Consider the following 69098-nt stretch of genomic DNA (forward strand, 5'->3'; position numbering starts at 1 on the left):
AAGGAAGGCACTCTGACCAGGGATGGAGATGTTGTGTGCCCTGGGGACCCTGTGGGGACCTTAGGATTAAGCTATCCTGTGTGTGTGTGTGTGTGTGTGTGTGTGTGTGTGTGTGTGTGTGTGAGCCTCTTGCCTGTGGATTGTGTAACTCCAAGAAAGCCACAGCAAGTCCTGGCCGATTGCTCCATTTCCTTCCCTTTGCTGTGACTGACCTCTGCTGTCACAGCGCAGCGCCTCTGCCCGCCTCCAGGGCTACCCTCTGATTTCCAACCTGGAAAACATTCAATCACAGACCTCATCATTCTGGAAAAGAAAAACACCGCACAGTGACGTCTGCTCTTTATCTCCAAAAATGGCTTCGTAGGTTTGGCAGTTCATGGGCGAGAACCGCGCACAGGGTCACAGGTCCTCAGCCTCCAGCGCTGCTGAGAGGGGCAGATGTGGGCTGTGTGTGCTCCCCAGAGAAAAGGAAACTCAGGCAGCTTCCGCCTGCTCTGGACGACCGGATGTGCCTTCTGCTGCAACTTGCTGCAAACTCTAGTTATCGAGGTCACGCTACAGCTTTTTATTTATTTTTAAACATTAAAAAAAAATGCATGCATGGCTCAATTAATCCTCACCCTTATCTAATTCAACCACTTCCTCTGGCCAACTCCTGTGAGGGAAAAAGATTCTGTCCCTTCATTTAGATGAGCAATCTAATATGACTCATGAACAAAACATTGTAAAGATTAATGATCTCAGCGAAGGCCTTCTGATACGGTAGCAGCACGATAGTCTAAAATAGAATAAAAACAAAGAACGTGTCCGTGCATAAATATCGCTCCTAATTCGTGAGTTTTGGAAAGTCCCATATTTCATGAATCATTAGCCTGTTTTATCTTGATGTTATATAATCATTTCAAAAAATAAGACTGTGTAGATGTTGCCACCTACTGTTTGCCTGGAAATATACTATTATAATTCACTTTATATAACAACGCTCTTCCCTCTAACTGCATTTCTTTTTCCGCAGTCACCATCTTTATCTCAATTCCTTTTAAAAAAGTAATTCATTTACTTACTCTTAAGTACTCCATCTACAAGGTCATTATAAGAAATTCTTCCACTGATCTACTGGAAAATCCTAAGGATTTGTCTTAAATCTTCCCCAATATGGTGAAATCATTTTCAGGATTGAAAAGACAACAGTATATGTAAATTTTTAAAACCCCATTTTAAAAATACACTGGTCTCCAATTGAATTCAAAGAAGTTAAGACAAAATAGATTTCTTTTAGTTTAGAGATTCAAATTCAAGATATTTATGAGGAAAATATCTACTTTTCCCCCCTGTAAATATATTTGTCAGTGGTTGCATGCCAAGCTTTTACTGTTAGGATAAAATACTGCTTACTTTACTTACCAATTGGTTTTCTGAATTGTTTACTTTGTAATCCTGCGATATGTATGGAGCACTATTTTAAGTATGCTGTTGATTCAAACCAGAAATAAAGTAAAATTTGTAAAATCTTTGAAACCATATTTCAGGCTACTTTAAATGCCCTGAGACAAACAACTATGACTAGACCCAGTAATAATCATCATTGAAATCCGTGAACTACTTGACAGTTTATATATGTCTTTGTATATTTTTGTAAGTTTGGTATTAGTCACAATACTACGAAGTAATTAGTACAGTAATCATTTCCATATTACAGATACATAGATATAAAGGAAGTGAGACTAAAAGAAATCAAGGCACTTGTTAAGTATTACATGGCCAAAATAACTCTAAATATAGTTATCTTAATTCCAAAGCTTATTTACTTTTTAAAAATATTTCTTATGAATTAGTTGAATTTACATGATACTTGACTCTTTAAACTTTTGCTTGTTGAGTGAATAATTTCAAAGTGTTTTAAAATAACAAGCCATTCACTTCTAAATGTTTGGGCGGGTCTCTAATAACTGAAATGGATTGAAATGTTATTCTTAGCCTATTCTTATCCAAGCAGGTCCCCAAATATTGCCTTTTCTAAGTGCACACTGCATACTTGGTTTAGTAAAAAGCAGGTGCTTTAAGATGATATAAAGTACATTGATATACTTTTCATTACTGTTACTATTTCTATTGCTGCTAACAAATTACCACAAACTTGGAGGCTTAAAGTCACACAAAAATATGACATCACAGCTTCTGTGGGTCAGGTGCCCTGGCAGGATGTCCTGTGCTCAAGGTACTGCAAGGCATTGGGCAGGCTGACTTCTTGCATGAAGACTCTGAAAGCAATCCACTCCCACACTCATGCAGGCTGTCGGCGGAATTCAGCCCCCTTTCGCTGTATGACTGAGGTTCCCATTTCCTTGCGGACAGTTGACTGTGGGCCATTATCAGCTTCCAGAGGACACTCACATTCCTTAGCTCCTCCGTTTTCAAAGCCAGTGATAGAAGAATATTTCCCTTTGTCTAACCCCCTCTCATGCTTTGAATCTAACTTCCCTGGCTCTGACCTCTGGCCACAGATTTAAAGGATTCACGTGGTTGGGTCAGGCACTCCTGGATGATTTCTTTATCTCAAGGGCAACTCATTTTGGACCTTAATTACAGCGCAAAATTCCTTCATGGCAACACCCAGAGTAGTGTTTGACTCAATAACTGGAGAACGTCTGTGTACACCAAGGCCTGGGAATGTGGGGGCCGGTTTAGAATTCTGCTGACCATGCTTCTCATCTGGGCAGCTACGAACATTTTCCAATTCGGCCTTAATAGGCCCATGAGTTCACAAATCGAAGTGGGCCCCGCAATAAATCTTTCTAAAGCACAGCTCTGATTAAATTTAATATCTTGCTTAAATCAATAACAAAACAAGCAACACTTTGAAGGCCTCTTCTTGCATTCAGGAAGGTCTTTGAAAATCAAGATCTGTCCCCCCGGTTTCTCTCTACCTTCCCTCAGACGTCATTAAATTGAGAAACCACCGTCTGTCCTGTGCACAGCCAGCTCAGAGCTTTCACTCCTCCCCCTTATCCTTACCCTCATTTTCACAAGTGCCAATCCCAAATGTTATTTCAAGGCTGCATTCCAACGCTAACTCCTCCAAAGACCTTTGTACTAACCTCTTCTCCTTTAGAAGCTTTTGTTCAATTTTGTTTTAAAAATCTGTATCTCCACCTTGGGTTAAGGTAATTAATAAATGCCTCCTTGCTCCTATCAAACAGTGGATTCTTCTAGGCCCGATTGGGATTTGATTCATCTTTGTCTCTCTACCACCTCCAGGAGTACCATGTAAAGATTTTATGTTTAAAAATATTTGTTGCACCATTAACTCAAAATCAAAATAGAAACCAGAATGTGCCCTGAGTTCAGAGCTCTTCATTGGGAATGCTTAATTACAGTTCCACCTCTTTTGCAGTCCAGGTTGATAGTCTGTGTTCTTTCTTTTGTGGCTACCATTCTTCAAGGTCATTGATTCCAGAGCTGCTGCTTTAAGTTATGTTACGGGATTCCAGGGCAGGAGGAATAGGGAAATTGAGAGAGGAAAGTTAAAACAAGGCCAAACCGTGTGGGCAATTTACAGCCAACTTGTAAGTAACAAGCCATTATCTTCCCCACCCAAGGACATGAGAGCAGTAGTTAAACAAACAACAACTCCCTAATGAGAGAATGGAGGAAGGGAGGCGGAAAAGGGAAAGGGAAAAAGGGCAGTTTTACTCCCTAAGCAGAGAAGCCAGGTCACCAAAGTCTGGCAAGATAAAGTCGCCAGGTGCTTCTCATGATTTTCTGGGAGGGCCGCAACCAAGTAAAAAGGGGCCTTGAGACTTAATCTGTACCAAAATATTCAGCAGAGGACTTCTGAGACGTATAGACAGGAGGATATGCAATGCCTCAAATCCCCACCCAACTTGCTCTTCAGATGAGCTGAGAGCCTGTCTGCACTTCATAAGCCAGATGTATAGAGTTGCTTGCTTTGCTTTTTCAATAAAGTTGGAAAAGCATGCTTTAATAAATTGGCTTTTCACAATGCAGTCAAGATGTCTCGTATAAATTCATTTACATGAGAAGACAAGGATCGAGGTTGGGGGCAGCCCTCTCCACTGGCTCAGGGGGCTGTCCTGTCTGGTAACACCTCCCTGGTGTCAGTGAGAGGTGCTTATAATAGTTAGACCAAATTCTTCAGTGCTTAGCTAATCACTTTTGAGTTGCAATCAATTGCATGATCAACTCACTTATCTTTTCTTCTATAATAAATGTTTTTTGTTACCTCCTGGAGAAAAATGTTTTCTGTTTAAATTTAAGAAAACTTTCAAGGGCTAGAGACAGACTTAGTCTTCTATCTTATTTTCTCATTCACAGAGAAACCTTTTTCTAATATTAGGCACTTTTCAAGTCATTCCTTGACTAGTGGACTCTGATGTATGAGTCATGTGTGACTCAACAATTATTTTTTAATGTTACCATTTATTTAAACAGGCTTTAGAACATGATTAGTCACCGCAAGATTCAGCTTGTACATTTCCAGGTAGTGACTCGTTGAAAACAAGAACAGAACAGAAATTTACTTGGTAATTTTCCAAATTTTCAAAGGACTTTGGCATTAATTACCTAATTTTGTTTCATGAAGCATGTGTTTCAATGGTTGTGAAAAACAGTACCTTATCTTAGAGACACCTCTAACCTTTATTGGAATAAGCTGTTTTGGAAAAATATGGCTGAATAAGTGAATGAAAAAGTGAATGAACTTATGGAATAATGATAGATTATAAAATAAATTGAAGCAGAAAAAAATAGACTTTAAAATTGAATGTCTTATCAACAATTAAAACCTTACAATTTAACTAAAAGACACAAAGAACTCCTGAATAAATAAATAATCACATCATTTAATTGACAAAAATGTTGATTTTCCCTAAATTTTCTACAAATTGGTGTGAATTCAAAGTATCAAATTGTTTTGTTTTGTTTTTAAAGAATACTGGCTTTTCCTGTACATCTGAAATTAATACAGAATAATTTGAATGTAAACTGCAATTGGAAAAACAACCTAAAAATAATTTGAAATTCATCTGTAAGGGAAAATGCAGAACACAATTCAAGAAACTTGTGAAAAGGAACCATAAAGGAAGATTTGCCCCACCAGATATCTAAAGTGTACTTTAAATTTATGCCAAATAAAATAGCCCAGAATTAGTGTAAGCATAAACAAATAGGTCAACAGACTGGAATATGGAATTAAGAAGCAGACCGTTTATTTTGAAAATTTAGTTTATGAAAGGGATGGTCTTTAATTAAGTGGGGAAAATTATTAAGTAAACTAGAGGCCCGTTGCAGGAAGATTCCTGCAAGAATAGGACTTCCTCAGGCCTATTCCTACAAGAACAGGGCTTCCTGGGGCCTGAGCAAAGCAGCGGAGAAGGGAGTGAAGCCCGCCTCGCTCCCTTTTCCGCTGCCTCACTCCCTCCTGTCTCCGCTGCCTCAGCTCCGCTCCCATCTTCGCTGCCTCGGCTCCCTCCCTTGTCCGCCACTTCGCTCCCTTCTGCAGCGCTTGGCTTCCTTCTACGCTGTCTTCAGTCTTCGCTCCACACCTGCATATGCAAATTAACCACCATCTTTGTTGATTGGCTGGTGGGCGTAGTGGAGTGACACCAATTTGCATGTTTCTCTTTTATTAGTGTAGATGGTATTGAACCAGAGATTGCTAGTCAGCCTGTTCTTCTCTGCTTCCATAGTAATAGAACTCATGATTTCCAGCCGGGAGTATGGCTGCCCATAATAAAGACAGTGCTTCTCAGCCACCCTTGCAGCAAGGTAGCCAGGTGATTGATTCCCCATCAATGGGATGTAAGCGAGAAGACAAGGATCGAGGTTGGGAGCAGCCCTCTCCACTGGCTCAGGGGGCTGTCCCGTCTGGTAACACCTCCCTGGTGTCAGTGAGAGGTGCTTATAACAGTTAGATCAAATTCTTCAGTGCTTAGCTAATCACTTTTGAGTTGCAATCAATTGCATGATCAACTCACTTATCTTTTCTTCTATAATAAATGTTTTTTGTTACCTCCTGGAGAAAAATGTTTTCTGTTTAAATTTAAGAAAACTTTCAAGGGCTAGAGACAGACTTAGTCTTCTATCTTATGTTCTCATTCACAGAGAAACCTTTTTCTAATATCAGGCACTTTTCAAGTCATTCCTTGACTAGTGGACTCTGCTGTATGAGTCATGTGTGACTCAACAATTATTTTTTAATGTTACCATTTATTTAAACAGGCTTTAGAACATGATTAGTCACCGCAAGATTCAGCTTGTACATTTCCAGGTAGTGACTCGTTGAAAACAAGAACAGAACAGAAATTTACTTGGTAATTTTCCAAATTTTCAAAGGACTTTGGCATTAATTACCTAATTTTGTTTCATGAAGCATGTGTTTCAATGGTTGTGAAAAACAGTACCTTATCTTAGAGACACCTCTAACCTTTATTGGAATAAGCTGTTTTGGAAAAATATGGCTGAATGAGTGAATGAAAAAGTGAATGAACTTATGGAATAATGATAGATTATAAAATAAACTGAAGCAGAAAAAAATAGACTTTAAAATTGAATGTCTTATCAACAATTAAAACCTTACAATTTAACTAAAAGACACAAAGAACTCCTGAATAAATAAATAATCACATCATTTAATTGACAAAAATGTTGATTTTCCCTAAATTTTCTACAAATTGGTGTGAATTCAAAGTATCAAATTGTTTTGTTTTGTTTTTAAAGAATACTGGCTTTTCCTGTACATCTGAAATTAATACAGAATAATTTGAATGTAAACTGCAATTGGAAAAACAACCTAAAAATAATTTGAAATTCATCTGTAAGGGAAAATGCAGAACACAATTCAAGAAACTTGTGAAAAGGAACCATAAAGGAAGATTTGCCCCACCAGATATCTAAAGTGTACTTTAAATTTATGCCAAATAAAATAGCCCAGAATTAGTGTAAGCATAAACAAATAGGTCAACAGACTGGAATATGGAATTAAGAAGCAGACCGTTTATTTTGAAAATTTAGTTTATGAAAGGGATGGTCTTTAATTAAGTGGGGAAAATTATTAAGTAAACTAGAGGCCCGTTGCAGGAAGATTCCTGCAAGAATAGGACTTCCTCAGGCCTATTCCTACAAGAACAGGGCTTCCTGGGGCCTGAGCAAAGCAGCGGAGAAGGGAGTGAAGCCCGCCTCGCTCCCTTTTCCGCTGCCTCACTCCCTCCTGTCTCCGCTGCCTCAGCTCCGCTCCCATCTTCGCTGCCTCGGCTCCCTCCCTTGTCCGCCACTTCGCTCCCTTCTGCAGTGCTTGGCTTCCTTCTACGCTGTCTTCAGTCTTCGCTCCACACCTGCATATGCAAATTAACCACCATCTTTGTTGATTGGCTGGGGGGGGTAGTGGAGTGACACCAATTTGCATGTTTCTCTTTTATTAGTGTAGATGGTATTGAACCAGAGATTGCTAGTCAGCCTGTTCTTCTCTGCTTCCATAGTAATAGAACTCATGATTTCCAGCCGGGAGTATGGCTGCCCATAATAAAGACAGTGCTTCTCAGCCACCCTTGCAGCAAGGTAGCCAGGTGATTGATTCCCCATCAATGGGATGTAAGCATGAGACTTTTGCTGTGATCATAAAGTGAAGGGCATGGCTACTGGTGCCCTTCATCCTTCCTGCTGGCTAAAACAGGGACACAACAACTGCTATCCTAAAGCAATTTTGTCCATGTGGGAAAACCTTAACTGGGCTCAGATAGAAGGAACAGGGGTCCCTGACCCTCACTACAAGTCCTGGCTTGCCTATGTTTAAATTTTATTTTTAGAGGAAAATAAAATTCTATTTTGTTTAAGCTTCTATTACTTTGAACTACCCTGTTCTAGTTGAACCAGATGTAAGACTATTGACTATGCATTTAAAAAATAATAAATTTAAAGTTTAAAAAAAGCAAAAAGAGAAGAAATTAAAAAGAAACCACCTTATTAAAATCTGTGTAAGAGAAAAGCAAGAATTTCCAAACCCAAGGCATGTATTTTTGAACCTAGTTTTTCATCTATCTATTGCTAATGTAATAATTCTTTAAAGGGATGTCTATTTATTTTTGTGGGATAATGGTGTTGGTTCCCAAAGTTCATTTGGAAGTTTCTTGATTAGGACCTGGAATATATTTTCCTATAGAAATTAAGGAAAAATTGGCCAATGTGGCTCAGTTGGTTGGAGCAATGTCCTGTACACACACCAAAAGGCTTGATTCCCAGTCAGGGCACATACCTAGGTTTCAGGTTTGGTTCCTGGGAGGGTGTGTATGGGAGGTAACTCCTCTCTCTCTCTCTCTCTCTCTCTCTCTCTCTCTTTCCCTTTTCCTCCCTCTCTCTCTCTCTCCTCTTCCTTTCTCTAAAAAAAGAAGAAAAAAGACAGAAAGGAAGAAAGAGAGAAAGAAAGAAAGAAATCAAGTTGTAGAATAGTTGAGTTCCCTATGAGTCAATGCTGCAGAGGACAATGGTTGGTTCTGATGAACACACAGGACTTTGAATTAGAATATTGATAGTAGTATGCACTTCTAGTCCCCTATTGTTCTAATATAATCCCACTGTTAAGGTTAAAGTATTTTGTGTGTTTATGTTATCCTATACAATAAAAGGCCAATATGCAAATTGACCAAATGGTGGAACAACTGGTTGCTATGACGCGCGCTGACCACCAGGGGGCAGGTGCTTAATGCAGGAGCTGCCCCCTGGTGCTCAGTGTGCTTTCAGTGTGCTCACGGCTGGCGAGTGCAGTGGTGGTGGTGGTAGCCTCTCCCGCCTCCATGGCAGCCCTAAGGATGTCCGACTGCCGTCAGTCAGTCAGACATCCCCTGAAGATTCCTGGACTGTGGGAGGGTGCAGGCCAGGATGAGAGACCCCCCCACTGCCGAGTGCACACATTTCGTGCACTGGGCCTCTAATCATGAATAGAGCTATGTTTATTGCTCAACCCAATATTATGTTATGATTATTTTTTCTTTGCTACCTATTTGTTTTCCTGGGGTTATTTTCAGTTTATTTTTTCATTTTCTTGTCCTTCTTCGTACTAACCATCAATTTGTGCCTAAACTCTCAATCGATTGTCAAAATCTTTTCTTTTAAAAAAAAAAATGTATTTTATTGATTTTTTACAGAGAAGAAGGGAGAGGGCTAGAGAGTTAGAAACATCGATCAGCTGCCTCCTGCACACCCCCTATTGGGACGTGCCTACAACCAAGGTACATGCCCTTGACTGGAATCAAACCTGGGACCCTTCAGTCCGCAGGCCGACTCTCTATCCACCGAGCCAAACCGGTTAGGGCATCAAAATCTTTTCTTAATACCTTCAGACCCACTAGGTGTTCATACAAGGCCCATTATTTTGAAGAATGTTTCCCAGATCTTCAGTACTTCTTCCATCTGGAATGGTTTCTCTTGGGTACAGCTGTCACCCTGGGAACTTTCTTGACATGCCCAAGAGTAGGATCCCCTTTCTTAAGCTACATGATGTCTTACATTTTGGTTTGCTTTCATTGTGGTGGAGCACATCCTATACCTCTCCTGATGATAAAGGATGATAATGAAGGATGTGTTCTTCGACATCTTAGTATATCATCACACTTTCTTGATAGCTTGACTAGGTAGATGACTTTAGATTTCCTTTCCTCAGAATTTCAAAAGCATTGCTGATTTTTTTCTACATTACAGCTTTGTTCTTGAAAAGTCCAAACCACCCTGACTCTTAATCCTTTGTATTTTCATTTTCTACCACAAAGGTAGGCACTTAAAACAATATCTATTAATTATCTTACAGTTCTGTAAGTCAGAATTTAGAATGGGTTGGCAGGACTCTCTGCTTTTAGGGTCTCAAAATACCAAATTCAATGTGTCAGCCAGGCTGGGCCCTCCTATGAAGGTTTTGGGGAAAAATCTAATTCCAAGGTCTTTCAGATAGTTGGCTAAATTTGACTTAAACAATATTTTTTATTTATTTCAGAGAGGAAGGGAGAGGGAGAGAGAGATATGGAAACATCAATGATGAGAGAGAATCATTGATCGGCTGCCTCCTGCATGCCTCCTACTGAGGATTGAGCAAGCAACCTGGGCATGTGCCCTGACTGGGAATTGAACAGAGACCTCCTGGTTCATGGGTCGATGATCAACCACTGAGCCACACCGGCCAGCTAAATTTAACTTTTATTTGTAGGATTTAGGTTCCCATTTTCTTGCTAGTGATCAGTTGGGGGCTGCTCAAATTGCTTGTCACCTGGTATCTCTCTTCAAGCCAGCAATGGTGCTCTGCATCCTTCTGGTGCTTTCCATCTCCAACTTTCCCTTCTGCCGCCAGTCAGATAAAACACTGTGCTTTTAAAACTAGATTAAATCCGCCTGGTAGTGGCAGTATTTTAAAATCTATAACTTGGGATTTTAATTGCTTTAGCAAAATCCCTTCATAGTAGTGTATGGATTAGCGCTTGATTGAATAACCAGAGGATGGAAATCTTGGGGATCCCATTTTTAGAATTCTGCCTACCACAGTAACCATTTGTACTTTGCAAAAGATCCCTCCCTTCTTGGAAATTCCGAGACTCCTCTTTGCTGCTTGATTAGGGAATACCCTCCTCACCTATCCCCGGGCATCTGCCAGTTCAAATTCAATATTGCCAGAGCCAGTTTCCATTATAGTTTCCATGGAGAGCAACTAAGAGTGTAAAGAACTGGGCATTTGTAAATAAAGGAATTGTGAGGTGGGTAATCCATTTTTTGACATACACATTACTTAAGTTACATACTTTTGACTGTTCATTTTTATAAACATAAAATTCAAAATAATATGCACTCTTAAATGCCAGATCATATCAGGTTGATTAAAATAAATAGGAAATAATAAACATGTAACTGAAAGCCTACTCTTTTATGTAAATTCAGGTTAAAATGTGAATAAGAATCAATTAAAAAATTATGCAAGCATACATAATGAATTAGCTCACTGTTTTCTTTCAACTATCCTATTGGCATAAAATCATAATTAACACTGTTCCATTTATTATATTTCTAACTATGATAAGAGTAGGCAAGGCATTACTACAATTAAAGTATAAGACATTTAAAGTCTTTTATATTAAAAAATTTATTATATTAGTAAAGTCAAGATGTGCATCTGAAAATGGCTCTTACATGTTTGAGAGGGAGCAATGTTTTGATCAATGAGGAGAAACTTTCAACTCAATGAAGGCTGATAAGCCTGAGAGAATGTAGGAGGCAGAGGAGATTAACTCCAATATGTTAAAGGTTGAGAGCTGAAGTGATATCACTGTAAGAAACCTGCTTGATGAAGAACAAATTAGTGCTGTTTGGCACAATCAAACTGATTTAGTCTGGGCCAGAATTTAGAAGGCAAGTAATTATGTCTGATTCTCAATGCATGGTTCTAATTTATGTAAAAAGGGAAAGTATTAAATCCTGTTATTTCTCAAGTAATATTTATTTATTTATTTTTAAAATTCTAATTGAATTTATTGGGGTGACATTGGTTAATAAAATTACTTAGGTTTCAAGTGTATAATTCTATAATACATCATTTGTATATTGTATTGTGTGTTCACCTCCGTTTGCCACCATTTATACTCCCTTTATCCTCTTCTATATGCCTCTGTCCCCCTTTCCCTCTGGTAATCACCATACTATTGTCTGCATCTATGAGTGTTTTTATAAAGTTAACAAAGGACGTAAAAGACCTGTACTCAGAAAATTATCAGACACCGAAGAAAGAAGTTGAAGAAGATGCAAATACTTGGAAGCATGTACTGTGTTCATGGATAGGAAGAATTAACATCATTAAAAGGTCCATTCTACCCAAAGCAATCTGTAGATTCAACTCAATTTCTATCAAGATACCAATGGTGTATCTCACAGAAGTAGAACAAACATTCCAGAAATTTATATGGGACCACAAAAGACACCCAAGAGCCACAGCAATCTTGAGAAAGAAGAACAAAGTTGGAAGAATTATGATATCTGACACCAAAATATACTAAAAGGCCGTAGTAATTGAAATAGCATGGTACTGGCATAAAAACAGATATATAGGTCAATGGAACAGAATAGAGAGCCCAGAAATCAACCTTTATGATCAATTAATATTTGACAAAAAAGTCAAGAACATACAATAAGGTAAAGACAATCTATTCAATAAATGGTGCTTGGAAAAATTGGTCAGATACATGCAAAAGAAAAAAAGAAACTAGTCTACTTTCTTACACCACACACAACAATAAACTCAAAATGAATTAAAGACTTAAATGTAAGACTCAAAACCATAAACATCCTAGGAAAAAACATAGGCAGTAAAATCTTGGACATTTCTTGTAGCAATATATTTTTTTCTGATGTATCTCCTTGGGTAAGGAAACAAAAGAAAAAATGAACAAGTGGGACTACATCAAACTAAAAAGATTTTGCACAACAAAGGAAACTATCAACAAAATGAAAAAAACAACCCACTAAATGGAAGAACATATGCGCCAATGATACACCTGAGCAGGGGTTAATATCCAAAATTTATAAAGAACTTATACGATTCAACACCAAAAAAAAACAATAATCAAGTGATATTTTAAAAAGCTGATTATTGAACTTCCCCAAATAGAACAATACTTCAATGCCTTTAATGAGATCTCATGGACCATAAATATAATGAGATCATACAGTGATTTTCTGTTTGGCAGTTTTTGGCTACTGACATTGAAGTTCAATTGGTTGACTGAATTAAAAAATACATATATACATATTTATATAAGGTCTAATATTTTTCTTAGACACAAAGCATAGCTAATTCTCTGTATACTTCTTGTCGCATAAATCATGTTTATTGAATAATAAAACATATGTCATGATTATTTCAAACCCTCTTTAACTATTTAAAATCATCTTATATGTCAATAAATAAATAGTAAAGTTTTTAAAAATTTATTTTTATGTTGAGAGTATTACAGATGTCCCCCATGTACTCCCCTTGACCCGCTTCCACCCTACTCCCACTCCACCCTGGCTTTCACCTCACTATTGCCTGTGTCCATGATTATGCATATAAGCACTTAAGTTCTTTGGTTAATTTAAAACATGTTATTGCTAATATTCTTTGGACTGAACTAGTTCTAGAGTTACATAAATGAGTATGTTATTAGTTGGGGTTCTTAGTGACTGAAATCGACTTTGATTGATGTAAGCAGAAAATGAGCTTGTAAAGACATTGGACTTCTTGCAGTCATTAGGGGAGCTGAAACTGTCCTCAGGAAATGGAGAGGAACAGACTGAACTATGGCTAAAGGCAAAGATACTCCACCACCGAGCATTGCATGATGTAACCTGTTCCCCAACATCACCCCCTGGCATCAGACCCTGACACTTCTGCTTCTAGACACTGACTCAGCTACTGCTACCACCTCAAAACACACACACACACACACATGCACACACACACACACACACCAAAAAAACAAACACACACACAAAACACACACACAAAAAACAACAACAAAAAATCCACTTCTCCATCCCTGCTCCTTTGCACCAATAGCTTTTGATTGATTGCTCTGTCTGGCTGATCAGAGGACAAAAACCCATTCCTAGATAAGGTACACACAGGTTGGCTGTGGTGTTAGGAATGGAAGAATCTGATATTTTTAGATTGTGTCGTGAGAGCCAGTTTATTGCTCCCTCCAGGACTCTCAGCATCGGCCTCCTTCTTTCCCCCACCCCAGACATAGGAAGGGGTTTAGATGCTGGGCAGTAAACAAAATAAAACAAACAAAATAAGATGGCACCACCATCCATAATAAGGGGCTCATTATGAATCTAGTTGAATTGCTAAAGCAAGTGGCAAATTAAATATTTGTATTTTTAATATTCACTGGTAATAAAATTTAAAATGACCCTAAATCTAAAAGTTAAATTCCTATGTGGGATATTGCATCATATTCTGAAATATCTTGGTTATTTCCTTTTTCTTTTGGGTTCTTGAAAAATAATTGGGCAACAGTGAGGGCCTGAAGAGCATATAGTTGCTATCTGAAGGTTCTACCCTCACCCTCACCATCGCAGTCATGGTGATGTAACAGTACCCAGAATGCCACCTTATTTATTTTTTTGAGATAATTTTGAACTTACAGAAGAGTTTCAATAACAGCAGAGTTCCAGTATGCTCCTCTCCAAGCTTCTTCTTATGTTAACATCTTACATAATCATAGAACATTTATCAAAATTAAGCAATTAATCTTGGCACAGTACTATCAACTAGTTTCCCACTACTGTCCTTTTTCTGTTTTAAATCTCACATTACCTTTAAGAAGGCAATTATTTAAAAAAAATTATTTCAGATACTCTCTACTCAGAAACTTTGCAATTCTTACCTGGCCTAATCACATTTTAAATCTCACATTACCTTTACGAAGGCAATTATTTAAAAAAATTATTTCAGATACTCTATACTCAGAAACTTTGCAATTCTTACCTGGCCTAATCACTAAAATAGGTGCTTAGTTGAAATTAATTTATGAAGTCAGATTCCTATTATGACAATTACAGCGTGGGAGTAGAAGTCACATAAAACTTGAATACCACAAGGAGCATAAATAAGTGAGAGAACTGAGGGGGTGTCTTCCTTTCTTTAATATTTTACAGACTCACAGAATATTAAAAGTAGGTGGAACCCGAGAGATCATCTCACCCCAAACCTTGTTTTACACATGAAGGAACCGAGATCAAGAAAATTAGGTGATTTACCCTTAAGGAGCAAGTTGTCATTTAGAACTCAGGCTTTTAATCTGCTAGCTATTTCACTACAGCAGCCGTTCTCAGCGTGGCCCCCTGGAGATCCCCAGGCCCTTTGAGGAGACTGTGGTCAAAATTATTTTCATAATAAGACATAATTTGTGCCCTTTTCAGTTTCATTCTCTCGTGAGTGTACAGTGGAGTTTTCCAGAGCCTGCATGTCATGTGGTGTTGCAAAAGCAGATATAAGATTCTAGTGAATTTCTACTTCTAGATATTTAAAAAAATTGTAAAAATTTAAATGGCATCAAGCTTCGATTACTTTTTTTATATTTTGAAAAACGTAGGTATTTTTCCTTAAAAATATGTTATTTATGTTAACGTGTACTATGTTTATTGTTATTCTATTTTAAAGTATGGTAAGCATTGATTGATATAAACCACATAAATGAAAGGTTTTGGGGTCCTCAATAATTTTTAAGCCCTGTGCCAGTAATGAGAATGCTGTCATCAGAAAGAGAAGGAAATATGGACACCAAGTATCAAATCTGTTAAATTAGTGATGTTATAAAATGTATTCTGTGGCACTTCCCTTCTTTTCCTAAATATAGCTCCGGCTGTTTTGGAATAATATTTAACTCATTACAAGTGAGTGAAAACTCCTTATATGCCTTGGGACTCAGAATTTCATGCTTTCACAGTCATGATTGATTTCATTTAACTTCATGAAGTTTGTGCTAAATACATGAATGCTTGTAGATGTGTGCCAATAATTGAAATGCTAAAGTAAGGTGACTTGAACTAGTTATTTATTTGATCAACTCTGCATAATTGTCATGTACTTTTTTCAAGGAGTTTCATTGTTTTCTGCACGATGCTTAAGTTTATTGAAGGGGCGGATGACAGGAGAAATTCCCCTTCCAGAGCAAATGAAAAGGACAAAACACACGCACGGGCAAACACACACACACACCAAAACAAGACAAAACAGAAAACGCTTCTCATGTTCTCTGCCAATGTGTATTTCTGTTCATCCATGAATTCACTGATACTTCCTCAGCCCCACCCAAGCTTTTTTTTTCCTTTTCAAATGATGGATTTTAAATTTCATTCCTGTAGACAGATCTACTGTTTCCTTAGAAAACAAGCTGTTTCTAGGCAGAATTGGGGAGAGGTGGTGCTGGGTATGTGAGGGGACATCTGGAAGCTTTTGTCATTAGCCATTCCAGAACTACCAGGAGAGCTCAGTTACTCTTCACAATTGTTTTGTTATATTCTCTACAAGAAAGGCTGTCAGTCGCAGTCTTCTGGTTGTCTGTCACAACTGGAAACATATGCAAGAGAAGGAAACCCATGCAGCTTCCAGAGCAAGCACATGTCTGGAGAAGGACAAAGTGGGAGCATCCTTCTCTCATGGCCTATGTTGACCTTGAATCATGCATCTGTGATTGATGGAGGTGGTGAGAAAGAGCATTCTTTTTTATGGACTGATGTGCACAAATCAGTTTATACCCTTAGTCCCATTGGGCATGTTTTATCCTATTGAACTTTGCGTTTCAACATATTGTTTTGTAACATATAATATACATAAACATGAAATAAAACCAGAGTCATTATGGTTTTATTTTCTCCCACTGTTTCTCCTACAATGAAAGAAAAAGTTTAATCTTTTATTTAATTTGCATCCTTTGCTCCTCCAATCCTGTTAAATAATTCATCAGAAGGCAGTAACTTTGTGTTAAACAACATACTGTTTCCCCTTGTTGGTACTTAGTAAACTTTAGCTTGTGCAATCTGTTCTCATAAAATGAATCCCATCATTTGTTTAATCATTTTAGTCACTCTTCTTTGGATCCATTCAATTAGATTACATATTCAGGCAAGAGAAGTACTTGAGTTTAACAGTCTTCCCATATGCTTTCTTGGGAAGTGGTAGACTGGGTAAAGACTTGAATCTTATATTCATGGCTCAATCATTTTGACAGACAGCCTGAATATAGTAGGTTTTGAACAAATGCTTGTGAATGAGAAATATTGAATATGGATTTATTGACAATTTATTCCCTCCCCCAAGCCTTTTACTGACATTTGGTTTCTTGGAAACTGATTTTAAATAACAGTAAGACTTTTAATATATCTCATGTTAATATCATGGGTTTGGTTACATACCATATGTCTAGGCACAACCAATGATTCTAATAACTGCTTGTGTAGTTTATGATGCAGTTATAAGCCATGCATATACTGAACTGACAACGTTGACAACATGAATAAAGCAATGAAGAATAAACAAAGAAAGCGGCAAGAATTTTCCAAAAAGTCATAAAATATATGCACATAAATGTGTAATAAAATAGTAGACTTTATTATTCACACGATTTGTTTCTACTTTAAAACTTTTAAGAGTGAAATTTAACATTTTATAAACTCTTAATATAATAAAATTCCCGGTTAAAATTGCAATTGTTCTAGAGAATTTGATTCTTGGACCTTAAATAATACATTTAAAAAAATATATATTTTATTGATTTTTTACAGAGAGGAAGGGAGAGGGATAGAGAGTTAGAAACATCGATGAGAGAGAAACACCGATCAGTTGCCTCCTGCACACTCCCCACTGGGGATGTGCCGGCAACCAAGGTACATGCCCTTGACAGGAATCAAACCCCGGACCCTTGAGTCCGCAGGCCGATGCTCTATCCACTGAGCCAAACCAGTTAGGGCTAAATAATACATTTTTAATCAATATTTTAAAGAACAAATTATAAATCATTCTGAGGGGAAAAATGTATAAGTCTCATAAAAGACACAAAGCATATCAGAAGAAAGGATATTGCATTTAGCATATCCTGTTGCTGATTCTAAACAGAATGTGAGGCAATGTGTTAAATAAGAATTCTACCAGGAATATGGACCATGATGAAAGGAGATTTTATAAAAAAACAAACTTAGTTTATTCATGTATCTTCTCTAATCATTTTACATTTATTTAAAAATGGTATATAATATGTATGGGCTACATTACATACTTTCACTTTAATAGAAATGAAAATAGGAAGTCTCAAGGGAGATATAAAGTGTAAGTGTATATATTTGTGGATCAAGTCCTCTCTATCAGAGGTTGGGGGCCACTGGTTAGTCTGCTGCTTGTTTTGTAAAGGAAGTTGCATTGAAACACAGCCATAGTAATTTGTTTATGTATTGTCTATGGCTGCTGTCATCCTCCAATGACAGAGTTAAGTACTTGCAATGGAGACCACATGACTCACAAAGCTTAAAATATTTACTATATGGCCTATACCAAAACAGTTTGATGGTGTTCTTGATTTAAAAAAAAAACACACACCCAGGTTTTCAATCAATGTATCTCTCTCACATTGATGTTTCTCTCTCTCTGTCTCTCCCCTCCCTTCCACTCTCTCTAAAAATCAATGAAAAAATATCTTTGGGTGAGGATTAACAAAAATAACAAACAAAAACAAATATAAACAACAAAATAAAAAAACCCAGGTTTATTTTTAATTTATTTTTTAATTAAAAACATTTAACTACAGTTGACATTCAATATTACATTGGTTTCAGGTGTACAGCATAGTGGTTAGACATTTACATAACTTACAAAGTGATCCCCTGATAAGTCTAGTACCCAGCTGTCACCATATATAGTTACTAGAAGCCCAATGCACAAAATTCGTGCAAGAAGGTAAGGATTAACAAAAAAACAAACAAAAACAAATATAAACAACAAAATAAAAAACCCAGGTTTATTTTTAATTTATTTTTAATTAAAAACATTTAACTACAGTTGACATTCAATATTACATTGGTTTCAGGTGTACAGCATAGTGGTTAGACATTTACATAACTTACAAAGTGATCCCCTGATAAGTCTAGTACCCAGCTGTCACCATATATAGTTACTAGAAGCCCAATGCACAAAATTCGTGCAAGAATAGGCCTTCCTTCCCCCGGCTGCCAGCACCGACTTCCCTCCGGCACCCGGGACTGGGGCTTCTCTCCAGCCGCCGGCAGGCACCTGGGACCCGGGCTTCCCTCGCAGGCCCGGCTTTGTCTGGAAGGTTGTTGGGTCTAATTAGCATATTATGCTTTTATTATTATAGATTACAATATTCCCTATGCTGTGCTTTACTACCAATTGTACATCTTAATTCCTTCACCTTTTTTTACCCATCCTCCAACCACCCCTCCCATTTGACAACCATCAACTTGTTCTCTGTATCTATGAGTTTGTTTCTGTCTTGTTTGTTTGTTTATTTATTTATTTTTAGATTTCACATATAAATGAAGTCATATGGTATTTGTCTTTCTCTGTCTGATTTATTTCACCTAGCATAATACTCTCTAGGTACATCCATGTTGTCACAAATGGTAAGATTTCATTCTTTTTTATGGCTGAGTAATATTCCACTGTATATATGTCACCTCTTCTTTATTCAATCATAGATTGATGGGCACTTAGTAAGTTACTTCCAAATCTTGGCTATTGTAAATAATGCTTCAGTGAACAGGGGTGTGTATATCTTTTTGAACTTGTGTTTGGATGAATACCCAGAAGTGGGATCGCTGGGTCATATGGTAGTTCTATTTTTGATTTTGGGAGGAACATCCATCTGTTTTCCATAGTGGCTGCAGTAATTAGCAATTCCACCAACACTGCACAAGCGTTCCCTTTCCTCAGATTTATTCTTAAAGTCACATGTGCATGTTAATTATATTTCAATAGTTTCTTTTAAACATTTTTTTTACCTTCAAGGATTTTTTTCTTTCTCTTTGAAAAACTGAGAAAAAAAATCAAATTAACAATTTTTGAAGAAGATGAGAAAATATATGAAATACGTATTGGTCTCAAATTCTTTATAAACATCATTCTAAAGTTTTTCCTATTTACTCATATCTTCAGTAATCACCAACTTTCTACAGATGAAGGACTATGATTATTATTAAAAAAGATATTTTTATTGATTTCAGAGAGAAAGGGAGAGTGAGAGAAAGAGAGATAGAAACATCAATGATGAGAGAGAATTATTGATTGGCTGCCTCCTGCACAGACCCCATGTGCCCTAACCAGGAATTGATCCGTGACCTCTTGCCTGGTTCATAGGTTGACATTCAACTACTGAGTCACACTGGGTGGGTGAAAACCATTATTGCTTTATCTGAAGTCTTCAGTATTTAGGAATACTAAATATATGATATCAAACACCACTCCTAAAAACTATAAACCACCTGTGCCTTCCTAAATTAGATTGACAATTTGATTTTTGTTGCAAGTGGTCAAATAAATTCCTCATTCACATCAGACAATTTTAGACCAAGAAATAAGACCAAAAGGGTTTTCTTTATCCTGTGTGACATCAGATAGGTTCTCACAAATGCAAAAGGACAAGGGTTATTGAAGTTTACTCATGTCATTTCTGTATATATTTATGTTTTCTTAGGTGCTGCATTTTTTTTAAAGCATGAATTCCCTCCCATCTTGTCCTTCTGGTTGAGAGTATGGACTTTGTCCAGCCTATAGGACAGCGGTTCTCAACCTGTGGGTCGCGACCCCTTTGGCGGTCAAATGACCCTTTCACAGGGGTCGCCTAAGACCATCCTGCATATCAGATATTTACATTACGATTCATAACAGTAGCAACATTACAGTTATGAAGTAGCAACGAAAATAATTTTATGGTTGGGTCACAACATGAGGAACTGTATTTAAAGGGCCAGAAGGTTGAGAACCACTGCTATAGGAGTTCAGATCCTCGTTTGTCCACTTACTAAGCTGTGGGGTGTCAGCAAGACACTTAAGGTTTCTGTTAGCCCATCTGTAAAATGGGAGTATTAATAGTAGTACCTCATTGATTTTTGGGAGATTAAATGAGTTAGTACCTGTGAAGCACTTACAAGTTCATTTGTATGCACTAACCACATAAGTGTATATTATTTTACCTACTACAATAATGTAGCAGTGCTAAGTACTTATAAATTTTGTAAAGCTTTTGTTGTAATTACAAACTTTTACAAGTAGAAGAGAGGAAGCGGTGTGGACATTCCAGCTTTATCTAGGTCACAGTTCAAAGTGAAGATACTGATACACATTGTCTTGGCACAAGGACTTTCATTGAAGAAGCTCAATTAATGAGTCAAAGAAAGTTATTTTTGAAAAATTTTTCATTTCTTTTTCTAAAGTATGTTTGCTTAATAAAGACATATTACTTTAAAATGTATGATGTCAACAGAAGTTTATTTGTGATGTAACATAAAACATACCAATGGAAATGAGATATATACCGTTTAGATTATCACCCACCTATCCTTATTATAGCCAGTATATAATGGAACCAATTTTTCAAATGAGCTTAGGCCTTATTATTCTAGTGTCTAATATACTTATTAGATTTTTTGTTTTATTTTGCATATAGATTATAATTCTCTCTGTTTTACAGAATAAAATTATTCATAAGTTATCTAGAATCAGGTAGAAGATACAACTTATCTTTAATTCTGTCTTTTATCTAGGAGGAAATGTGGTGGGAATATTGTGTTTAGCTTGTGAATTATTCTTTCTTTTTTTCTTTTGAGTTTTCAAGTCTGTTTTTATTTTACAAATGAAGAGTCACATTCTGCTTAAAAATTCAAGAGGCGTTTTTCCAAGATACAAACAAGAGGAAGTAAAGAGACACAATGAAGGAAGATCACCAGGAGGTTCAGAGGTTACTTACAATTTCTTCTTAAAACACTATTTAAAATTATGGGTAACATTCATGTCCATCCATACAAAAAGGCTAGAATAATGGATGGTGCAAAACTCAGACACTTTCCAGACTGTTTCCTCAGAGTTTCTATTGTGCCCTTCCCTTCCACATTCTTTATGTATTAAGTGCTCCATGTGAATTATTCTGAATTGAGCAACCCTAGACTGATTCTCAACAAACCCGAAATAGGCGTAAATAATATAGATTACGTTCTGAAATCAGCAATCTAGTCAGAGAACATTTAAGTGTTTGGTATATAAATTGTGTGAAGGGTTCTGACTTTACCTAAAAAAGAACCATGAATATAAATTGTTATTTATGGGTGAAGATGTCTGACAATAGATGTTTCAGTCCTTTATCTAATAGAAAGGAAGCACTCATGTTAGCTTCAGTGGCTGCGCTGATTGACAGGAGCATAGCGGATATCACTTGACGCTAAGCCATCATAAAAATTTGATTTAGGATGGCATAAGAGACTATATGTTCTTTGGCAATACATACTTAATTCTTATAATAGAAGTCTGGGCATTTTTTCTCAGATAATAAATTTAATCTCTCCCAGACATCATTCACTCATTCAACAGAAGTATATTGATCTCTTACTATGAAACAGGCAGTGTTCCAGGTGCTTGAGTTACAAAACAGAATCAAAACTCTCTAGGCCAGTGGTTCTTTGTTATGGGGTGAGGCCACAACATTAGTAACAAAGAAACAGAATTTCCGGAGGATGAGGCCCAGAAATCAGGATTTTAAAAAGATTCCCAGGTGATTCTAATGTGCAGCCAAGGTTGAGAACCACTGCTGTAGGCATTCATAGCTTAGGTGGGAGATATAAAGACGGGTAAAAAACAGTACAATATGGTAAGCACTGTGTAAAGTTTTGTGAAAGCCAGAGGATAGAGTGACTAACTGTATATTAAGAAATTAAATATGACATTAAAAAAAAGAAAGAAAAAAATCAAGTAAATACAATAATAGAACTTTTTGAAGAAAGAATATAAACAATTCATGTCCCTCCTTCCATTTTCATGTTTATTAAAGTTATATATGGCCCAGCTGGTGTGGCTCAGTGGTTGAGCATTGACCTGTGAACCAGGAGGTTGTGGTTCCATTTTCAGTTAGGGCACATACCCAGGTTGTGGGCTTGACCTCCAGTGGGGGCCTGCAGGAGGCAGCCAATCAATAATTCTCTCTCATCATTGATGTTTCTATCTCTCTCTCCCTTTCCCTTCCTCTTTGAAATCAATAAAAATATATTTAAAAAATTAAAGTTATATTTGCTTATAGTTTAAAGAGTCAAATTTCCTCACTCTATCACCATTCCCACTCCCCCTGCCCAAGGCAACCCATTCTCAATTTCTTTAGCTGTATTTCTTTGTTTTAACTCAATATCTCTAAAAATTATACCTACATTACTATTATTGACTTTTCACATTGAATTAATGAGGCTTTAACATGTTTTCCTCCCTCTTCCTTGAATGCACATGCACACTTTCAATTATCCTAATCCTCCTAATAAAATAATACTATAATTTTAATATGATCAATATTTAGTATTTGCATTATTATGATTATGTAAAGCTATTCACAGTTGAGCCATGTAGTATTATTATATTATTATTTTTCCTTGCCCATGTCATATTTTGGTTTCCATGGAGTTAAAAATTACCTTTCATCCAGTTACTTAGTATCCTATGTATATATTAGAAAGTTAATCTAAATTATTCCCCAAACATTCCAACATAAGAGTTATTTTATTAACTTATTTTTCTTGAAAAATATTTTTTGGGCCTTTTGTCCTGAAAATACCTGACTACTTTTCTTTTAGTATTCAGCTATTGTTCTGAGATTCCACTTTATCAATTTCTGAGGGATTCTCTTTAATCTCCCCATGTTAGATCTCCTGGTACTTGGATCTTTGGCTTTTCTTTGTATTAGTTTCCTATTTTGGAGAACCATATTCTTCATTAGTTTTCTGAGAAAGGGTTTAGGAGTGGTATGTGAAATCTCTCTCTCTTTTTACTTGATTGAAAGTTTTGACTCAGTATAGAATTATGTGCTAAGTATTTTCCCACAGGATTTTGAAAACTTTTCTCTGTTGTCTTCCAGCTTCCAGCTTCCAGTGTTGACATTAAGAAGTCTGAGTTCATTCTGATTCCTCATTCATTGTATGGGTTAGTGTTCTAAGATTTTATGGTGGCAAACCTTGATGTGGATTAATTGTAATCTTTTCAGTTTGGCACTCAATGTACCCTTGTGTCTGTATGGATTAGTGTTCTAAGATTTTATGGTGGCAAACCTGGATTAATTGTAATCTTTTCAGTTTGGCACTCAATGTACCCTTGTGTTCTGGAAACTTGTGACCTTCAATTCTGGGAAATTAACATATTTGAATATTTTCTCCCCTTTATTTTTTCTCTTATATTTGTCTGAAACTCCTATTATTCATATGTTGGATCTCCTAGACTGGTCTTTTGTTTTCTTTTCTTGTTTAATCTCTTATTTTGGATGTTTATTCCTTTTCTTCTTCTTTTTGGTCTTTTTTTCACTTATTTCTGGGAAGTCTGTGTTGTACACTGCATTGGTTCTTGTTTTTTTTTTTTGGGAGGGGCAGTCAAAAGTTAGTGCACGTGTTAAAATCTGATACCTCTCCCCAAAGGGCTCATCCACTTTTTAAAGAAAAGTTTATAAAAATAAAGAAGCTGTTCTCCCTTAAACAATTGGGCAAAAATTTGATTGGTTAATCAAGAAAGCCAGCTGAAATAGGAAATCATAAAAAAGAGTACCCCCTTTACACATATTATTTTAAATTAAGTCATATGATTTGCATTTATTAGCCAATGTATTGATTTTGAACAATGCCTCTTTTGAGCATGTATCCATTGATTTGAATCCCATATTGTCTTTTTTTTGTATAAACTGTTATCGTAGTGCATCATATAAGAATAAAATTTTTGTAATTTTTTGTAATGAAAAATCATAAAGACCATTGTAAGACAATCTGAAAGAATAAGCCTTAATTAATTTTCTTAATTTTTTTATGATTGTATCATCTAAACTGAATTTAACAATTATTAGACATGTATGGCTACAGACTGAATCCCTCATGAATGGGATTAGGATCCTTATAAAAGAGTCTTCAGAAAGCTTCCTCACCCTTTTCCCACAGAGTACACAGTGAGACACTGAATCTGCTGGCACCTTCATCATGGACATCCTCACTTCCAGAGCTGTGAGAAATATATTTCTGTTGTTTATAAGATACCCAGTCTATAGGTTTTTTTGTTATAGTAGCTCAAACTAAGACATGCATCATTTTAAAATCTTTTTAAACATCAAGCTTAGTTTTAAAGAATATTCAATATATTTTTTACATTAGTTTACATAATATTTAATTGAACTTTATTTGTAATAACCAGTGTGACTAGAATAAGCAATTTTGAAATAAGTACAGCTGATTTTTAATAAGTATACAACTAGACTGATGGGAGAAGAAGTTGGTGGAAACTTGTTTAAAACACCTAACCTTGAGGTTTTGAGTCAGAAAGGAGTCCAATGATAATGAGGAGAGGCTAAAGACAATTTAGAGATGATGGGGTCCAGGTCCAGGGAGGACCACAGAATTAGAAAGATGCTCAGTGAGGAGGTTCACTGGAAATGAGTATCCCTGACTTATGATGTGCATGCAGCTCATGCCACTAATACGCGGACAAGAGTTTTGTGACACGAAAACTCTTCTAAATGACCAATAAATAAGGTCTAACAACTTATTAAGATCTAACTGTTTAACTGATTTGTTTGTCGGAAAAGTACCAATCCCATGTTATATGACACAACAATTTTTCCATTTCATCTTGAATATTAGAATTAGGATTCATTATTAATTTAGAGGATTAAGGAAAGAGTGTGTGGCTGTGGATGCAAACAGTGTTTAGATTGCCGTGTTTTACATAAATAATGTTGATTATCTGGAAACTTCAGCTATAATTTTTTACTTTGTCTTAATTCTATAAAATAAATAGTTGGGTTATTAAGTTTATAAAAGAATCAGCATTTGGATTTTGATAAAATTATGAAAAATCAACTGGGTGAATAGGTAAATAAGGCCAATTTAATTTTTTAGGTTTCAAGAGAGAAATGAAAACTTTAAAAAGACTCAGTTTTGTGATTAAAAATAGAGAACAAAATGCAGAACATTATGCTAAGTGAAATAAGCCAGTCAGAGAAAGACAAGTACCATATGATTTCACTCATATGTGGAATTTAATGAACAAACTGAACTACCAGGCAAAATAGAGACAGACTCATAGATATAGAGCAGGCAAACAGCTCTGGTGGAAAGGAGGTGTTGAGGTGGTAGGTGGAGGGATTGAGCAAAAAAGGAAAAAAACCCCAGAGAACTCATGGATAACCAGTGTGGTGACTGTGGTATGATGTGTGGGGTGTGTGGTGGGGGGGGAGGGAGGTGGTGGAGGTGTAAGAGGGCATAGAGGGGATAAATGGTGATGGAAAAAATAAAATAATATAAATAAAAAGCGAAAGAAAAAAGAACAAAATTTGTCTGCAATATAGCAACTGCTATAAACAGTATGTTTGAGTTTAATATTTTGGTTTGATTAGAAGGAGACATGGAGGGAAAACTGAGAAGAAATTGAAATTCATCAGGTAGAAAAGGGACAAAGGGAGAGACAGGTAGAAAGATGAACAAAGAAACAAAGGAAAAAGCAGAGTTGATTACAACCAACATAAAATAATGACTCGGCAATTGCAGAAATAGAACAAGACCTGGCCGAGCGGCTGGAGTGTTGGCCTAGCTTCCTCAGGCCTACAAATCCCAGTCAGAAATGACCAGCTATGGAGCCTGTACACTCATACATGAAAAATGCTTAGAGGATTTGATTTGATTCAGGAAAAACACCTCTCCCCTCTCACCCCTCCTTCCCCTCCCCTCCCCTCCTCCATCAACTGTACTTGAAGTCACAACTTCAAACTCCCTTTGAAAAGCTTTCCCTACTTCCTCTCACTGAGTTAGGATTGTTAATGGGACCATGTAGGGCAGCCTGTAGATAATTCTATGCTCATTGTGGCCAGCTGGGAAGGGCTGGGGTTTGTCAGAGACTAACATTTGGAGAATTGGAAAGGCTACAGAAAGATGGCTGCAGTTATATAATGAAGGACCAGAATTAATTTAGAAGCCGGAAGGGACCCTGAAAAAGAAAATAAAAATGGGAATTACAAATGAGTAGATTTTTGCCACTGGTAAAAATCTGGGTCACTGGCAGCTGTATTTTCCCATTTGTGCTTTTGTCTGGGACTTTGATTGCACAATTGTCTAATAATAAGTGTTCATCATCCGAGTCTAACAATAGATTTCATTCCAGAATACAATTGTTATATAACAAAAATTCAATGTGTTGGAGAAAAAGTCAATCAACACAGTTTCTGGCTTTGTATGCCTTTGTTTGTAGGGAGTCAGGCATAAAGGAGCATTTGTCATTCGACTTTTCTAGTGCGTTTCCAGCATACTGTGCCTTGGGCATGACACATCAGAGTCTGCTGTTCATCTTTTATTACCTGCCAGTCCCCTCTGGAAAGAGCCTCCATGGATTTCATCACCTACAGTGTTTGTTTCAGGTATACATATAAATACATGTGAATGCATTGGTTGGGGATATTGTGGTTTCCAAGGGCAACTTGAATAAAAAAGTGAGAGATGAATAATGAAGGGGACCTTCTGCAGGAGGTATGAAGTTAATAATTAAAATGTTATTTACCAAAATACTGACAGCAAAGCTTTCTGTTGTTGTCTGTCAGCTATTTGACTGTCAGTATGAATAAGGGCAGCATGGTTATACTTGTTTTATGTCTGCTTTGGAGAAGTTTGTGATGAAATGCTCTTCTCTACTGCACACTGAGTTTATAAAATATAATAAAAAAAACTTAATTTAGAATTTGCATTTGGAAAGCTCACTTAGTTTTAATAATCATTTCAAATAACTTCATTAGGCACTGAGTTTCAGAAGCATGAGGATGCTATAAAATTTTTATGCCTGTTTTGATTGTTATTAAGAACATCATCTTTGTTTTTCTCCAAGTGTTTGTCTCATCCTAATAAAAATGTTTGAGGTTAAGTGATTAAAATTGAGAGCTGTGGAGGCTTAAAAAAATTAATACTCTTCCTCTCACCTTCTAAGTTCTTCTAGCTGGGCTCATAATCAAATGAACAGAGAGATTAACAGGAGAATATCAAATTTTAATACACGCACGTAAGCATGAAAATTCCAAAACAGTGATGCAAAATTGGGTGTATATGACATTTTGGACAAAGAGAAAAGGTGGAAAAAAGGGGTATTAGTTACAAAAGTGAGAATGGGCTAGAACACACTTGGCAGGCAAGTTATTGTTAGGTAACCCAGAAACAATGGAACCAAGGGCTTATCTAGCTGTCAGGCCTCTGCCTGAAGCCCTCCTGCTTGCTTAATTCAAATGAGGCTAAACTGAAGCCTGAAATCTCTTTCCTGGAGCAGGTTTCTTTATCTGACTCTCTTGGGCAGGAAAAGGGGAAGGGCCAAGGTTCTTTCTGCATCTTTTTGTTGTTGTTGTTGTTTGTTTCCTCTTAATAAACAGCTTAAAATCAGTATAATAAAAAGACAGCTCCAGAGTGGCAAAACTTGGGTCCCTTTCAGACCACAGTTTCAAATGTTCAGCATTTTAAATAGGACAGCCCACTCATCTGCTCTAGGATATATTAAAACACTCAGTTGTCAATATGTAGCATTCTCATTATGTGTAATGTATCCGAGTTCTACTCTTGTTTTTCAGACAGATTATTCTGAAAAGCTGAAATGTAGACTGGGAGGAATGCTGTGTTCAGGTCTGGGAGAGTGTCAGTTTTCTTTAGATGAAATTAAGAAAATATAATGTAAGAAGCACACCTACTATGTGTATGGCACAGTGGTAGACCAATACACTGTTTGGAATAGTGTCATGCAGAGAAATAGACCTGGTCCTTACTGCTTCTTCATCTAGTGGAGAAGACCAATAAAAACCTAAGGAAACCCTGGCCAGTGCGGCTCAATTGGTTGAGCATTGTCTCATGCAACAAAAGGTCCCAGGTTCGATTCCTGGTCAGGGCACTTGCCAGGGTTGCTGGGCTTGATCCCCAGTAGGGGGCTGGTAGGAGGCAGCCAATTGATGTTTCTCTCTCACATCCATGTTTTTTTTTTCTCCCCTCTCTCTCCCCTTCTTTATCTAATCAATAAAAACAGATGTAGAAAAAAACCTAAGGAAGAATGAGGTCACTGACATGTATACTGAGTATAAGCAGTGTGCTTTGGTATGGAGACAAGAATAAGCGCACTTGCCATGAAAAAAGTGGGTAACTATGTGAAGAAGGGATTCACTGGAGTGATAAGCTGTGGCTTATCAAGTAGTGACCTATCATTGTCAGAGGCATCAAATGATGGCTATGTTTGTGTAAGACAACCAATTTATCTGCAAGTAAATTTGTAGCTGTAAATGATGGCTTAGAGAAAGAGAGTAATTAGTATGTACATCATCAGCTTTTTGAAATGTTGGTTTCTAATTAAATCGGAGTAAGTTTTGTTACTCCTGAGCTTATGGTAGAACTGTATTTTCTCCCCGACCCCATACAGTTTTAGCCAAGGATTCTAGGCAACCCAGCTTTTGCGAAAACTCTTAAGAGTCGTGCTATCTCCAGATCAGTCTAGATCAGTGGTTCCCAACATGGGGTACAAGTCCCACGGGGGAGGGAAGGATTTGATTTTTAAGGGGGGGCAATTAGAGAATGAGATATTAACAGTGAATTTTTTTGCATTTCTTATGGTTCTAGGGGCCTCATATACAGTTTATAAATAGATATTGTGACATATTTATGCATTTCAGTTCTTCATTATATGTTTTGAAATTTTATTTGCTATTTTTCATATCACCTCATATGATTATTAATTTAACAATTTCTTAGTGATTTCTTCTTCAGTACTTCAAAATTTTATTTGCTATTTTTTCATATCACCTCATATTATTATTAATTTAACAATTTCTTAAGTGATTTCTTCCTCAGTACTTCAACTGTCCTTTCATTCTTTTATTTTTCTCTGTATGGATGCCATGTTCTTTGGAAGCTTGTTTAGACCAAATTAATGGCCTTTTAGGCTTCCTCTATGTGAATAAGAGTTCACTTTTTGAATAATAAGAATTATATAAGGATTTTAGAGATGCTTAGGTGGGGCATGACCAAAAAAGGTTGGGAACCACTGGCCTAGGCCAATGTTGATGAACTCTTAGGAGAATAGAAAAAGTAACAATACGATTTTAGGGTACATGAATTTTCACAGCAAGAGACGTACTCTCTCTCCTTGATAACTGGGATGGAACATTATATTTAATAGATGTAATAAAGGTGATCCTTGGCGTCCACTTGATCCGACTCTCCACTGAATAACCTCCTTTGTGCTCTCCTGAGTAGGGCCATATTCTCAGGAAGAGAAAGTACATGAGAGGAGGGAAGGAGATGGTGTGTGACATTCCCAGTTAACTAATGTCTGGAAAAGGACAAAGATTGTGTTCCATACCAGATGCTCTGGTAATGTGAGCAGCAGCAGCATGAGCTTAACTGCAAAAACACGGCAGCTGAACAAAGGCTCAATGGATTCAGAAGGGCAGATAGTGTGTGTGAAGAAAATCCGCTAGGATGATCACTTCCCAAGCAGAACAAATTCATCGGCAAAACCTTCCATAAAAACGAACAGTTATTAATCTTAGATTTGGTATTTCAATAAAGAATATTTTACTGAGCTTCCCTATGCAAAGCAATGTCATAAAGTCATGCATTCAGCCAAATTCTTAGCAGTGCTGAACAGAAAATAGATTAAAAAACACATTCTTATCACCAAAAATAGACCTTATGGGTGTATGAGATTGTGAAATTGAGGGAGATGGCAATGTATCATAATAATTAAAATCTATTTATCAAAAACCTTGCGTGTGGCACTGAGCTAGCTGATATGTCAAGCAAGTTGGGTAAGATCTCTTCTCTGCCCTGTAGATGCTTATGACTCATCCAGAAAACACCTGCACAGGTAGACACAGAGAGCTGATGCTTCCACAGTGCAGCGGGAACGGATGCCACCTGGGGTGAGACCAGAGGTCCATCCCGCTCTGCAGCCTGTATCTGTCTGTGTGCCAGGGCACTAATGCAGCTCTGTGGGAGGCTATGGCCCCAACTTACTCTACTTTGCCTGCTTTATGCTATTTTCTGTGCAACTCTATAAAAACTTCCCGATTCTATCTTTATATTGTAAATGTGTTTTGTCTCTTAGGATTCAAAGTTTTGTTTTCAGATCTCAAGGTTTTTAGTTCATTTCATATTAATTTTTATTTACCTTAAATCCACCTTTTTTGAGTTCAAGTACCTCTCTCGATGTTAAAAATAGGTTTCTGTTTCATGTATAGTGGTTAAAAGACTGCTCACTGAAACCAGAATGCCTGTGTGTTGTGTTGTAGACTGGCCAGTAATATCTCCACTAAGTTTTCATTTTTATAGTCTTAAAGAGTTTTACACTTTTTCCTTTGCATAGTAAAACTTTATTTGCCTTTGGTATAATAATGATAACAATTATATGTGGTATACATTTATATAAACCCATATCCATTCTTTTATAGCCCATGAAGGTTTTCTTAAGGTACAGTGGCTGGAACTATATTTATTATTCTAGTTCTGGGCTTATTATATTTTTAAAAGATAGAATGCCTTCTCCCATCATATTTAAAATATTCTTTTTGATGAGGCCCAGTATTTCTATCTGCAGCAGCCCATTAGTTGATCTCTTTACCGACAATTCTGTTTTTGGATCTTATTTCACAGAACCCATTCTCATAAATATATATTATATACTTTATGTATATTTAAAAATTTCTGCAATATCTTAACCAGTGTCACCCCAATAAATTCAATAGAAACTAAAAAAAGAAAAAAATTTGCAAGTCTTCCTTACCCTTGAAGTATATTTGTTGCTTTTCTGCCTATCCACAAAGCTTTCAGCAATCACTTTGATCCTCTCTATACAAGATAAATATAATTTTAGCTGCAAAATCTTAATTTCTCTGAAAAATATAAGGATTTATTATTCAATTTACTGATGAAAATGCTAAATAAGACCAGGGCTAGTACCAAGCTCAGGGAATTCACCAAATTTTTAGCATCCTTTGTTATTTAGCTTCATCTTATGTAAATAACATGGTGCTATATCTGTAGAAAATAAATCTTTTCTCTTTTGTGAAACGACTGGTCAGGAACATTTTCTAATACAGAATGTTCTGTGGCAGACTTTGCATGGCCTTGCCCCAGAGGTGGGATTTGCCCTGGGCTTGGTGCTGCTACTGTGTATTTTATCATCTTGCTGGGATGGACAAGGGATCCATCCCACCATTTACCATGTGGCACTTCTTTCACACAGAGGCTCTTTGTAATGATAGTTTCTCAATAATTCTCGGATGGATGTGGATATATAGGTGGAGCAGTGTCCCACCTAATCTCCCAGCTTGGACCTAGGTTATTTTATGGTAAAAGTGCTGGCATCTCTGGTGGTAGAACTGGAAACTATCTGGTGATCCCTGACATTGGACTATCTCACCCCTCCACAGATGTGCTTGAAAATGAGAAACATGACACTTTTCCAAGTAGCCCATCCTTTTAATTTCATTTCTTAATGTTTAGAAATATCATTATATTTAGTAAAATTCTGATTTTCTGTAACTTCCAAGAATTTTATCTGTATTTTCCTTGTGTGCTTAGTTTCACCTCAAAGGACATAGATTCCACTGAATGCTAAATTGAAGTGTAAAGTTAAAAGACAAAGGAGTTGCATTTCCTGCTGCATTTTATATAAAACTGCCCTGCATTTAGTATTCCTAAAGGTAACATCTTTAGTTTTCAGTGTTTTGTTGTCTGTAAAGTTTGTAAGTAGCATGAAGAAATGAAAGAAGAGATTCAAACCATCCGTTTGGATTCTGTACTTTCTAGGTGTGAAATTAGGTGAGTTACCACATCTTGGTTCTGGCAGTACCTTCCTCATGTATACAACACAGGCTAACACACCTTTTTATTTTTATTTTTTTTAAAAATCATTTCTATAACACAGGCTAACACACCTTTAAAAAAATTATGTATTATATTATGTTCCATGAAACAGCAAGTAATTCATCTTTAGTTATCCTAAAGCATCTAGTATTCTAGGTATTCATTTGTTGAATAAATGCAAGTACAGTAGTCCCAGTAAGTCACTTGTCAATAAGAGGTGTGAATGTACTATAAATATTCTCTTCAATTTCTGTTTTTGGTATATTTTAAAATGTGTGTGGTCCCAATCAGTATTGACACAGTAAATATTTACTACAAACAACTATTAAAGAATTTATATTAGAAAATGAGCCATTACAAGAATTATTTATAGTAATAAGAATCAACTCTTTCTGAAAATATTTACTTGTCAAAAACCTAAAGGTTATAGGAAAATAAAGAACTTTCATTATTTTATTTTTAGTTTTCCATTTTACTTTATGAGTTTCTGTACCTTTTAATTTTTTTTCAATGAGGATTATTACATTTGTAATAAAGAACAAAGAATAACAAAAATCTTCAGAGATTCCATGTATTCAGATGGAGCCTCCTAAAATGCAATAGACTTCAAGGATTACAATTCTTTAAAAATATACAGATGAAGGTCTAGCTTTCGGAATAAATAGCTCTGTGGGTAATGAGTCCCTAAGAATATCTTCATTTTCTGTAAGTTGGAAATTGGTGGCCTTTTGGGTCCTTGTGCATAATGATCTCAGAGATTTCCTAATTTTTGTATGAGACTAAAGGGACTTTGCAGAAACAGTTTGGTTGAATCACTTACTAGGCCATAAATAAGTGTTCTATGTTTTCAAATAAGCTCCAAATCTGGCTGGTGAACTAGATATGTAAAAAGGAGAATATTTTGGGCAGGGTCTTGAGTAAGATGTGGAATAGATCAGAGTCTACAAACATAGTTAATTGCCAGGACTGAGTAAATATTTTGTAATTGGTTTTTTTCAATGTTTCTTTAATATCATTCCTTAATGTTTAGAAAATTCTCTTGAGATATCAGCATGTTTTAGTTATGCTATGAGGAGATGCAGGAAATAAGATTTTGCCCATGTCTTAAAGGAAGTAATCATATGCCTGGTGATAAGTTGTGGTTTAAAGGATAAATAGAGTGACCCCTCCCCTCACCCCGCCACTAAGGAAAGGTGAAATTAATGAGGTCAAGACACAAAGTTGTTATGGAGCAGCTTGTCATCAGCAGAAACTTTTCTTTTTAAAAGCCTTTCCTGAGAAAAGTTCAAAGGCGTCCATGTAATATTTTCTCTAGGAAAGTTGTTTTGATTACATTAGCCTATTGGGTTATCATCAGATCCTATTGGACAGCCAAAGAAATCTCATTTGGAATCATTTCTGAAAGAGAGATCAGAGTCAAATGTCCCTTCTGACTTTGTATTCCAACATGGTAGGGTTTAGTTGCCATTCATTCATTAGAAAATATTTACTAGCCCTAGCTGGTTTGGCTCAGTGGATAGAGCGTTGGCCTGTGGACTGAAGGGTCCCAGGTTCAATTCTGGTCAAGGGCACATGCCTGGGTTGTGGGCTCAAACCCCAGTAAGGGGTGTGCAGGAGGCAGCCAATCAGTGATTCTTTCTCATCATTAATGTTTCCATCTCTCTTCCCTCTCCTTTCTTCTCTGAAATCAATAAAAATATTAAAAAAGAAAATATTAAATTTCCGTTTTATTCTAGGCAATAGATTAAGCACAAGGGTACATTTAAAATGCCACCTTCCAGAAATCTCCAGTCTGTTGACTAGGTTTTCCCTGTCAGTCTTTCCTGATTTCACTTCCTAGTCCATCTATCTTGGATTTCTTATTTTATTATTCTAGTCTCTTAGTTGCCAATATCTTCAACTTACTTTGTCATATTAAATTTCCATTTTATTCTAGGCAATAGATTAAGCACAAGGGTACATTTAAAATGCCACCTTCCAGAAATCTCCAGTCTGTTGACTAGGTTTTCCCTGTCAGTCTTTCCTGATTTCACTTCCTAGTCCATCTATCTTGGATTTCTTATTTTATTATTCTAGTCTCTTAGTTGCCAATATCTTCAACTTACTTTGTCATTGTCTTCCTGAGTTTGTATCCTCACAAACCTCAACCCTGTGCTTTTAACACCTCAAACAGAGCTTTGCTGGAGAAAAATTACTTGCCTGTGTGGTGTGGATTGGTGCCACCACAACTTTAAAGTCTCCAGTTCCTGTGGGACACTCAACATTTTTGTTTCTTGAGTTGGCTCTTTCTCATTCTCTGCTATGACTATGTCAAGCCAGTTCCATCCTCCTTAAAAACTTTGGTTTTCCATATCCCTACTGTCCGAGGCTTTTCCACCTGAAAGACGAAATTGAAGGCTCCAGAGCTGTCTACCTTTCTTGTCCACCACTTAAGTGACCTTAATCTTCCTGAGGTTCAGTTATGTCATTTGAAAAGTGATCATTTAATGTTGACAATTTCCTTTTTCCTAATTCCCCTCTTCCTCCTTACTTTCCATCTTCCTTCCTCTTTCTTCTAACATTCTTCTTTTCTTTCTCTTAGAGAGGAAGATATAGTAAAGTTTTGTATCTAGTGAAGCACCAAACCGCCAAATCTACCTCGCAAATATCTGGAATATCTTCATTTTTTTTGCCCTAGTGGATATTGGGAATCCTACCTAGTTCCTTGGTTTATTGCTGTAGTGTTTCTTACCTCTAGAAGGGGCACCTAAGTATACACATGGTATTTAAGGAATCATAATACTTGAGTTAAACTAATCACTGGCTTTTGATTTGGAGAAAAAAGTATGTAGATGAAAGAAAGCTACTTCAATTATACTGATAATTATTTTACAAAGCACTAAATGCAATTTCTAATAGGAGACTAAACAGTTTACCAATTGTGATGAAAAAGACAATAATTGTGATTTATTTGAACAGGCTACAAAGTTTAATAAGAGATCTACTTTCACTGGGGATTTAAGAAAATTAATCATCTTCAAATAGGGTGGCTATACCAAATTGTCCAGAGTTGGGTTAATTTTGAGGGGTGGCCAGAAGAGTAGGGCTACAAAGCTTAATAAGAGATCTACTTTCCCTGGGGATTTAAGAAAATTAATCATCTTCGAATAGGGTGGCTATACCAAATTGTCCAGAGAGTTGGGTTAATTTTGAGGGGTGGCCAGAAGAGTAGATAATCAAAAATAGCCTGGGCAAGAAGGAAACAATGTTGGCCACAGAAATGATAAAACCAGTTTTGTCAAGATGGAGATAGAGTTTGTGGGTGAAAATGAGCAGTTAGGGAGCCCGGAGAGATTGGTGAGGCTGGGTTATGCAGCATCTCAGGTAGTACTAATTCGAATTTTTCCAGAAGGTGCTGGGAAATTGTTCTAAGCAAAGAAATAACAAGACCAAAATTGTGATTTAGAGCAGTATCTCAGGAAGTAGTCTAGAGGATAGCAGAAGGGGCACACTGAAAGTAGGGGGAACAGTTTGGTAATGGCTATGTTAATCCAGGTGAGAAAATGGGAAGTGGCAGCACTCAATTTTACTAGTAAATGGTGAGTTCACTGAACAGAATTATCACAATGTATTTAACTCATCCTACTTTAATCTATGCTGCTTTCAAGTCTTCACTATTATAACAGAGGTGCACTGGACATACATGTAACTTTACATATTTTGAATTATTTTCCAAGACCAGGTTGCCAGAGTAAGAATAGGAGTTAGTAGGCATGGATACTTTTAGATCAGTTGATGCAAGTTTATGACATGCTCTTTGAAATATCTCTTCTGTGAATATTTTAAATACATTTTCCTCCCATTTTCTTTGAAGAATATACTTTAAGAAAACTGAAGACACATTCTTTTCAGTTTGACACATTCTTTTGATAATCATTGATCCCTTTCCCCCCATTATTTCTAACAGAGATGAAAACTTGTGAGATTTTCTTGGCTTGCGGTCTTTTTTGTGCACCTTTATCTTTAACAAAATCAAAGTGTATGAAGGATTATACCTCAGACGATAGCCAGTATATAGGGGTAAAAACAAAGTGTTTTTTTTTTTTTTTAAGTATTGGCATTAAAAAGCTAACAGAGAAAATTAAAAATAAATGAATAAAATCAGTGATATTTAGAATGTAAATAACACTGGTTACTTTATTAAAAGGAAACTTATTAGGTCAAATTAGGGTTTATATTTAATGCTTGGTAGAATCCCTTTAGGTTAAGCCTCTTTTAGTTAATTTGATCAATCCATGGATTTGAAATGCAAAATGACAACCTTATATTAACCCAGTGATGACGAACCTATGAACACGCGTGTCAGAGGTGACATGTGAACTCATTTTTTTGGTTGATTTTTCTTTGTTAAATGGCATTTAAATATATAAAATAAATCTCAAAAATATAAGTCTTTGTTTTACTATGGTTGCAAATACAAAAAATGTCTATATGTGACACGGCACCAGAGTTAAGTTAGGGTTTTTCAAAATGCTGACACGCCGAGCTCAATAGGTTCGCCATCACTGTATTAACCCATATAAGCAACTTTCAAAAGAAACACTATAATGAGAAAAACATGAATTATGAAAATATCTTGTAATAGAAAACATTCTGTAAGGTCACTCCTGTGTATGAGACAACAGAGCCATCTGATGGAATGATAGCAGAAACATTTCTGAAGTGGGAAAAGCTTCTCTGGTGGAAATGTCAAAAGAAATCAGAATCAACCTGTTGTAGAATTTTGAGATCATCTACATTAAGCATGAATCAGATTTGCATATTTATGCTATGTGATCAAATAAAACTGAATATCTGTGCTTATGCTCATGGTTCCTCCAACCTGGTTTACTTCATCCCTCTCTATCTTCGGCTCAGGTGCCCCCTTTTCTGGCCTCGTTTCTCTGGCTTTCTGATGACTCTATTTATAAAATATCCTGCCTGTTTAAGAATAGCAGCATTTAGAGTCCAAGCACGAGAATGTTGGACACACTTCCCTCTCTGAGAACCCTTAGACTACTTGACATTACCTCACCTGAGTGGTTCCTGTCATTTATTGAGTTCAGAATCTATAAATTAGAGTCTAACTCAATGGGAGCCATCTCCTGTAAGTTAGGGGCCCATGAGGTAACCTAACATAAAGTATTCTCCCAATAGAAATGCCCAGTAATGCATGGTGCCTGGGTAATAACAATCAGGACTAACATCTGTTTAGTACTTACTAGGCACCAGGCACTGCTTGTGCAGCATAAACGTGCAACCAAAAGATTTGTCAGCTGCAACTGCATTGCTGACTGCTTGAGAAACGTTTCCAAACTTATAGGTAACAGCTGCAAAGGGTCCCCCCAAACCCTCCAAACTTCTCTAGCTGTCCTATTGTTTCTCTAAGGCCCTTGGTCCTGTCTACAATCCAGGCACTAAAGAGTTAACACCTGGTCCTGCAGGAGCTCTCTTGAATTCTGCTCTAGCCTCCCAGCACTGCAGCACCCCAGGGGGCAGTCTTACTGACAGTATTCATTTAGGGAGCATTAAGTACTTGTGCTCTAGTGCCAACTACCTGGGTTCAAATCCTAACTCTCCTACTTACAAGATATGTGATTTGGGGCAAATTAATCTTTCTTTTTTACTCAGTTTTCTTCACCTCTAAAATGGAGATGATAATGTATCTATCTCAAGGGATGGTTTTGAAATTAAATGCATCAATATATACAGAGCATTTAGAAGAGACTTGACTCATAGTAGGTATAATAAAAGTGTTATCACCTGAGGATATTTTTCCATTGATTTTTAGAGAGCGTGTAAGGGGGAGAGACAGAAAGAGAGAAACATTGATGTGAGAGAGACACATCAATTGGTTGCCTCCTGCATGCTCCCCAATCAGGGCCTGGATTGAACATGCAACTGAGGTATGTGCCCTTGACCAGAATTGAAGCCAGGACCCTTCAGTGCGAGGGCTGACGCTCTATCCAGTGAGCCAATCTGGCCAGGGCTACAATTGTATTTTTTTTTATAACTCTTTCTTGTAGAAGGATTAAAACCATCTTAACTCCCCACCAGCTTAAATTTTATCAACTCAAATAATGAGGACTATGGATAACCTGCTATGGATGAGGCAAAAGCAAAGACATAAAAACAAATAAAACATGATCCCTTTCATGAAGAATCCTATTTAAAAGCTTAATATGCTAAGTGACCGGTCATCTGGCCATCTGTTTAACCAATCAAAGTGTAATATACTAATGATATGCTAAGGCCATTCAACCGCTCACTGTGATGTGCACTGACCTCCAGGGGGCAGACAGTTGACTGGTCAACCAGTCGCTATGATATGCACTGACCACCAGGGGGCAGACGCTCCAACTGGTATGTTAGCTTGCTGCTGTGGTCGGGCCGGCGAGATGTGCCAGACATGCCCTGGAACCCTCCTGCAGTCCCTCCCCGGCTGGCCAACCTCCCGTGTCCCTCCCTGGCCCTGATCATGCATCGGTGGGGTCCCTCGACCTGGCTTGCACCCTCTCGCAATCCAGGACCCCTCGGGGGATGTTGGAGAGCCAGTTTCAGCCTGATCCCACAGGCCAGGCCGAGGGACCGCACTGGTGCACAAATTCGTGCACCAGGCCTCTAGTCTTACAATAAAGTACTGTGATGGAATTGAAGGCTTCCATGTGATAAAGAAAGTGATTCAGGTTGTTCAGGGATAGCAAACTCAAATTCCAGGCAGATAATGAAGAGACGCCATGGGCTAGATGGTGAACACCAGAGCTGACACCCCTTTCCAAGAAGGAGCCAACATGTGGCTCTAGCCAGTCATTGCCATGACAAAATGTGGCCCCAGTGATGCCAGTATTCCAAATCTCCAAAGAATGCCAGAAATCTGGATTTTTATGTTAAATTTTATAATTTTTAAATATTGGCAATGAAAGTATAAAGTAGAGAGTAAAGAAGAAAAGAAAGTTTCTCAATTACCACATAGAAGATCTCAAAAAGACTGGAATGCTGCTCAGAGTACGCAGAAGTTCTAGAGGGCCCCTGGGTAGAGTGATAGCTGTAATGACCCTAATTTTCCCCCAGCAGTGGTATCTAGAATGGTATTGAGAGATGTTGGTTGAAATATTTAACCATTAGCACAGCTAGTAAAAATAACAACAACAACAAAAATACAACTGTAAAAGAACATATAATTGAGGAAGTTGAGTGAACAAGTTTTTATGAGTCACACAGATAATATTAGAATTGGAACTCCATCTAGTTCAACTGTCAGGCTGTGGTGATGTGGGAAGTTCCTTAAATAATTCCCATTCTTCCTTGGCAGTTATATGACCCTGAACAAATCACTTAACTCCTGTGGACCTATTTCTGCCTTGGCAAAATATAGGTAATAGCAAATGTTCCCTGCATGTTTTGTAAGTACTAAATGAGACATAATATTGTCTGGTTATGAAATGCTTATAAAATGTTAATATACTTGCTAAGTATGATTGTTTTTATGGTGGTGATTCTAGATGAAAATACAAAGGCTCCAGAAGGACTTGCTACATAGTTGAAAAGTCAGAATTAGAACCCAAACCACATGAATCCTGGCTCATAGGTTTTTTAATGAAACATCATTCATATTGTAGCTGACTGTAATTGAAAGATTAAGGAGAATAAAAATACTCCACTGGAGGCAAGATAAACCAGGGATTCCCCTAAATTTGTTTCAGTTATTATAGCTATACCTATACTCTGATTATCCTAGTATAGAAGAGAAAGTCAAAAGACTGAACTAAAGGTATTCTTCATTTGATAAAAACTTTTGATTTGAACATCTATTATGGAGTTAGAGGCATGTCCTATGACTTAGTTCTTGGGATTTTGCTGGTGCAATTCTCAGGTTAGTAACTAGGTGAATGGTCTTTGTTGTTTTCTTAAGAATCTGTTCTTTTTGGTCCGGATTATCTGAAGACAGGTGAATGTTACAAAAGTAAAAATTGTACCCCCTCTTTCAGTCTCCAGAAGCTGACTTGCCTTGGCTTTATTGATAAATGGGGACAACTGTGCCTCAGCAGCGACTCTGGTCATGTATTTATATAACTCGCCCCCAGATATGAAACTTCTCAGGACATGCTCTTCAAAAAAGACAATAGCTTAAAACATTTTAGAATGTAGTTTTTGACCCTGACTCTGCCACTTTTCTTTCCTCTGAAACCATAATGCTTTTGTATAACAACATCAAACATACCAGTGTCAGCTTTAAAAAGCACAACACTTCAATTTTTTTTTGTTTTAGTGTTGGTTTTTGTGTCCTGGGACTCAGGGGTGATTCTGTCCGCTGCTGGTATGAAGACCCTGAAGCTCTTCACCTCTAGCCCCTGCTGGAAATAGGCCGTGTCAAGTCTATCAAGGGATCCTTGCAAAGATTATAACTAGAGTGTAGGAGGTTTGGTTATTTTGTTTAAAAATGTTTTTCTTTACATATCAAGCTATACGACAGTTTAGGGATGACAGTTTTACATTGTAAAACACAGTTACAGAATAGTATTTCATGAAGTGCTTTTTTGAAGTAAAGTAAATTTTGATGCAATAAGTTTGAGGTAAGAAAAAAGAAAGAAGAGAATCAAATCTCAGGTACTTATGCCTCTGGTCAAAGACATTAGAGATGCTAAAAAAGAAGACTTTTGGGCTGAAATGCCTTTGGCAAAATTATTTAGGAATAAATAATGTAAAATACCCCAGAGTATAAAGTAAGAATAGAAATCTTGACTAGTTGGACAAGATCTTAATTTATTTCATGATATTTCCCAAACCACATATGTAAGGTGATATAGAATATCCAGCTTGTCAGCAGAATGTTGGGCTTTGTAATTTTAAGTTATTCAATTGGATGTGGAAATGACAAAATTTACCTCATTATAAAAGTCTCCTATATTAATTTTAAAATTTAGCTCTCCAATCATCATACTTTCTTGACAACCAAATTTGGTTGTGTGCATGACCTGTTATTGGACTTTTTGTTTATTAACTATTACAGGATTCAAGAGATGAATGTAATGAGACGGAAGGCAGCAGGATGAGTAAATTAAGAAGGACAAGAAAGAAAGTCACTAAATCACATATTTCTTCAACTGAAATAGGAGGAATGGATATGTCCATCTCAAAAGGTAGTTTGTATAACTGCTCAGCTAAGAGCACGAGACACTTAATCTCAAATATCTTGTTACCATTATCTCTCAAGAATATGTCATCAATGACAATCTCTATTTGGTCCACATTTTCATAATACATTTGCTTTTCTTCTATGGAAGAAGCAAAAACAAATAAAATTTATTTGTACAAAGTCAACATAAAAGATGGTAAATACAGGGTTACAATGTAAATATATAAAAACAATCAGCCAAAATATTCAGAATTTAAAGGGGGAAGAATGAGGAGATACAGTGGGAAAAAAAGAGAGAATATAAAAGAAGCAACACATAAGTAAGAAGAGAAGCACATTTCTGTTCTGAGAATGAGCACAAAGATCATTACTGAAGATTTGGGAGGCCACAATAAAGGTGGGGGTACGTTTTCATACCACATGTTGGAATTCCAACTAGACTCTAATGGGCCTGAAACAGTGATGAACCTAGGAGTTAAATTGGACAACAGACTCCATTCTAGGAACAGTGGTGTTTTCCAAGGCAGGTCAGTAGGAAAGGGCAGTGCATGGCAGCAATCAAAAGCAGTCAGACTTTTTCTAGATTTTTATAATTATTTTTAAATTCTCTAGAGACATTGCACCCCCTTATGGCCTGCAACCAGGGTGTACTATGCTCACTGCCCTTTATTTGGCATTTTACTGCCTAGGAATAAATTATTTCCTCAAGCATTTCTCTCCATATCACATTGGAAGACAGCTGAAAACAATGGCAACGTCCCTTAACATTTTTCTGTATGACTACAGAAAGGATCAAAGAACAAATGGTGTGTCACACATTAGGGGATACGAGCAACCCAGCTGTGGGAACTGGCTCTGATGAATCGCATCCGCAAGATGACAAGGACTCCCAGGATCATACAGCAGAGATGAAACCCTCACCCCTCAAAACATCAGCCAGGGCTCCTGGTAATGAATTCAACCCAGACTCCAGCTGTACCGGTAAGGACTCTGGGACAAACTGGCATATAGTTCCAGCCACTAGTCCTAAATGTGCATGTGAATTAGAGATAATGTGATGTTGGTTGAGGAATGCTAGCCTGGGAGTCAGAATACTTAAAATAATTTATACAGCTATCATTGATAAAAGTGCTTTACAGTTTTCTTTACACACAAGGCTGCTCATCTAGAAAATGGAAAGGTTGTAATGGATGATCTCTCAAGTCTTCTAAAAGTGAAATTCTGTTATTCTAAATTTATGGCTTATTAATAGTGATACGGCTAATTCAGACTATGAATGTATTGGTTAAAAATCTCTGAGATCCAAATGACAGAAACTAGTTAAAAAGAGGTATTTTTTTCTCCCCACGAGGGAATCAATGTTGAAAGGATTGAACAAACAGGTTTGGAAAGTAAGAAAATAGCAGTTTGTGACGTTAGAGGTACAGTATCCACCAAACAATGCTTACTTCTGACACTAATTGCATATTTGGGAATTCCCCAAAATTAGTTTTGATAATTCACTATAAGGACTCACAGAACTCACTGAAAGTGATTATACTCAAGGTTATGGTTTATTATTGTGAAAGAATACAGATTAAAATCAGCTAAGAGAAGTAACTCATGGGGGGAGTGCAGAAACGTTCTGAGCATAGAGCTTCCACTTGCCTTCTCCCAGTGGAGTCATGGACAACACTATTCTCTTGGCAACAATGTGTGAGTGTTGTAACCAGGGATGCTCACCTGAGTCTTGATGCCCAGAACCTTTATTGGGGTTCCACAGCCAACTGGCCATGTGACTGACCTGAGTCTTCAGTCCCGCTGAGGGTCAAGCTGATACCACATGACTCAACAATAAATGACATTGCTAGATATTCTAGTGGGGCCACAAGCTCTCGGTAAACTACTCTTGTCAGGCAGGAAATTCTGAAAGCTTAGAGATGACTTCCCAGGGACCAAGGGTAAAGGCCAGTGCTCTCCTTGGGCAAGGGGAAATTCTTTACTACACACAGGGCCTGAGGAGGAAGTAGAGCCTGGGAGTGAACGCTATTAGGACTCCATATACATTAGTTTTCTATTGCCAGCATAACAAATTACCACAAACTTAGCATCTTGAAAGAACACAATTCATTATCTCAGACTTCTGTATGTCACAAGTCTGGGTTGGCTGAGCTGGTTTCTCTTTCACAGGTTTTGCAAGGTCAAAATCAGAGTGTTGGACCTCTAGCTTCTTAGCCAGAGACTCTAGGGACTATCCACTTGCTGTTCATGGAGGTTGTTGGGAGAATCCAGTTCCTTACAGTTGCAGGACTGAGGTTCTTATTTCCTTGCTGGCTGCCAACTGGGGTGGCTCTTAGCTCCTAGAATCCTCTCTCTGTTTCTATATCTCTCAGCCAGCAATGCCTCAAATCCTTCTCGTGTCTGGAATCTCTCTGAATTCCCCTTCTTCCGCAAAATAATATTTTTTTTTTGCTGCCTACAATTAGAGAAAGTTCTCTGCCTTTAAGGGCCAACATGGATAATCCATAACGATATTAATTTTTAAGATTTGTACATAACCTTAATAACATCTGCAAAGTCCATTCTGCCATACAGTTTGATGTAATCTACAGGTTCCAGGGTTTAGAGTCTGAAAGTCTTTGGGAGGCTATCACACTATCTCTCATCTTTGCATTTCTCTGTGCTTTTTGGTTTCATGAATTTCTCCATGAAAAGCATGAGCACTGACAGCCCCTAAGCATCAGGGATTATCAACACAAGTGGTACAGGGGCCAGGCAAATAATACAAATGCATGAGGTGGGCTGGTAAAAGAAAACAGGAAGTGGTGCTGGCTGAGAAACTAGAGTAGAGGGTGACAAATGATAGCCCACGGGCCAAATTAGCTTGTGAGCTGGTTTTTGTAAAGAATCTTTAAGTATTGTCTATGGCTGTTTTTGTGCTACAATGGCATAGTTGAGTAGTTGGTTACCATTTGGCCTGCAAAGTTGTAAATATTTGCTATCTGGCCCTTTATAGAAGGTATTTGTCAATCCATGAGTTAGAGCATGCATGCACCATTCCAGGCTACCTTAGAGCTCCAGCCAATGGTTGCTATGAAGACATATCCATCTAGTATTTCAAATCTAGTTTTATCAAGAGAAGCCTGAGCTCAAAATTTTTATATGAAATTTTCTGATATTTGAGTGTCAACTCATTCAAAATATTTTTCAAACATTGGGAAGACTAATTTGAAAACATCTGCCAGCCACATTGGCTCTTCCACAAGCAATTGGTAACCTTCAGCCAAAAAAGGGAGATGGAATTTTCCATTGCTTAGTCTCAAGTCAAAAAATCTGAGGAAAGAATTTGTGTCATGAGCTGTCTCTGCACAAATCAGCTAGGTGCTTGGGTATCATGATTGACTCAATTTAGTTAATTCAGAAGCTCCCTCTCTGGCCCAGGGCAGGATGAAGTTTTTTAAAGCCCTAAGCACCAAAAAGTTTACAAACCCAAACAAAACACATTCATGTGTATTTTAAATTAATTTAAAATTAAACATAAAAAATAACCCCCCAAATAAGTGCAAAGAATTTCAACGTTGTATTTTCTTCTCTATAATACTTACTCTGAATTTCCATATGTATACGAAAAGTTCCTCCCTCTCCCTCACCCACATTTCTACATTTTATTGTTTCTGTCCCTGCTTTGTACCAGGTTATTCTGCCACCTGGGCTTTCCAACACTGCGGGGCTAGCACGAGGGTGGGGTACATTTGCACTAGCAGGGTGGCTCTCAGAGGGGACATGTGGATACAGAGGAGCAGGCCCTGGGAAGGGCGCGTGGCAGATTATCCCCGGCATTCCATAAGCTGAATGCTTATAGAGTGCACTTTCTGAATTAATATTTCTGAAAGCCCACATGCCTAGCTAATCTGCCTTTTATAAGTGACTATGGCTTGCTCACTACAACGGAACTATGTCCTTGTTGTCACTGAACACAGCCTTCTAGTTGCGACAGAGCTTGGAGGTTTTATGTTTTTTTGTATGTATTTTCTGATTTCTTCCCCCTAAACATTCACACTGGTAAAACTTCCTCTATAAAAGCACACTGATTTAATTTATTAGTCCTCTGAGGGGATGGAAAAGGAGAACGCCTCCCAGGAACCACACTGTAAGAAAAACAAATGAGACCCTGAACTGGCAATTATCTGCCTGCTATTCATCATGGGCATCTGGGAAGGGCTGACCAAAAGGTTTAATTGTAACTAACAAGTATGATTTATTTGAAGAAAAGAAATTCAGACAATGATGCAGCGAGATTAGTTACTGCCTTGAAAATGAAATTAGATTGGATAGGGTTCTCATAGTTGGTGAAAGAAATGAACTTTCAAATGAAAAATGGATACTAAGGAAACATGCCAAAATATGTGATGTCAATTTTTGCTTCTTAATTAGACAAGGTCAAATCACACACCATGTATTGATGAATGAATGAATGAATTAATTGACTCACACACCTGCTTATGAAAGCCATCAAGTGCCTATGATATGCCTGTACTGCTACAGGTACTAGGGTTACAGCAGCAAGTAAACCTCAGCCCCTGGTTTCTTGGAGCTGACATGCAAGTGGGAAAGACAGGCAGTAACATGTGTCATACAATATGCAGGTGGTGATGAGGACTCTGAATGAAACTAGATAAAATTTGTTATGGACTAAATTGAATTTCCCCAAAATTCATATGTTGAAGTCCAAGCCCCTAGTACCTCATAATGTGACTACTTGGATATGGGATTTTAAAAGAGGTAATTAATGTTGAATGAGTCGTGTAGGGTCTCCCCTACGTCCAATATGACCGGTGTCCAGTATGACTGTGTCCTTATAAGAAAAAGAGATGAGGACACACACACACATAGAGGGAAGACCATGTAAAGAGGACATCTGTAAGCCAAGGAGAGATCCTCAGAAGAAACCAACCCTCCTGACACCTTGATCTTGGACCTTTACTCTCTAGAGCTGTAAGAAAATAAATTTCTGTTAAAGTTACCTGGTATTTGTTATGGCAGCCCTAGCAAACTAATACATATACTCACTATCTAGCCATAGAGAAACTTGGTGATCTTAAACCGAATCAATGGTTGGACCTGTGCTCATTGTGATCAAATCCCATAGAATTAACATTCTAGGTGATTATGTTTTATTCATTTTTTACCACAAATTATCTCAGCTTTGCATTCAATGACATGTTTATTGTCTACAGTTCCCTCATTCAATAATATAAAGCTGTATGAGGGCAGGGATTTTTCTGCAGCTCCCTAGACTATGTCCAGAATAAATAGTAGTGGTAACTAAAAAAAAAAACCCACAAAACTATCTTGAGTGGATCAATATTTTTATTTTTTTAAAATAACACATTTATTGTAGAAACTTAGAAGATACAGATAAGGTAAAAGACTAATAGGATTGATTACCTGTAATCTGACATTCTAACTTTTTATGTTGTTAAAATATGGGAGTGGGGAGGAGGAGGGGTCATTGGGGAAAAATGAAGAAAAAAAGGGGCACATCTCTAATACTTTCAACAATAAAGATAAATTAAAAAACAACAAAAAATTTTGTAGCTTATATGTAATTGCTCATGATGTTTAGAATACGGATTATCTGAAAATTTCCATATTTTAACATGCTTATAAATTTTCTTTTCTTTAAGGAGAATTATTTAACTTGGGCCGAATACCCAATAATTCAGAATAGGTTGGGAACACAGCAACTGCTAATTTAGCATGAAATACTGTAATTGCTACAGCTTAATTGTTTGTGTTAAATGGAAGGTAGTAATAAACCCTCAGGAATCTCAGTGTAGCCAAATGTATCAGTAACAGGACATTATCTCTAATATATTTGCATAGGTGAAACCAGTAATTTGTTTTCCTCATGCTTCATGTACTTTAAATCTACTTAATCTATATTTTAAACTGTCCATCTTTATGCTTATTTTTAAAGCCTAATTATATGTCAAAAAGGATACTCAGGTATCACTTTAAAATTAAAGCTGCTCACTGTCAGGGATGTGACAGATTGATGGGTATTCAATTCACATATGATCATAGTACCATTACTAGACTTACAGTAATGGTGCTCACTGTTTGCATTTAAGAAGCACTGATATGGTGTTTACTATCTTCCAGGAACTGTTAAATAACTTGTCATAACAAGCCTGTGCTATAGGCTTTAATCATCATAACAAGCCTATAGGTGTATTGTATCAATGAGAATGCTGAGGCACAGAGAGCATAAGTCTTTGGGGTAAAGGCAGGATTTGGAGGTTGACAGATGATCTCCAGTGTTTGTGCTGAATCCCTACAGTCTGCTGCCTCTCCAAAGGTGCGGACGGTAGATAACATTTGTGATGAGTACTATGTGCCTGACCCTTCTATGTGCTTTATAACTCATCAGCATAACATTATATTTCATTCATTTTATGGTGATGAGTTACCCACTGGAAACCAAAGGTTCAGATATTGGTTTCAATTTTGGCAATGAACTGAGAGTGTGATTTGGGGCACCTCGTACCTCTCTAGGACTCAAGCTAATGAGTTGATTGGATTAGATTATTTATCCTCCAAAGTCTCTTCTAATTGTAAAGTTTTAGAATTTGAAGACTATTTTAAACGTCTTGAAAAGAACAAAAAACTTTTTTGGCTTCTAATTTTAGTGATTATTGGTATCGGGGGTCTGCCTATACCCCTTTGTCATTCCATCTTTTGTTTTCTGGTTGCTCTAGGTTTCTAATGTTAAAATTGAGTACTCAGTCTAGATCTTTCATCTCCTGCACTCTCATTCTTGAAAAATTATTTTGTTTGCTTATTGACACAAATTTTAAATTTGACAGAAAGATGTAGATGCCTTAGATTCAGATGACATTTTAAAGATATAAAGCCCTTTTGGCAAACAGAACAGAACAAAACAAAACAACCCCAGAACTTTTAATTTAGATATTACCAGTTCAAGGAGCTCAAAGTGTTTTCTTTTCAATGGTAGTCATCTATATACAGATTTATATGATGCCAAAGCTGTCTAATTATGCAAATATATTCTAATTTCCATAAGCAAAGGCATTTTCAGTAAGTATTTACATATGATATTGCTATGTACTTATGCAAATGATGTTAACTTTCACCTAGTCCCAAGTGATAAACAATCTCCTAGGCCCTTTAGAGACAATGTTCTTGGGAATACGTAAGGTCAAGTAAGAAAGGTAAGATTTCTAGCTCTAAGCCAATGACACGAATGTCATAGTTAATAATCATAAAGAATAATCCACTGCTATCCAGCCTCCTTTTGCTTCTCATTTCATCATGGTCTAATGCTTTAGAACCATTCTCTGTTTTACAGATGACACTGGGGACAGCACACAAATTCTGAAGGTACCTCAACTCTCCTCTAGAATGAAGCACATTAAAAAAGAGATGGCCAAAAATCACCTTCAGTTTGTGCGATTTGAAGCAACAGATCTCCATGGGGTGTCCAGGTCTAAGAGTATCCCTGCACACTTCTTCCAGGTGAGTTTTACAAGTAGAGTTATGACTGAATGTAATTTCATGACCATTAGCAAGCCAATGGTCCTTATTACTCTTTCTTATTTTATTGAAATCTACACAGCAAGTTTAGCTGAAAACCAATACTTTATTTTGTTTCTTCTCTTGTCCCTTCCCAAACACATTATTGCTCCCCAAGGAGCTGAACACATAATTTCAGCTCCCAAATAGCCATTCCTTTACCCAATAGAAATATAAAACTAATTAAGACTGGTAATTTTAGTCCTTCTGCTTTGAATAATTTCCCTCTACAGAATTATCTTTTCTCTCTTACTGCAATTATGAAGATTATATTTTGTTTGACATGAGAAAATTGCAACAGAAGACCCAGGAGCAAATATAAAAGGGGGAAAAATAATTAAATAGAAAGAATTTGCTAGATAAAAAGCATATCCCTTTTGGCTTCTATTTCTGATAAGAAAATACTCTATTGTTGGATGACTTAATGACTATTAAGTTCTCTAAAATAGTGATATTAAGAAATATTGTAGTTTTGGATATGTTCTAAGATTTTAAGATTTTTTTCAGTTTATATCATGTCTTCATTTTAATGACAGGTATATTGTGCAACTGAAACATTACTTTTTAGGAATGAGACATCAGTCAATATTATATAAAAAAGATAATAGTTAAGCATGCTCTAAATTAAAAAATATGTAATTGTTATCACTGTGATATCAAATTGTAGTTTTTCTCATAGGCTTTATGCTGGAAAAAAACTGGGCATCTTCAAAACACCTTTTAAAACAATTGCTAACAGATTCAAATTTGTTTCATAAGAAATTACTTAGATCAGCCTGCAGATATTGTTTCCTCTTTATCCAGGCAATAGCAAATGTTGGTTACTTTTGATAACAAAATGTGAAATTTACTGTGGATAGGCCTAGGATCTAATTCACATGACTTTCTTTCAATCAATAAGAAACCATAACTGGCACTTCAGATACTTGCCAGAGACCTCAATATAAAACTTTTTGTTACTCAATTTTTGCCAACTTCTAATCATTTATTCTACTAATGGCATCTGAAACTACATTTTTAAAACCTTACTCTAGTTCCTCAATGGAACTCCTTTATGAAAATATAATTTAATATGCTCCCTGTATTTGCTGAGCATTGATATAATTGATGTACAGAGAAAATTTCTGCATTCTATTTTTTTTTATTGCTATTGAAAATATTTTCCATGATCTTATTCAATGTCCCACATATAAGAACCACTTTTATTTTCCTGGAGTTTAGATAGGGCAATTGCTATTTATTCTTAACCCCAGTTTTCTAATACATTTCATTACCATTATTATTATTTAATGATTGTACAGTAGTTTTAACAAAACAACTCAAATTTATTTTGGAACTTTTGAAGGTATAAATGAGAATGAATATTTGTGTATAGCATGAATATTTATAATTTAAGATTAATTGATTTTGGAAAATTTATCATGACTAGACTTTAAAAATAGGTTAATCTGTGCAAACCAATGTTTACATTGTGTGTCTGGCCCAGGTGGCATGGCTCAGTGGTTGAGCATTGACCTATGAACTGGGAGGTCATGGTTCAATTCTCAGTCAGAGCACATGCCCAGTTTGGAGGCTCAATCCCCAGGGGTGGGGGGTAGGAGGTGTGTAGGAGGCAGCTGATCGATGTTTCTAGCTCTTTATCCCTCTCCCTTCCTCTCTGTAAAAAATCAATAAAATATATTTAAAAAAAATATATTTAAAAAAAATAAACATTGTATGTTTGTATATATATAAAGCTACCTGTATATGTATAGACATACAATTCTGTATGGGAAATTCATTAAATAAAGAGTGGAGTCAATAATTTGAATTTGCCAATGGCTTAGAGAAAAGTAATTTTAATCTTTATAAAGTAGTTAAAATTTTTTTTTTCTATTTGGGGAAAATGAAGTATCAATTTGAGAATTATTGTCAGACCATGGAAAGATATAACATAATCTAATCCATTGACTTCATTTATAGATGAGGAGAGTAAGGCCCAGGGAAGTTAAGGAAAGCTTTTAAAAAATAGTACAGGCAGTTAGTGGTAGAGCTGGGACATTAGTCAGTGATTCTTCTCTTCCATTTCCACTGCCTCTTTTTTTTTTTTTAACTGCACCTTCTGCCTCCAGCTCTGCTTTTATATTTCCTTTTATTGTTAATTTGAGCTAAGTGTTCTTTCTTATAAAATTGAAAAAACATTGATTTTTTTTTAAAACAAGTCACCTACTAAGACTAGAGGAAAAGACTGTTATATACTTGGAAAAGGTCAAATGGGGAAGCTCTGAAAATGATGGCATCTGCTTTTTAGAGAAAACTCACCATGTGCCCGGCACTACGCTCAATGCCTTACAAATATTAGTTTATTTAAACCACACAACCAACTTATACTATCTGCTCTATCAAAGGATTAGTTTTTGTTTAAATTGTATGCAGATTCTTTCTATCTTTGACTTAATCAAAACATGATATAGAACTCATGACTAATTCTCTGGTTGTTTCAAAAGGTGACCTTTCATATGGCCCAAATGTCAGTGATCATAGAGATTGGAGCTATTCTGTAAGAATTTTTATTGATTCGCTGGTGATTTATATTGTGGTGTGAAATTGCCCTACTGTTTATATTTTTAAACATAATGTAAGATAACAATTGTCATGAACAAAGTCTGTGTGTATATATTTATGTATTTCCCACTACTAAGAAAGAGTAGTTTGCATTCTGAATGTTCATAAAAGAATAAAGAAAATGACAGTTAAAAAGGAGTGCTCAGAAAAACACAGATTAAATAACCTGAGAGGTAAAGTGTTACTTTTTACTATTCTTTAAATTCATGAAGAGTAAAATGGTAGCAAGCTGTTCTCTATTGTTCACAATCAAGTGCATGCAAACACAGATTTAAATTGCAGAAACTCTTGGAAGTCTCATGAATAAAATACATCCCTCCTCATTTTAGATACAGTACTAACATACAGATTTTCAAACTAAAAAAATGACAAGTTCGGGAAATCACATTATTTCTTACAGCGAAAATTTGAATGAAAGGATTTCATACTAAAGTACTCTAAAATCCCATAATGTGTGTTTGTGTGTAAAGTTTATATAGACAAGTCTATGAATGACTTAAAAAATTAGGCAGCAGATGAGTAGTGCTCACCTTACTCAACATTATTACTGCTAAAAGCAGATTTGGATCAGCCAAGTCAACTGGCATTTGAAAGTATGTGTAGAGACAGTGGAGAGTGAAGGAGGCAGTGGCTCACAATCAAAGGCAGAAGAGTGGGTTAGTAGATTGTGTCTGCTAGCACCAGCACCTCCTTGGTAGCCATGCTCTTGAGGTTTGGAGGTAATATAGGAAACAATCTGGCTTGCAGAATGGCAGTACGTTTTATTAACCTCAAAAGGCTCACTGGCATCATGGGAACCACACTTTCTAGTCGGCTTTTTCCTCTGTCCATTAATGTAAACTTCCACACATGAAGCCTTGTTGATATTCCTATTACACCATTTCTAGAAATTGGGTTTTTGTGTGTGTCTGTTTGACTTTATAACTTCATCACTTTCCTGTTGTTTGGCACATAGCAAAAGTTAAATAAATGACCAAATCCATGGAACCCAAGAGGGTATAGGGCTAAAAAGTGCCTCAGCTATCACCTAGTCTAGCTTCTGTTTCATAGACACGGATGCCGAGGTACATAGCCCGAGTTGCCTAACTTCACACAAATAATTAGTGGAAGAGCCAGGACTAGAATCAGATTTGGTGAGCCCCAGTTCATGCTGACTTGAAAGCTACAACATTTTGGAAGCGTTAACCGTGGAGATACAGGTCCACATTCACAGGCAAGGCTTCTGGGACTCTGTGCGACTGGGAGGTAGCTCATTCTTAGTGGGATGTCAAAGTGAATGAAGAGAGGAGTGTAGCTGTCAGCAGACCTGGCTTCTCAGGTCTGTGTTGTAGGACTGACTACAGTCAGCTCTCTGAGAAGGACTTCCAATTCTCTACTGTAGACTTCCGAGAGGCAGTTAACCATGGGGATTACAATAGGACAAGCCAAAAGCAAGCCTTATCCGAAGTGTTAGGAACTATGCCATAAAATAAAAAGAGCTTTGGAAAGTACTTTTGGTCACGACCATTTCAAATAATTCCATAAGGCTTTACTTGACCTTTGTCATTTGCTCTAAAGGCATTTTCCTAATCAGCATACCTATTACTTATGACGGCTATTTTCAGATTCCAGAGCCTATAAACCTTTCAAGGCTAAAAATAATGAGTTGTTTATAAAAGTACAATTGGGGATTTCTTCCAAAAAATTAAAATTAAGTTAATGTTAACTAATAGATGTTAAACACATTTTTTTCCCCTCCATCACCCCTCCCTTCCCCATTTATGTTTGCTTTCAAGTTTCAAAACCTTGATTGCTCTATCCTTTAACCTTAGGAAAAAGTGACCCATGGTGTTTTCATGCCCCGAGGTTATCTCGAATTGATGCCGAGTCCTAAGGGCCACGAAGTGGATCACATAAGAGCCACATGTTTTAACAGTGACATCGTCCTGATGCCCGAGCTGTGCACCTTTCGGGCGCTGCCATGGGCCGAGAGGACCGCAAGAGTGATCTGTGACACGTTCACGGTGACGGGCGAGCCCCTGTTGACGTCCCCGCGGTACATCGCCAAGCGGCAGCTGAGCCAGCTGCAGGGCGCGGGCTTCTCCCTGCTCTCTGCTTTCCTCTACGACTTCTGCGTTTTCGGGGCGCCCGAAGTGATCAATTCCAAGACCATCTCCTTCCCGGCTGCAACCTTGTTCAACAACCACGACCAGGCCTTCATCCAGGAGCTGGTCGATGGTTTGTGTCACACCGGAGCCCATGTGGAGAGCTTCTCCTCCTCGACCAGGCCCGGGCAGGTGGAAATCTGTCTGCTGCCCGAATTTGGCATCGGTTCAGCTGACAACGCGTTCACCCTCAGAGCAGGCGTCAGAGAAGTGGCCCGGAAATACAATTACATCACCAGCTTTTTCATCGAGACTGGCTTCTGCCATTCAGGAATCTTGTCTCACAGTCTCTGGGATGTGGGAGGGGAGAACAATCTGTTCTGCAGCAGCCCCGGCCCCGGCCCCGGGCCGCTCTCCGCCACCGGGAGGCGATGGGTGGCCGGACTCTTGAAACACGCGGCCGCGCTCAGCTGCCTTCTGGCTCCTGCCGGCAGCTGCCGAAAACGCTACTCCAAGGAGAGCAAAGAGCAGCAGGAGAGTGTGCCCACAACGTGGGGCTACAATGACAACAGCTGTGCCTTTAATATCAAGTGTCACGGGGAGAAGGGCGCCCGGGTAGAAAACACACTGGGCTCAGCCACGGCCAATCCTTACCTGGTGTTGGCCGCCACGGTGGCAGCAGGTCTGGACGGACTTCAAAGCCGCGATGGTGCCCTGCCTGGAACCGAGGATGATGACAGCCCTGAGCCCTACCCGTCAAAGCCTCCTGAGATCCCTTTGAAGCTGGAAGATGCCCTCGTGGCGCTGGAGGAAGATCCATGTCTGCGACAGGCTCTCGGAGAAACTTTCATTCGGTATTTTGTTGCCATGAAGAAATATGAGCTGGAAAATGAAGACACAGATGCGGAGAGAAATAAATTCCTGGAGTATTTTATTTAGCATGGATCCCTTCCCGATTCCTTTAGAGATGTGGTTTTGTGAGTTCAGTAGCTGAGCTAGCAGAAAGAAAAGATTGCGCTTTTGTAATGAACAAGAAGATTACAAGTGCTGTCGCTCTTCTATTTTGTCGCCATGGAATGGCTGACGGACAAAGTGGGCTGCTGAGAGGACTCTGATAACACTAAAGTTGCCGTGGGGCTGTGCTACGCAAACTCACCATGTCTTGTCCAGCGGGTCATCATTTCCTGTGTATGTTGACCTCGATCAAATATTCAGTTTTTTTTTTTCAGGCAACATGTATATTCACACAATAAAAATGTCTTAAGAATTAGAAAGCAAAATTTACATCACTTAAAAAATAATTTAAATCATACAGATAGGTTGTGACTGCCAGGGAGACAAAAAGACTTGCGAGTATAATCTCACGAATCAAGACATACTGGGGATCTATTTTGCAAGCATCATCGTGATGTTTCCAAATAAGTTAAATAAGTTTGGCAAAAATATGTCATGATGACAAGTCAGCAAGAGTGTTCCCATATGTCCCTTCTCTTTTTACCCTTCTTCATCAGCAACTCCTCAAAGGCCAAGGAACTTCAAGGCTATAAGGTCCGCAAGAAAAAAAAATCCACAAGAAATAGAATTTAGGCTGGGAATGATGAGGCCAAGTGTTTAAAACCATATATTTTTTAAAAAATATATTTTATTGATCTTTTACAGAGAGGAAGGGAGAGAGATAGAGAGTTAGAAACATCGATGAGAGAGAAACATCGATCAGCTGCCTCCTGCTTCTTCATCAGGAACTCCTCAAAGGCCAAGGAACTTCAATGCTATAAGGTTCGCAAGAAAAAAAAAATCCACAAGAAATAGAATTCAGGCTGGGAATGATGAGGCCAAGTGTTTAAAACCATATTTTGAAACAATGCCTCACCTAGAAGCCCGATCTATACAGTAAGGTGGAATGGGTATGTGTGTGGGCGTGGGTGGATTCTGTGTGCTTGCTCCCTTCTTTGAAACTAGAGATTTCAAAGATACTGCTGGTGCTTTGTGAAGTGTGAGAACAACTGCCTAGATAATGAGGGCTATGTTTGCAGCTTAAATTTGTATTTAAATGACTGATTCTGCTGCCCACAGAGGTTGGTGTCTCTCTAGAGAATATTTGTTCCGGACCTGAATGAGATAATACTGTAACTATCACTAAAGGTTAGCTTCTTTTGGGAAAAATGCCAACATCCACTTACCAGCAAATGAAAACCCTATTCTAGTGCTCAGGATCAAACAGGAGATTTGTGTGCAATTAAAACTGACTGTGCTCTCCATTTAGATAGCAAACACACGAGCTGAGGATTAGAATTTGGCTCAGACTCTCCTATTCAACTTTGTAGTAGAGTAGTCCCTTCTTATCTATGGGATTACATTCCAAGACCCCCCAGTGAATGCTGAAACTGAGGATAGGCCTGAACCCTAAATATACTGGGGTTTTTTTCTGTACATAGATACATAATTTTTCACTTAAAGGAACCACTTTCTGCTTCTCTTTAGCATATCCAAATGACAGCATCACTACTCTTCAGCTTTGGGGCCACTATTAAATACAATGAGGGTGACTTGCACACAAGTACTGTGATACTGTGATACTGTGACAGTCGATCTGATAACACACAGGGCTACTGAGTGACCAATGGGTGGCTAGCATGTATACCATGGATATGATGAACAAAGGAATGATTCATGTCCTGTTCAGAGAGAGAGACAGTGTGGGATTTCATCACGCTACTCAGAAGGGCGTGCAATTTAAAACTTATGAATTGTTGCCCTGGCAGGTGTGGCTCAGTTGGTTGAACATCATCCTGTGCACAGAGAGGTCGATTCTGGGTCAGGGATAGATGTTTCTCTTTCTCTCTCTGTCTCTCTCTCTTTCAAATCAGTAAAAACATATTTAAAAAAAAATAAAACTTATGAATTGTTTATCTTTGGAATTTTCCATTTCATCTTTTCAGATTGTGGCTAGGATAGCTGAAACCATGAAAATCAGAACCGTAGATGAGGGGGGGAGACTACTCTACACAGTAGCTTAAATAGTGACAGTTGGTCTGCCCTTCACTAATTGTTCCCCTCCCTTCTTCTTTGAGCAGGAATATGTTTGTATACAGAAGAATAAGGATCTTTGTGGATGAAGTGGTGGAGAGGAAGGTAGTGTAGGGCGGGTAGAACAAGGAAAGGAAATCTTCCCTGAATCTTCCGAGAATGAGATCCCACACACTACATCATGTCAGGGAGAGGAGGGAGCAAGCCCATGGCAGCTTGTTAGTTACCTGCCAATGTTCATTCGCCCCTCTCTTCCAAGTAATAACACCTAAATATGTCAGTTGGGAACAAAGTTTGAAAAATCAAAGTGGCATTTCTGAGTTTCCATTGTAGCTGAGTATGGTCATGTTATTAGGTTCAGGGCAAGGGGAATTAAGTAGAAGTGCTGTATGGAAGCTCTGAGGAACTTTCTTAAAGGACAGATGCTCTGCTCCTGGTCCTTTCTCCATCTTTCTGCCTTTACCCTTTCTGCTGGCTGGCCTCAGATCAGGTGGCTGGAGTAATGCCCCTGGGGATGGAGGTCACACAAGGCGAAGTAAGAAGAGGGAAGCTCTGTTTTGTGGGGCAGAACTCCATTTGCCCACATTCAGATTGTAATCTGAGGGAGTAACAAACTTCTATCTCCTGAAAGGAATAGTGATTTAGGGTCTTCATTACTTGTGACAAACTTTATATTCTATCTTACTTGTGTGTGAGTGTGACTGACTGTGCGAGTATGAGTGATATGTCTGAATGTAGGTGTGTGTGGGAAATCTGAGAAATTGAGGATGAAAGAATCCTATATAATAAAAGCCCAATATGCAAATTGACCGAACAGTGGAATGACCAGTCACTAATGATGTGCACTGACCACCAGGGGGCAGACGCTCAATGCAGGAGCTGCCCCCTGGTGGTCAGTGCACATACACAGGGGGAGCGCCACTCAGCCAGAAGCCGGACTCACAGCTGGTGAGTGCAGCGGCAGTGGTGGGAGCCTCTCCTGAGTCTGCTGCAGGTGGGTGGTAAGGAGCGAAGGGTCCCAGACTGCAAGAGCCCTGGACTGTGAGAGGGATGTCTGACTGCTGGCTTAGGCGGACATCCCCTGAGGGGTTCTGGACTGTGAGAGGGTGCCCCCCCCCCAGTGTACAAATCTTGTGCACCAGGCCTCTAGTAAAGATATAAGAAGTGAAAGCCTACTTCCTCAATCTTTCCACTTCCGCAGAGGAGAATCTGAGTTAGAAGGATCCACACATGCAAAAAAATTGTATTGTCTCCCACCCTAACAGAATTCTAGAGACCCATTCAGAGTCTATGGGCCTTTGTGAAACACATCTCATGCTTTGGCTTGGTTTTACATCAATGGGTTAAAGATGTTATAAAAAAAAGAACTCTGCTAATCACAGTGCTTGTAGCCTTTATTTTTTCCCTTATACATTTTATTAGCATTTAAAAAGCACAACATTCAGCATGCCAGAGTGAGGAAATTATGGGAATATTATCTTCAGGGTTTAATGTAGTGAGATGACAGAAAATAGTCAGCCATGTGCTACCAGTCAGTTTATAGCATAAGTTGGTGTGGCCATTTTCACGGTGATTTCCCTTAGGTGTGGGCCGATGTTCATTCTTATTGTATAAGGCAAACCAGCAATAAACATTGGCCTAGAGCAGTGATGGCAAACCTTTTGAGCTCGGCGTGTCAGCATTTTGAAAAACCCTAACTTAACTCTGGTGCCATGTCACATATAGAAATTTTTTGATATTTACAACCATAGTAAAACAAAGACTTATATTTTTGATATTTATTTTATATATTTAAATGCCATTTAACAAAGAAAATTCAACCAAAAAATGAGTGTCATTAGGTTCACCATCACTGGCCTAGAGAGTTTAGGCTAAAGAAAAATTGGGGTAGGTATAAAAATTCAGTTGTTGGTTTCTATTTTGTAGGGGACTTTCTGCTGATGCTTCTAGGTACCTTCTTAATCTAGCTAAGAAGGCCAGACAGATATTCAGCAGCACTTATTGGGCACCTTTTGTATGCTGAGTCTTCTGCTGGGACTCACAGCACTAGGGGAGACCAAGACAAAGAAGATGAGCAGACAGTGGGAGAGTTTTGGATCTGTGTATCTTAAGCATAATGGAAAGAATTTGTTTGTACCCCTAATGCTGAAAAAAACAAACAAAAACCTACTTTGAAGGCTGCTTTTATGGCTTGAAAAGGATGCTTTATGGATCTCTTTACAGAAATTACTTTCTTATTTTCATTCCCTATAATTGTTCTAATCAAAGCTTAGGGGAAAATGTGATTACTGAATTTAAAGTTGGTTATTAAATGAGTATACATGAGAAATGTAAATTAAAAACGATAATATTTTAAGACTGGAAAGTAAAACATTAGTATCATAGTAAGAAGTTTCTATTTTCAAGGACATTTTATGATCTAAAATTTCATTTTACAGTGAGTGTCTGAATAACAATGAAGCTTGAAATGATTTGAAGGCACTGAAAGATCTAAAAACTAAATATGAATAAAAATTGAAAGCACACAGTGCAGTCTGAACTTATCAGCATCACACAACAGCCTATTGACATATCTGCAGTCACCTGTATAACAAAACAGACTTACCAATATGTTTGTGGTATAGGTATTATCGAACGATACCTTTAATCTTGGGTTTTCTATTACAGGTGTTAGAACCTGTATCTCTAAACACTGCATATGCGCACAGTGCCTTGCATGTTCCCTGTTAAAGCTCCTCTCATGTTGCCTATAATTAGTGGTTTACCTTACAGCTTTCCTAATTAGGATGTGAGTTCCAAGAATGAACGGCACAGATCTTATTCATATTTATAGCTATATTTATATTTTTTGTCCCTTGCCGATGTTCTGGAATTCAATAACTATTTAATTAATCAATTGATTAATCCATCACCCTATATACTATATGCATAATACAGTTCTATCCTATGACAGTATAATACTCTCACATACCTTCATATACCCAGAGAGAGTGAGAAATAGAGATGGGGACAGCTGAGAGAATCAATATTTTGTGGTTTGTTATTGGTTACAGCTTCTCTGTTTCTAGAAACTCCTGAGGAAGCACAATTTGACCAGCATGATGGGGTTCATAGAAAACAAAGAGCAGGGAGAAACGGCCATGATTTTTTGGGCCCTGTGAAACCCTCGTTAGCTTTTTTATGTTTGTGGGATTCCTCTCCTTTTGTCTCCTGCCTCCTGTCCAAAAGCTCACCTGTCCAGTTTCTCCTGCAGCCACAGTGCTGCAAAGACTGCCAATCCGATGCAATCATTCAACCCTCTGGGGACTCCACTGGGGTAGGCCTGAGGGGGCAGCAGTGACAAGCGTCCCAGTGGTGGTGGCTTAGGTTCTCGCTGGAGCAGTCAAGTGTAGCTTCCAAGCCTGATTTTTAGATCCTCCCCAGGTTCTGTGAATTACCTAATATCTTTTTATAAATCCATTTCCTGCTTAAACTAGTTAGAATTTGCAAAATGAAGACTGACTGAAAGGGAGTATATAAAAGATACACAGAGAGCAAGCAACTTGGATAAGCGGGAAGGGGAAAAGGGAAGGAGTGCTCCTTAATCAGAAGAGTAGGAACAATTGAATGTTTATATGAAATTTAAATGAAACAAAGGTCTATTAAGCTCCTTGTATAGAGCATACTTCATTCTGATACTTTCTCGTTCATTGCATTTTTTTTTGATGCTCTCTACGACTTCACGAAAAGGGCATGCTGTTTATTTTAAAAGTAAGAGAAGTAAGACTCAAAGAAATTAAGTGTTGAGACAAATGTGGATTTCTTCCACCTTTTGAACCTCATGGTCTCTGTGCTATACCCAAAAGCCATTCACCATACAGTTTCAGCTGAGTACAAAACTGAAAATTATGCTGCACATTACATTTCAATTTTAAGGCTTCTGGGCACCAAATGCAGGTAGATACTTAAATAATGGGACTGTTCCTTTTTGCTAATATACAGTTCAATTTAATGTAGTTTCATTGAGTTATAGCTAATAAGTTTGATTACAAACAAATCTCAGCAAACCAGATGTGGAATTCTTCAGGTAATAGCTACCTGCCAGCTACTCTATCCAGGCCAGGGAAATCTTTTCACAAAAGAGTATCATCCCATAACAGGATTTATTTCAGAACATTTCTCCGAGAAGAATAGTACATCAAGCCTTAAAGAATTTTATAATTTTTTTAATATAACAGGAACCTGGTAAAATTTCTGACAGTCCTTGGAATTTGAACTGAAATTATTTTGTTCCATCTTCAAAAATAGCCTTTGACAAGTATTCACTAAGCACATTCACCAAGCACATAAAAGATTTGATACTTCTCTCTAGATGCTTAAGGAGTAACAGATAGGAAAGCACACTGATTAAAAACAAACAAACAGGCAGCTTACCTGAAGGGAAAAGGTATAAATTATGGTGAAAAGAGAATTGGTTGAGAATACAAAACACAATGAGAAACAGAGTTTTTTTTTTTCCTCCCTTTTAAGGATTTTTCCTTTTAAGATTAATATGATCAGTTGACCAACTGATCATATTAATCTTATCTGGAAAGGAAAGAGATGCATAATTTTAATTAATCAACATGCAAATTGAATTTACATAAAACTGCCAATATATAATTCATTGAAAAAGAATGGATATCTATTCATTGGGCATATACAAGAGATTATTGAAGAAATTGTTACATTGTAAGGAACTTCTCAAACATGAGCTAGAGGGCAGCAGCGCACCATTAAAGAGTCAGTACTAGTGGCTCAGAAATCATCACAAAAACCTAATATTAAACATGAAAGTAACCAGATCTTAAATGAATAGAAATTGAAAAAGTGTATTAGAAATACTAACAGCAGAAATGCACTTTCTATCACATGACTTATATTTGAATATGTTTTGGTTAACAGTTATTAAGTACAGGCTCAGTATCAGTGGAGAGAGCAGAAGGGAGCATTGGAAGGATATTACTGATACTGAAGGGTATATTCGAGAGCCATTAGAAATATGAAACCATGGAAACATTAGCTGCATTATGTGATGTCTGAAATTAATCCAGGTTTTAAAAATTCTGGGTGACTCTGCAGTGGATTTGGAATAAATAGTTCTGAAAAGAAGTAAAGAAGAAATGTTTAACATTAAATAAACTATAAAAGGAATATTAAAAAATCTGTATTTTTTTACTCATTTGGAGGTTCATTTATATGAATCAGAGGATAAAAGCCTCTAGAGCCTCTACAAATTACATAATTTCTACAAAGGGCTAGTTTTATTTCTGAGTTCACCGGAAAACACATATGCCAATTCAGTTTTTTAAGAGGTAATCAGAAATGATGATGCTTTGGTGTCAGATGTTAGAAAGGATGGTGAGATTTTAAATTGTTATTGATCTTAGATACTAAGTACTATTTCTATTTAATTTATTAACTAATTGTTTCTGAGAAATCATTTGTATGGTAGGTACTGAAGAGGAAGGCACATAACTGGATAAGACATGTTTTTCTCCCACAGAGAGATTCCAATTTAATTGAGGGAATTAGGTTTATTTATAAATTTATGGGTTGAGGACAGACTATATGTGTTGCAGAAGAGAACAAAACAGCATAGAGGAGGGTGACACTGATTAAATAATACTAAGGTCTCGTATCACAGACTTCCTGGGCTCCAACCTCCTTTACCCTGGGGTGGCAAGGGTGTCAGAGCTCATGTCTCCAGGACTCGGGGAAGGAAAAGAAGTATGTCTAGAAAAGAGAGAAGAAAACCACTTCCTCAATTCTCTGGCGGTAAACTAGAGTCTTACCTCATATCACCATGGTTCCCCCTTCCTTCTGCTTTCGATGCAAGAGGTATCCCTCAGGTGTTCTCAGGATCCCACCCTTCCGACCTCCTCAGGCCCTAATGCTACCAAATACCCCCTTTCTACTGTATCTCTAGTGTATCAATCTCCTGATGTTCCTTTCCCATCAGAATTTAACTATGTGACATGTTTCCAATGTGTATCATATTCACACATGTTCCAAAAGGGAAAAACCAAACCCTGTAATAATCCCAAGTACCCTTCATACTCTCTCCTTCTCTTTAAAATCAAATGTATTGATTGGGTTACACATATCCTTGTTCTCTTACTGTTTACTCCTCACAGCTCCACACCAAGCCACTCCAACTGTCCTCACCAAAGCCAACAGTGACCTCCCTCTTGTTAAACCCATTGGCCAAGTCTCATTCTTTATAGTTAATGACTACTAGACAGGCAGAATTTGACTCTTTGTTGAAATGGGTTTCTCTTGACTTGTAAGACACTATAGTCTCTAGGTGTTTTTTTTTTCTTTCTTTCTCTCACCACTTCTCAAACTCCTGAAAACTTCTCTCTGATATTTAATGTTGGTTATTATTCAGGATCTCTTTTTTCTCTCTAAAAAGTCTTTTCCTCATTCTAAAATAAAATGTGTTCCCATTAAATTTGATTAAATAAAAAAATATTTTTTTTTTGTAGAGATAGAAAGTTGCCTCGTGGACTCAAAGACCTTTGACTCAGCTATGTCTCAGGGATGAACCTAACCAAGGGCCACAGAGCTTTAAATAAACAAAAACATGTTTTTCTCTTTGTTCTCATCTCTATGCTTGTCTGTATGTGTTCTCTTTTGTGGTAGACTGGCTTTCTCTGTTTCTTCTTCTACACATTGGAACATGGCGGCTAAAACCACAGACTAAATTTATATCTTTTATAATCATCAACCTGACTGAAGTTGAACTTTTCTGGTTCCAATTCTAAATTGCCTGGTTCAGTTTGGGCAGTGTACCCTCTCCTCACCCAGTTAACTGTGGCCTGGAAGGGAGAAGCCACAGTGTACAAACATGGCTACTCTCTCTATTGCAATGCAGCTGGGACAGAGCAGGGGAACCCTTGTGGGGTGATGTGAAAACCCAGTGACTGTCCATGGTACGTTCCATACCTTCAATTTCCATCTACAAGCAGGTGATTGCCAAACTGCTTTCTCAAAATGCACCTCTACTTGAACGACCCCCAGGTATCTCAAACTCAATATTTCCACTGTTTAACTCATGACCTGTTGGCTGCAAGTCTACATATTGGTTCTCTGCTATTTTTTAAGTCTTCACTGGCCTCCTTCTAAGAAAAATCCCTTGTCACACCTGGTCATTGATCATCTGCTGCCATCCATAGTTCAAGCCTGGAGGGTTGGCGAGACTTGGGGTCTCTTCTCTTCACAGAGGCAAGGCGTCCCCCAGATCCTTCTCATCTGCTGCCTCAATCCTTCAGCTCTTTCTGGCACGAGAGGTCCTCTGAGTCTTAGCCTGTCTGCTCTCCACTGAAGGTCCTACATGGTTCACTAAGCAGCCTCAGCTATGGCTTCATCTCACCCTCCACACTGTGGCCCACAGCAGGCCTGCTGTCTCTCTATGCTCTTGGCACATGATCTTGGACAAATAACCTAACTATTTTTAAAATTTCCAATTACAGTGTACTGTCCATATTATTTTCTTCTACTGATTTTATGCATATAGCATAGTGGTTGGACAATCATATACTTTACAAAGTGGCCCCCCTGCTGTTTCAAGTACCCACCTAACACCATACATAGTTATTGCAATATTATTGACTATATTTTCTATGTTGTAGTTTACATCCCCAATAACTTAATTTCTTTTAATCACAATTCCTCAATCAATAAAATGAGGATATCCTTTTTATCTACAGCAGAAGACTTGTTACAATAATTCCTCCCTCACTTTTTACCTTGAAAATACTACATGTAATGTTATATCACATAGATAAGGAGCATCTAAAATATATTGTGCTGAGCTCCTTTGGACATACCTTTAAAAAAATGTAACATTAAATGGATGATTGTATGATTGGATCATCTAATAGTTACTGAAAATTTTGCTATGAGTTGGATCAATAGTAACCTAAAGCTGAATGAAGAATAAAGAAATGTCTTGACTGAAATCTGCTGAGAACATGTGAATTGCACCCCACATGTATTCAACTTCGAATCTTCTTGGCTTCTCTTTATAGTGTGAAACAACACCCTAAGGATTCAATCGGCAAGGTCACCTGCCACAGTTGCAGCTCTGAGGAGGGTGAGATAGAATTGGTCCCCCCTGTAGCGATACTCATTTTTCACACTCAGGTACCCAGTCGAGAAAGCCCTATGCTGCATGGCGACTGTATAGTTTGTTTTTGTTTTTTGGTCAGGGGACAGAGATTGTTTTTGCATGTCCTGTGGTTGCCAGAGCGGTTTCTCTGTCTCTCGGGTATGAGAAAAGAGAATAACATAGTGAGAAAGAGAGGCAGTTGAGGAATCACCGTGGTGACAAGGATGCCCTCACACAGTGCAAAGCTGCTCAAAGGGGTCCTTGTAGCAGCAGAGGCACACCGCTGGGCTTTTTAGAGCTGCAAATTCTCAGGCCCAGGAATGTGTGTTTTCACAAGTGCTCTAGGCAATTCCTCCGCATGCCCAAGTTTAAGAACCACTTTTCCTCAAGATCAAGACCTGCCTGGACATTCACAGAGATTTCCCTAAGCCCTGAATCTATGGCCAAAAACACATACACGAAGGCTTCTGTTGTTTTGAAGATGCTACTTCCATGCTTCTAGTTTCTTGTGCCCCTGGGGCAAAAGTTTGTTATTCTAAACTGCTACAGAAGCCAAACAGCTGTTCTCACACCTAGGCTATCTTCTTAATACCCAAGGAAGGCTTTTACACGCTTCAGAAAAGTATGCTATCTGCTGTGCTATTAGGTTCAATGTGATGACTATTAATCAAGTTTACAGCTAAGACAGTTAAATGCTTCTTGACATGTGAATGATCTCACTTCACTTCATTACTTACTCCTTTAAGGAAGGAGAAAGACTACAAAATAGTCTCTCCCTGGCTGGTGTGGCTGAGATGGCTGTGTGCCATCTTGTGTACCGAAAGGTTGCCGGTTCGATTCCTGGTCAGGACGTTTTCTGGAGGCAACTGATTGAAACATTGATGTTTTTCTCTCTTTTCCTCTCCCATCTCTCTTTATAAAATCAATTAAAAAAACACACCCAAAATAAAATAAATAAAAAAAAGTCTCTGATCGAATGGCTTTTACTTATTGGTTTGGGGATATTTTTAAGAATATAATTTTGGAAGTACACTTAACCTTATTGAACTATCTGATTTCCCAGGAGGCAAAATTCTTGCATGATCAAGAAGTCATGTAGTTTTTGTTTGGTACTGGTTAGGGTTATGAAATTCCTCTTAATTCCCTTAATGCCTCTTAATTCTCTCTAATAATAAGCTCACTTTCCCCCCTTAGGACAGAAGCAGCTATGTCAGGATATATACTAACAATAGGAAAACACATTATACATGTTGCATTTGTCCACATTCTTCTAAAGGATTCTTAAATTTCTGAAATGCCTTATTCACACACACACACACACACACACACCTACACACACATGGTAATAGAAGAGAGCAAAACAATGTGTGTATCGACCATAGAGCTGACCCTTTACATAAGAACACACACAACTGCACAATTTGAAAAAGGATGGTCATTGTCTCTATGGGGGCAGTGCAGTGTCGAGTGCTATACAGCACAGTCTCTGCGATTAGACTGCCTGGCTCGGGGTCCTGCTCTGCCACTTACTATCTCTGTGTCTGTGGGACGGCTTTGTATGCTTTCTGTGCTCAGTTTCTGCATCTGTAAAGTGAGGTTCATAATAATGCCTCAAAAGTCACTTTGAGGATTAAATTAGATAATGCGTGAAAAGCCCCTAATATAGTGCCTGACTTTTGTTAAGCATGCAGTAAATGTTTGCAAGTGAACTACAGTATTACTCATTTTGTGTGACAAGAGAGAACATGGATTCCCTTTCACCCTGTCCATATGGTTTGAGATCTCCCCATCTGGGGGTTTATAGCTTTAAAAAGGAGTTTCCTTGGAGACATTTATGAGGGGGGTGTGCATAGAGGAAGCAAGTGGAGGGGCCAGTTGTAGCATTGAACCCTGATGCCTTCTGGCTTCTCAGTTTGTTTCTCTTCTTCCCATTACAAATAATTTTCATCACTCTGGACAGGATAAGTGAGCACTTTTTTGGAGTATATATTACTTTTACAAATATACTTTATAACTTACTAGAGCAGTGATGGCGAACCTATGACACGCGTGTCAGAGGTGACACGCGAACTCATTTTTTTGGTTGATTTTTCTTTGTTAAATGGCATTTAAATATATAAAATAAACATCAAAAATATAAATCTTTGTTTTACTATGGTTGCAAATATCAAAAAATTTCTATATGTGACATGGCACCAGAGTTAAGTTAGGGTTTTTCAAAATGCTGACACGCCGAGCTCAAAAGGTTTGCCATCACTGTAATAGAGGCCCAGTGCACGAATTCGTGCACCTTGAAAGGAACTGTGGGCCTCAAGGTTGCGGTGGGCACAGAGTTGGGTCTTGGCCCATCCTCCGCGCCCCTGCCTGGCCCCTCCTGCCACGGCCTCCGGTCCCCTGTCTCCTGGCAGCTGGCTCCCGCCGCTGCCGCTCCCATGCGCTGATGGTGTGGAGCGATTGGGGCTGGTGCCATCAGCGGGTGCAAATGGCAGCTGCTGCCCTGATCTCTCCTTAGGAGCAGGAGGAGGTGGAGAAGCCCTGAGGAGTGATTGGGGCTGGCAGCTGCCACTCGCACCCGCTGACAGCACTGAGGGATCGGGGCTGGTGCTGGGCATTTGCAGGGGGTGCGAGTGGAGCTGGCGCCAGCAGCAGGTGCAAGCGCTTGTCAGGACCTCAGCATGTGGGAGCAAAGAATTTTCAGTAACCAGCAGAGGCTCGACCCAATGACAATGACCAGTGCCCAGCCTTGATCTGGCGCTCCCACTCACATCCATCATCCTGCCATGGCTGATGCCCGCCGACACACGCCATGTTCTGCGCTCTGCTGCCTGCTGCCAACACCTGCCATAGTCTCTGTGTGCCCCCTGGCGGTCAGTGCACATCCTAGCAACTGGCTGTTCGGTTGTTCTGCTGTTCGGTCTATTTGCATATTAGCCTTTTATTATATAGGATAATACACACCAGAGGTAATTAGTCTTTGACTGACAGAAAATATAATAGTATATCAGATTCCAGCAGCCCCTCAAACATTGTTCTTCAGAGTTACACTCTATATTCACGTAAGAAGAGAACATTTGTAAACTAAAGTTTATGGAAGAAATCCCATGTAGCATGGAGTTTCATCTGCCTGTGAAGTTGAAAGGAGTCTTTGTAGCATATTAAATCAAAATGTGTTTCTTGAACAGTACAAAGAATTGAAATGAATGACTACTCACTCATTTCCTTACTAGTAAGTACATTTTTATGTTAAGTCAAAGAAGAAATATGCAGGGTTATGAGAAAGGCAGATTTGAATAATTTATATAAAGGACATAAACCTAACATACACAAAAAATTATGTTTGACACTGGGGTTTCTTCTGAAAAGAGCTTATTTTATTAGATTTCAAGGAAACCTAAAGAGCAACAGATTTATGATAACCTTTGGAATAAAAATTCTTTCCCAACGAGGAATATTTACAATTAAATTTAGAAATAAAATGTTACAAATTGATAACAGTATTTAGACCAAAAACATCATACAATTTTACACATTTTATGACTTCTTTTATATAATTTTCAAATTTGAAAATCTTGGAAGACTTTAAAAAAAATCTCTAGAATAATAATCTATTTTATGTTGTGTTACCTCATTTAATTGTACATGGTTTAAATCATGATTAACAGAATTTTCTAAATAAAAAATCAAGTATGAGCAAATTAAAATATTCACAAGCAATCTCAAAGCATTTATAAAATACTAGAGGCCTGGTGCACAAAAATTTGAATTTTCTAATCAAGTATGAGCAAATTAAAATATTCACAAGCAATCTCAAAGCATTTATAAAATACTAGAGGCCTGGTGGCCTGGTGCTTGTGCACTCGGGGGGGGGGGGGGGGGGTACCCC

At 37.8% G+C, this 69098-nt stretch overlaps 1 protein-coding gene across 6 annotated transcripts; it reads left to right on the plus strand.

Moving 5' to 3' along the window:
* Nucleotides 1-27043: 27043 nt before the first annotated feature.
* On the plus strand, nucleotides 27044-55667 carry LGSN (lengsin, lens protein with glutamine synthetase domain). Of its 6 annotated transcripts, XM_014532740.1 has the most exons (6): nucleotides 27228-27282; nucleotides 40928-41042; nucleotides 41669-41798; nucleotides 42581-42775; nucleotides 49146-49312; nucleotides 53785-55667. In XM_014532740.1, exons 3-6 carry the CDS (start codon nucleotides 41708-41710, stop codon nucleotides 54994-54996), a joined length of 1665 nt encoding a protein of 554 aa, XP_014388226.1. In that variant the 5' UTR covers nucleotides 27228-27282; nucleotides 40928-41042; nucleotides 41669-41707; the 3' UTR covers nucleotides 54997-55667. The 6 variants fall into 6 exon arrangements, with proteins under 6 accessions (XP_014388227.1, XP_014388224.1, XP_014388226.1 ...); XM_014532738.1 differs by lacking the exons at nucleotides 27228-27282; nucleotides 40928-41042 and adding an exon at nucleotides 27047-27173; XM_014532739.1 differs by lacking the exon at nucleotides 40928-41042.
* Nucleotides 55668-69098: the final 13431 nt, after the last annotated feature.

The sequence above is a fragment of the Myotis brandtii genome, unplaced genomic scaffold, assembly GCF_000412655.1.
Source record: "Myotis brandtii unplaced genomic scaffold, ASM41265v1 scaffold904, whole genome shotgun sequence".
Taxonomy (NCBI): Eukaryota; Metazoa; Chordata; class Mammalia; order Chiroptera; family Vespertilionidae; genus Myotis; species Myotis brandtii.

What these genes read in the sequence shown, in the direction of transcription:
- LGSN (XM_014532738.1), top strand. Translation starts at nt 27,078, where the DNA reads ATGACACATCAGAGTCTGCTGTTCATCTTTTATTACCTGCCAGTCCCC. An exon ending in ACCTACAGTGTTTGTTTCAG is followed by an intron (nt 27,174 to 41,668) that starts GTATACATATAA and finishes TAACTATTACAG; the next exon opens with GATTCAAGAGATGAATGTAA. An exon ending in CCCAGACTCCAGCTGTACCG is followed by an intron (nt 42,776 to 49,145) that starts GTAAGGACTCTG and finishes TCTGTTTTACAG; the next exon opens with ATGACACTGGGGACAGCACA.